The sequence below is a fragment of the Microtus oregoni genome, unplaced genomic scaffold (assembly GCF_018167655.1).
Source record: "Microtus oregoni isolate MIOR12 unplaced genomic scaffold, Mior012 000019F_ref0000042, whole genome shotgun sequence".
In the NCBI taxonomy this organism is placed as follows: Eukaryota; Metazoa; Chordata; class Mammalia; order Rodentia; family Cricetidae; genus Microtus; species Microtus oregoni.
This window is the reverse complement of record NW_024543078.1, coordinates 2,702,701-2,763,648: the sequence shown is the minus strand read 5'-3', so window position 1 is coordinate 2,763,648 and position 60,948 is coordinate 2,702,701. Positions and strand designations below refer to the sequence as shown.

General features: G+C 40.5%; 2 long non-coding RNA genes across 2 annotated transcripts; both read right to left on the bottom strand.

The window, feature by feature from the left end:
• Nucleotides 1-20,961: 20,961 nt before the first annotated feature.
• LOC121459233 lies at nucleotides 20,962-26,820 on the bottom strand. The gene is made up of 2 exons (XR_005975946.1): nucleotides 26,779-26,820; nucleotides 20,962-22,161 (listed from the first exon to the last, which is right to left on the bottom strand). It is a non-coding gene; the product is annotated as an uncharacterized LOC121459233 (long non-coding RNA).
• Nucleotides 26,821-48,445: 21,625 nt separating this feature from the next.
• Nucleotides 48,446-57,976, bottom strand: LOC121459287. The gene is made up of 4 exons (XR_005975951.1): nucleotides 57,933-57,976; nucleotides 56,982-57,048; nucleotides 56,397-56,429; nucleotides 48,446-48,503 (listed from the first exon to the last, which is right to left on the bottom strand). It is a non-coding gene; the product is annotated as an uncharacterized LOC121459287 (long non-coding RNA).
• Nucleotides 57,977-60,948: the final 2,972 nt, after the last annotated feature.

The following is a 60,948-nucleotide window of genomic DNA, read 5'->3' as shown; positions in this document are numbered from 1 at the left end:
AACAGTTTGGGAATGAACTTTCTGTTTCTCTTATGTGGAACGCTTTGAGGAGTATGGTCTTCTTGTAAATTCTGATAGAATTCTGCACTAAAACCATACAGCCCTGGGCTTTTTTTTGGTTGGGAGGTTTTTGATGACAGCTTCTATTTCCTCACAGTTTTTAGGACTATTTAAATTGTTCACCTGGTCTTGATTTAATTTTGGTATTTGGTATCTATCTAAAAAATTGTCAATTTCTTTTACGCTTTCCAATTTTGTGGAGTATAGGGTTTTGTAGTATGACCTAGTGATTCTCTGAATTTACTCAGTGTCTGTGGTTATGTCTCTCTTTTCATTTCTGATTTTGTTAATTTGGGTGTTCTCTCTCTGCCTTCTAATTAGTTTGGATAAGGGTTTGTCAATGGTGTCGATTTTCTCAAAGAACCAGCTCTTTATTTCATTGATTCTTTTTTTCTAGAGCTTTTAGGTGTGCTGTTCAGTCTCTAATGTGAACTTTCTCCATTTTCTTTATGTGGACACTCAGTGCTATGAACTTTCCTCTTAGCACTGCTTTCATAGTGTCCCATAGTTTTAGTTATATTGTGCCATCATTTTCATTGAATTTAAAAAAGATATTAATTTCTTTCTTTATTTCTTCCTTGACTCAAAGGTGGTTCAATAGGTTACTGCTCAGTTTCTATGAGTTTGTAGGCTTTCTGGGGGTGGAATTGTTGTTAAATTCTAGCTTTACAAGCCTGGCGGTGGTGGCACATGCCTTTAATCCCAGCACTCGGGAGGCAGAGGCAGGCGGATTTCTGTGAGTTCGAGGCCAGCCTGGTCTACAAGAGCTAGTTCCAGGACAGGAACAAAAAAGCTACAGAGAAACCCTGTCTCGAAATTTCAAAAAAAAAAAAAGTTCTAGCTTTACTCCATGGTGATCTGATAAGACTCAGGTGGTTACTCCAATTTTTTATTTTTTTTTGTATCTGTGGATGTTTGTTTTGTTTCCAAGTATGTGATCAATTTTCAAGAAGGTTCCATGACATGCTGAGAAGAAGGTGTGTTCTTTCCTGTTTGGGTGAAATGTTCTATAGATGTCTGTTAAGTCCATTTGATTCATTACATCTGTTAGTTCTCTTATTTCTCTGTTAAGTTTCTGTCTGATTGACCTGTCCATTGATGAGAGAGGAGTGTTGAAATCTCCTACTATTAGTGTGTGGGGTTTGATGTATGCTTTGAGTTCTAGTAATGTTTCTTTTACATATGTGTGTTTTTATAATAGGGGCATAGATATTCAGGATTGAGACTTGATCCTGATGAATTGTTCCTGTTATGAGTATAAAGTGTCCTTCTCCATCTCTTCTGACTAATTTTAGTTTGAAATCAATTTTGTTAGATAATTGGATAGCCACCCACTTGTTTCCCTTTGCTTAGAAAACCTTTTCCCAATCCTTTCCTCTGAGGTAGTGTCTGTCTTTGAGGTTGAGGTGTGTTTCTTGTAAACAGCAGAAGGCTGGATCCTGCTTTCATATCCATTCTCTTAATCTGTGTCTTTTTATTGGTGAATTGAGTCCATTGATATTAAGCGATATTAATTATCAGTGGTTGTTAGCTCCAGTTATTTTTTTGGTGGTAGTGTTTGTATGTTTCCCTTCTTTGAGTTGTGTTGGTGGAGGGTTGTCAGATGTCTGTGTTATTGTGGGTGTTCTTGGCTTCTTTGGGTTGAGGTTTTCCTTCTATTACTTTTTGTAAGGCTGAGTATTTTTCAAATCTGTTTTTGTCCTGGAATATCTTGTTTTCTCCATCGATAGTGAATGCAAGCTTTGCTGGGTATAGTATTCTGGGCTTGCATTCATGGTTTCTTAGTTTCTGCAGCACAACTAATAAAGACCTTCTGGCTTTCATGGTTTCCATTGAAAAGTCAGGTGTAATTCTGATAGGTTTACCTTTATATGTTACTTAAACTTTTTCCTTTGCAGCTCTTAATATTCTTTCTTGTTTCTGTATCTTTTTTGCTTTGATTATTACATGTCGAGGAGATTTTTTTTGATCCAGTTTATTTGCTGTTCTGTAAGCTTCTTATACCTTCATAGGGATATCCTTCTTTAGGTTGGGACTGAGCTGCCAAGGTCCAGTTGGAGAGCAGAAGGAGGGATAGTATGAGCAAGGAAGTCAAACCATGAGGGGTTCATCTACTGAGACAGTGTTCCTGAGTAATGGGAGCTCCCCAACTCGAAATGGACTGGGAATGAATGAACATGGGGCCAAAATAGTCCTCCTGAATGTGGTTGACAGTTGGTGCAGACTGAGGGGCCACTGACAGTGGTACTGGGATTTGTCTCTACTGCATGTACTGGCTTTTGGGATCCTATTCTCTTTGGATGTATACCTTGCTCAACCTGGATGTACTGGGGAGGGCCTTGGACTTTCCACAGGGCAGGGTGCCTTGCCCTTTCTTAAGATTGGAGGCGGTGGGGAGGAGATTGTGTGGAGGGTGGGAGGGAAATGGGAGGAGGGAAGGAAGTGGGAATTTGTATTGGTATTTTTTAAGTAATAACATAATAATAATAATAATAATAATAAACTATTAAGTAAAAAAATAAACTGTTAAATGACAATTAATTCTATACCCCGGCAGATGAAAATACTATAAAAGGCAAGAGGTCCCTGCTCCTGTGCTGAGAGGATCCAGACAGGTGAGTGAGTGGCCCCATGGCCTGAAGGACCCCAAGGAACTGAGTACAGGCCCCCTACAACTCCCTAAGCTTTTCTGTAGTAATAAGGGGCGGCAGGGCTGTGTCCCCAGCACCCCGGCTGCCTGCTCGGCTAGCTTATGCCCCGAAATAATTACACGGACACTGTATTCTTTTAATCACTGCTTGGCCCTTTAGCCCTAGCCCTTACTGGCTAATTCTCACATCCCGATCAACCCATCTCTAATAATCTGTGAGAACCGGTCTTACTGGGAAGATTCTAGCCTAGTCCATCCTGGGTCGGAGCTTCATGCCGGGAGCGGGGCATGGCATCTCTCTCAGGCGTCTGCTCCCGAGAGGAGAGCTGTCGAGTCTGACCTCACTTCCTCTTCCTCCCAGCATTTTGTTCTGTTTACTCCACCCACAGGGCCAAGCAGTTTCTTTATTGCTTAACCAATGAAATCAACAGATTGATATATGACACCCCCACATCATTTTCTGGCCATCCATGGGGTGTTTCTTGGCTGCTGGCTCTCTTTAGCACACTCCAGCCTGCCTCCAAGCACCCCTTTTCGTCTGTGAGGTCCTTGGATCCCCTAACTCAGCCTACTCTGGGGCTGAGAGGTTGGGGAGCCAGTGGGAGTATCTTTGCCGCTGGAGCTTCTTTGTACTGTCCCACCCTGTATCCCAAGTCCACCCTTTTGTCTGCGAGGTCCTTGGAGCCAGGCAAGATGTCCCTGCTCCTGTGCTGAGAGGATCCAGACAGAAAGAGATGGGCAGGCACCAACGCAAGAATTCTTCCAACAACCTGAAAAGCAAAATGATAACATTAGAATCCAGCAAACATGCAAAAGGAAGACTTGCACCCTAACCCAGAAGAAGTAGAAGAAATCAACTTTAAAAATAACCTTATGAAAATGATCGAGACCCTTAAACAGGAAGTGAAAAACTCCCTTGAAGAAATGGAAGAGAAGACAAACAAAAAGGTAGAAGAAATTAATAAATCCCTCAAAGATACCCATAAAAATCAAGAAAAAACAATCAAATAGGTAAAGAAAACAGTTCAATACTTAAAAACTGAAATGGAGGTAATGAAGAAAACACAAACCGAGAGATGGTTAAATATGGAAAATCTGGGTAAATGAACAGGAACTACAGAGACAAGAATAACCAACAGAATACAAGAGATAAAAGAAAGAATCTATCTATCATAATTTCACCTGACTTCTCAATGTAAACCATGAAAGCCAGAAGGCCTTGGATAGATGTGCTGGAGACACCAAGAGACCATGGATGCAAGCCCAGAATACTATACCCAGCAAAGCTTGCATTCACTATCGATGGAGAAAACAAGATATTCCAGGACAAAAACAGATTTAAACAATCAGTAGTCACAAACCCAGCCGTACAGGAAGTACTAGGAGGAAAATCTCAACCCAAGGAAGCCAAGAACACCCACAATAACACAGACATCTGACAACCCTCCACCAACACAACTCAAAGAAGGGAAACATACAAGTACAAGAACCAAACAAAAATAACCGGAGTTAGCAACCACTGGTCATTAATATCGCTTAATATCAATGGACTCAATTCACCAATAAAAAGACACAGATTAAGAGAATGGATATGAAAACAGGATCCAGCCTTCTGCTGTTTACAAGAAACACACCTCAACCTCAAAGACAGACACTACCTCAGAGTAAAGGCTTGGGAAAAGGTTTTCCAAGCAAATGGACCTAAGAAGCATGTGGGTGTGGCTATCCTAATATCTAACAAAATTGATTTCAAACTAAAATCAGTTAGAAGAGATGGAGAAGGACACTTTATACTCATAACAGGAACAATTCATCAAGATGAAGTCTCAATCCTGAATATCTATGCCCCTATTATAAAAGCACCCACATATGTAAAAGAAACATTACTAAAACTCATATCACACATCAAACCCTAAACATTAATAGTAGGAGATTTCAACACTCTTCTCTCACCAATGGATAGGTCAACCAGACAGAAACCTAACAGAGAAATAAGATAACAGAAGTCATGAATCAAATGGACTTAACAGACATATATAGAATATTTCACTCAAAACAGGAAAGAATATATCTTCTTCTCAGCATCTCATGGAACCTTCTCAAAAACTGATCACATGGGCTGGGTGGTGGTGGCGCACGCCTGTAATCCCAGCACTCGGGAGGCAGAGGCAGGCGGATCTCTGTGAGTTCGAGACCAGCCTGGTCTACAGAGCTAGTTCCAGGACAGGCTCCAAAACCACAACCAAACACCAAAAAAAAAAAAAAAAAAAAACCCAAAAAAACTGATCACATAACCGGTAACAAAACAAACATCCACAGATACAAAAAAAGTTAGAATAACCACCTGTGTCTTATCAGATCACCATGGAGTAAAGCTAGAATTTAACAACAATTCCACCCCCAGAAAGCTACAAACTCATAGAAACTGAGCAGTAACCTACTGAACCACCTTTGAGTCAAGGAAGAAATAAAGAAAGAAATTAAAGTCTTCCTTGAATTCAATGAAAATGAAGATACAACATACCCAAACCTATGAAAGAAGTGCTAAGAGGAAAGTTCATAGCACTAAGTGCCCACATAAAGAAAATGGAGAAAGTTCACATTAGAGACTTAGCAGCATAGCTGAAAGCTCTAGAAAAAAAGAAGCAGACTCACCCAGAAGGAGTAGTAGACTGGAAATAATCAAACTGAAGGCTGAAATCAACAAAATAGAAACAGACAACAATCCAAAGAACCAATGAAACAAAGAGCTGATTCTTTGAGAAAATCAACAAGATTAACAAACCCCTATCCAAACTAATCAAAAGGTGGAGAGAGAACACTGAAATTAACACGATCAGAAATAAAAAGAGGGACATAACGACAGACACTGAGGAAATTCAGAGAATCATTAGGTCTTACTACAAAGGCCTATATGCCACAAAGTTGGAAAATGTAAAAAAAAAAAAAAGGCTCAAGACCAGATGGTTTTAGTGCAGAATTCTACCAGACCTTCCAAGAAGAGCCAAAATATATATTCCTTAATGTGTTCCACATAATAAAACAGAAGAGTCATTGCCAAATTCTTTTTATGAAGCTACAGTTACTCTGATACACAAAGACTCAACCAAGAAAGAGAATTACAGACCAATCTCACTCATGAACATCGATGCAAAAATTCTCAATAAAATACTGGCAAACAGAATCCAAGAGCACATAAAAAAATCCTCCAGGAGTGGTATTGCTGGGTCCAGGGGTAGGTTGATCCCGAATTTCCTGAGAAACCGAAACACCGATTTCCAAAGTGGTTGCACAAGTTTGCATTCCCACCAGCAATGGATGAGGGTACCCCTTCCTCCACAGCCTCTCCAGCAAAGGCTAACATTGGAGTTTTTTATTTTAGCCATTCTGACAGGTGTAAGATGATATCTCAAAGTTGTTTTGATTTGCATTTCCTTGATCGCTAAGGAGGTTGAGCATGACCTTAAGTGTCTTTTGGTCATTTGAACTTCCTCTGCTGAGAATTCTCTGTTCAGTTCAGTGCCCCATTTTTTAATTGGGTTAAATAGCATTTTAAAGTCTAGTTTCCTGAGTTCTCTATATATTTTGGAGATCAGACCTTTGTCTGTTGCGGGGTTGGTGAAGATCTTCTCCCAGTCAGTAGGTTGCCTTTTTGTCTTGGTGACAGTGTCCTTTGCTTTACAGAAGCTTCTCAGTTTTAGTAGGTCCCATTTATTCAATGTTGCCCTTAAAGTCTGTGCTGCTGGGGTTACACATAGGAAGCGATCTCCTGTGCCCATCTGCTGTAGGGTACTTCCCACTTTCTCTTCTATCAGGTTCAATGTGTTCTGACTGATAGTGAGGTCTTTAATCCATTTGGACTTGAGTTTTGTGCATGGTGATAGACATGGGTCTATTTTCATTCTTCCATACCACTCCTGGGAATATACCCAAGAGATGCCCGAGCATATGACAAGAGCATTTGTTCAACTATGTTCATAGCAGTATTATTTGTAATAGCCAGAACCTGGAAACAACCTAGATGCCCTTCAAAGGAAGAATGGATGAAGAAAGTATGGAATATATACACACTAGAGTACTACGCTGCGGTAAAAAACAATGACTTCTCAAATTTTGCATGCAAACGGATGGAAATAGAAAACACTATCCTGAGTGAGGTAACACAGACCCAAAAAGATGAATATGGGATGTATTCACTCATAATTGGTTTCTAGCCATAAACAAGGGTCACGGAGTCTACAATTGGTGATCCCAAAGAAGCTAAGTAAGAAGGTGAACCAAAGGAAAAACATATAGTTGTCCTCTTGGCTATGGGAAGTAGACAAAATGGCCGGGGAGAAAATTGAGATCTTGGGGGTGGGGTGGGATGGTGGTAAGGGGAGATGGGGAGAGTAAAGGGAGAAGGGGAGAATGGGGGGAACTTGGGGAAAAAGGAGGATTGGGATAAAGGAAGGTTGGATAGGGGAGCACGGAAGCACAATTCTTAGTTAAGGGAGCCACCTTAGAGTTGGCAAGAGACTTGAACCTAGAGTGGCTCCCAGATGCCCAAGCCAAGGTCCCCAGTTAGTTCCTTAGGCAGCTGAGGATAGGGAACCTGAAATGACCCTATCCTATAGCAATACTGACGAATATCTTGCATATCATCATAGAACCTTCATCTGGTGATGGCTGGAGATAGAGACAGAGACCCACACTGGAGCACTGGACTGAGCTCCCAAGGTCCCAATGAGGAGCAGAAGGAGGGAGAACATGAGCAAAGAAGTCGGGACCACGAGGGGTGCACCCACCCACTGAGACAGTGGAGCTGATCTATTGGGAGCTCACCAAGGCCAGCTGGACTGTGACTGAAAAAGCATGGGATAAAACTGGACTCTCTGAGCATGGCGAACAATGAGGGCTGATGAGAAGCCAAGGACAATGGCACGGGGTTTTGAACCTACGTAATGTGCTGGCTTTGTGGGAGCCTAGCCAGTTTGGATGTTCACCTTCCTAGAAATGGATGGAGAGGGGAGGACCTAGGACTTACCACAGGGCAGGGAACCCTGACTGCTCTTTGGACTGGAGAGGGATGGGGAGAGGAGTGGGGGGAGGGGGAGAAGGGTGGGAGGAGGGGGAGAAGGGTGGGAGGAGGGGGAGGGAAATGGGAGGCTGGGAGGAGGTGGAAACTTGTTTTTTTTTCTCCTTTTCTCAATAAAAAAATAAAAAAAAAATCCTCCAATGTAATTAAGTAGGCTTCATTCCAGAGATGCAGGGCCGGTTCAACATACTAAAATCTGTCAATGTAATTCATCATATAAATAAACTGAATGAATAAAACCATATGATCATTTCATTAGACGCTGAAAAAGCATTTAAAAAATTAAGCACCCCTTTATGATAAAGGCCTTAGAGAGATTAGGGATATAAGGATCATATGTAAATCATATGCAATTATAAAGCAATATACAGCAAGCCGACAGCCAACATCAAATTAAATATAGGGAAACTCAAAGCAATTTCACTAAATCAGGAACAAGACAAGGCTGTCCACTCTCTCCATGTCTCTTCAACATAGTGCTTGAAGTTCTAGCAATAGCAATAAGACAACATAAGGAGATCAAGGGGATTCGAATCAGAAAGGAAGAAGTCCAACTTTCATTATTTGCATATGATATGATAGTGTATGTAAGTGACCCCAAAAACTCTATTAAAGAACTTTTATAGCTGATACATACCTTGAGTGATGTGGCAGGATACAGGATCTACTCAAAAAAATCAGTAGTCCTCCTATACTCAAAAGATAAAGAAGTGGAGAGGGAAATCAGAGAAATGTCACCTTTCATGATAGTCACAAATAGCATAAAGTATCTTGGGGTAACACTAACCAAGGAAGGGAAATATTTATTTGACAAGAACTTTAAGTCTTTGAAGACAGAAATTGAAGAGGATATAAGAAAATGAAACGATCTCCCATGCTCTTGAATTGGTAGGATCAACATTCTACCAAAGGCAATCTATAGATTCATTGCAATCCCCATCAATATTCCAACAAAAGAAGAGAACACCAGAAAATGGAAGGATCTCCCATGCTCTTGGATGGGTAGGATAAACATAGTAAAAATGGCAATTCTACCAAAGGCAATTTATGATTCAACGCAATCCGTATCAAAATCCCAACAAAATTCTTCACAGACCTTGAGAGAACAATAATCAACTTTATATGGAAAAACGAAAAACCAAGGATAGCCAAAGCAATCATATACAATAAAGGACTTTCCGGAGGCATTACCATCCCTGACTTTAAACTCTATTACAGAGTTACAGTAATGAAAACAGCTTGAATTGGCATAAAAAGAGAGACATTGACCAGTGGAATCAAGTTGAAGACCTGGATATTAATCCACAAACCTATGAACACCTGATTTTCGACAAAGGAGCTAAAAGTATACAATGGAAGAAAGAAAGCATCTTCAACAAATGGTGCTGACATAACTGGATGTCAACCTGTAGAAGAATGAAAATAGATCCATATCTATCAGCATGCACAAATCTCAAGTCCAAATGGATTAAAGACCTCAATATCAGTCTGACCACACTGAACCTGATGGAAGAGAAAGTGAGAAGTAGTGCAACACATGAGCACAGGAGACCACTTCCTACATATAACCCCAGTAGCACAGACAACAACAGCAACAATGAATAAATTGGACTTCCTAAAACTGAGAAGCTTCTGTAAAGCAAAGGACATTGTCATTAAGACAAAAAGGCAACCTATTGAATGGGAGAAGATCTTCACCAACCCCGCATCAGACAAAGGCCTAATCTCCAAAATACATAAAGAACTCAAGAAACTGGACATTAAAATTCTAATTAACCTAATTAAAAAATGGAGCACTGAAGTGAAAAGAGAATTCTCAACAGACAAAGTTCAAATGGCCAAAAGACACTTCAGGGAAATGCAAATCAGGACAACTTTAAGATACCATCTTACACCTGTCAGAATGGCTAAAATAAGAAACACCAATGATAGCCTTTGCTGGAGAGGTTGTGGAGAAAGGGGTACACTCATCCATTGCTGGTGGGAATGCAAACTTGTTCCCCGTCCCACCCCACCCCCAAGTTCCCAATTTTTTTGCCCGGCAATCTTGTCTACTTCCCATACCCAGGATAACAACTATATGTTTTTCTTTGAGTTCACCTTCTTATTTAGCTTCTTTAGGATCACAGATTATAGACTCAATGACCATTATTTGTGGCTAGAAACAAATTATGAGTGAGTACATCCCATGTTCCTCTTTTTGGGTCTGGGATATCTCACTCAGGATTGTGTTTTCTATTTCCATCCATCTGCATGCAAAATTCGAGAAGTCATTGTTTTTCACCACTGAGTAGTACTCTAGTGTGTATATATTCCACACCTTCTTCATCCATTCTTCTATTGAAGGACATCTAGGTTGTTTCCAGGTTCTGGCTATAACAAATAATGCTGCTATGAACATAGGTGAACAAATGCTTTTGTCATATGATAGGGTATCTCTTGGGTATATTCCCAAGAGTGGTATTGCTGGGTCCAGGGGTAGGTTGATCCCGAATTTCCTGAGAAACCGCCACACTGATTTCCAAAGTGGTTGCACAAGATTGCCTTCCCACCAGCAATGGATGAGGGTACCCTCACAGATGACAACCCTATACGCTGACAGATAATAACCAATCCTATACTCTGACAGTTGACAAACATATACCTTTACAAATGCCAACAATAGACCCTGACAGATGACAACCAACCCTATACCATGACAGATGACAATGCTATACTCTGACAGATGGAAACTTTATTTCATGACAGATGACAACTTTATTCCCTGACAGATGACAACCTTATACCCTTACAGAGAACAATCAACCCTATACCTAACAGATGACAAACAACCCTATAACCTGATAGATGACAACCAACCATATACTCTGAAAGATGACAGTCTTATACCCTGACATTTTACAATCAGCCCTATACCATGACAGATGACAACCAACTTGATACCCTGACAGAAAACAACCATATACTCTGACAAATGACAACTCTATAACCTGACAGATGCCAACCCTTTATCCTGACAGATGACAATCCAATCAACCCTATACACTTACAGATGACAACATTATACCCTGACAGATGACATCCAACCCTATACCCTGACAGTTTACAACTCTAAACCCTCAGAGATAATATCTCTATACTTTGACAAATGACAACCCTATACCCTTACAGATGCCAACTCTATTCCTTGACAGATGACAACTTTATACCCTGACAGATGACAACCCTAAATAGAGACAGATGTCAAGTAACACTATACCATGACAGATGACAACTAATCATATAGCCTGCCAGATGACAACCAAACAACCTATAACCCGACAGATGACAACCAAACTTAGACCTTGACAGAAGACCACTCTATTTCCTGACAGATGACAACCCTATACCCTAAAAAATGACAATCCTATACCCCTCACAAATGACAAACTCTGATAAATGATACCCAGCTCTATACACAGATAAATGACAACCAAACCTATATTCTGACAGATGAAAACCCTATAGCCTGACAGATGACAACAAACCCTATACTCTGAAAGATGACAACCCAATACCCTGTAGAACAAACCAACTCTATACCCTGATAGATGACAACCAACGCTATACCATGAGAGATGATAACCAACCCTTTACCCTGTCAAATGGCAACCCTATATCCTTTGTGACGACAATCCTATACAGATGACATCTCTATACCCTGTCATATGACAACTTTATACTCTGAAAGATGACCACCAACACTGAGAGATGAAAATCCTACCCATCTCTACCCACATATAATCAGCACTGATGGTGACTGTCACTATCCTGACCCATCTCTATCCAAGGACACTATGATCAGCCCTGATGGGAGTTGTCATTGTCCTGACCCATTTCTTCTCACTAGATACCACGATCAGCACTGATGTGGCTCTCACTATCCTGACACATCTCTACACACTTTATACTATGGTCAGCTTTGATGGGAGCTGTCCCTGTCCTGACCATCTCTACCCACATACACTAGGGTCAGCACTGATTGGGACTGTCACTATCCTGACCCAGGAGCAGTTGATGAGAGACAAGAAATTTAGTGTTGTAGAAACCTGAATCCCTGTACTACATCTGTATGAGACACAAAACATTAGACTACGTGAATGCAATGTAAAATTCTTGCTTATTCTTTTGTTAATATGTATATCATCTGTCACTGTGGATGCAAGCCATGTGAGCATAAGGGATGTGGAAAGAAACATGGTACTCCTGTCTCTCAGAACAAATAAAAGATGTGTAATAGTTTCCTCTATGTAAAGACATGGTGACTGTGAAATAAGCTTACAAGTAATTGGTATTCCAACTTCAGTGGGAATATATCAACAAACTCATATTGAAGAAAAACCTTCTGAGTACAAGGAATATGAAAATGTGTCTGTCTATACTGGATCACTTTGCACAGGTCATGTGACTCACATGATAGGAAAATGCTATGAATGCAATCAGTGTGGTAAGACTGTGAGTCCTTCCAGTTCTCTTCAAAGGCATTTAAAAACTCATATGGGAAGAGGAAATAATAAATGTGAGCCATCTCCTAAAGACTTCAGCTGTTACAAATTTCTCCAAACACACAAAACAACCAATACTGAAGAGGATCTCTAAGAATATAAAGCCTTTATATCTGATTTCTCTTTAGATGTACATGAAAAAACTCATTTGGAAAAATCCCTGTGAATATGATAACAGTGATAAAACCTATGAATGTCATAGTCTTCAGCAAGTACATAGAACTCATGTTAGAGAGAAAAGGTGTGGATATCATTGCTGTGGTAGAGACTTTGCATTGCCTCCTTATCTTCAAATACATACAAAAAATCATCCTGGGGAGAAGCCCCATGGATCTAATCAATGTGGTAAATCCTTTGTTCATAAAAGTCATCTTCTCAGTCATGAAAGAACTCATACTGGAGAGAAACCCTATGGATGTAATAAGTGTGGTAAAGCATTTGTACATAAAAGCCATCTTCACAGGCATGAAAGAAGTCATACTGGAGAGAAACCCCATGAATGTAATCAATGTGGCAAAATTTTTGAACAAAAGAATAATCTTTACAATCATGAAAGAAGTCATAGAGGAGAGAAACCCTATGAATGTAACCAATGTGGAAAAGCCTTTGCACAGAAGAACAATCTTCACAGTCATGAAAGAATTCATACTGGAGAGAAACCCTATGAATGTAATCAATGTGGTAAAGCCTTTGCATGTAATAGTGCTCTTTACATGCATAAAAGAAGGCATACTGGTGAGAAACCCTTTGAATGTATTCAATGTGGTAAAGCCTTTGTACAGAAGTACAATCTTTACCGTCATGAAAGAAGTCATAGGGGAGAGAAACCCTATAAATGTAATCAATGTAGTAAAGTGTTTGCAGATAAGTGTAATCTTTATAGGCACGAAAGAAGTCATACTAGATAGACATCCTATGAATGTTGAAGTAACAAAGTTTTTGCATATTGCAGTAGCATTCAAAATTAAAACAAATTCACAGTTGTGAAAATCCCCATGAGGTATAGCCTTGCAGTCCACATACATTTTTCCTATCTATCTCACCAGTGCAAAATGCTATTTTTGCTGTTGTCTTAGTTTGGGCTTTCATTGCTGTGAAGAGACATTATGGGTACACTATTATAAAGAAAACATTCAATTGAGATGACTTTCTTATAGTTTCAGAAGTTCATTATCTTTATGATGGAGAATGGTGGTGTGTAGGCAGATGTGGTACTGGAGTTGAGAGTGTTGCATCTTGCAGGCAACAGGAAGTCAACAGACATTCAGCAGTGTCCTGAGCACAGGAAACCTCAAAGGCTACCCCTACAGTGACACATTCCCTCCAACGAGGCATATCCACCCCAACAAAGCCACACTTCCTAATAATGGCACTCCCTATGAGAGTATGGGGCCAATAATGACACAATGACATTACAATTTGGTTATGCAGTCCAAATAGACTTATAAAGTTGACAAATGCCTTTATCTGCTCAAATATCAAACAAAATATCATCTTTAGTTGACTTGTTTACAACACACATTTCATATGCTTGTCTTAATGCAGATATGTATTTTACTTTAAAAGTTTGTGTGTTTTTTAAAAAAATTGTATGCTTTCAGAAAAAATGGTCAGACACCAATGAATATAAGTAGCCCAGGTGATCCAGCCTCCTAAAATGCCCCTATTACAGATTATTCAAAAATATACATCCAAAATCAAAGCTGTCAACTGAGATGATTCAGTCTCACAGATTACCCAGTCAAGACTTTAGATAAGCCCTGCACTGTTCTATTACACAGAGGCTGGACAATAAATGTTACACTTAGTTTTCCCAGGATTTGAGCATTACTGCAATTTTCTCAGGATTCCCTAAAGATTTGTTGCCCCAGACAATAAAAGTAAGTCAAAGAACACAACACCCACATTTCTAAGAGTTGGGGCAGATGGATCTTTGTCCTTCAATGGATTATGGATGTTTATCATGTTTTGGGGGGTTGGTTGCAAATGTTACTGGTTTTGATAAGGGAGGAAATTAAGCAAGGGAGCTTATATTCAGAGATCTCTTTCTGAAAAGAAACGGATGGTATTTAGAAATGATAGAAAAAGAGGTGTAGATGGATCTACTTTAAGAAGCAACTAATAGGGAGCTGGAGAGATGGCTCAGAGGTTAAGAGCACTGACTACTCTTCCAGAGGTCCTGAGTTCAATTCCCAGCAACCACATGGTGGCTCACAGCCATCCATAATGAGATCTGGTGCCCTCTTCTGGCATGCAAGCATACATGGAAGCAATATTGTATACATAATAAATAAATAAATAAATCTTTTAAAAAAAAGCAACTAATAATTTCAAATATTTTCATTGTTATGGGTATGTTTCTATACTTTTTAAGGTATTGTACCTATGCAGCTTGTTTAAAAATGTAGTGTGAACTTTTAGTCCTTGATATCTATTTAGGTTAATAAAGAAAGACAGTAGTTAGTCATCTATAACAATCAAAGTTTGAGTCAATGTTAGGTATGGTTTCAAAATCAGACAGAAATATTTTAAATGACTTCAAACACTTCAGAGACCTACAGAATATGGAATTGAAAATGTTTTAATAGCAGAAAATATGAGACACATCTGCTACTGGCAGTACCAGTCTACTTCAAGAAAGGATGATGGGGATCAAAGAACCCCCATATGGAGTTTGTTTCCTTTGTGGCAAAGCTACCAGTGGGCAAAGAACTGCCTTTGCTTCAACTGCTGACAGTATGCTGTCCAAACTGAAACAGCAGGACACAAACTCTGCCAAGACAAGGTGGGATAGTCCTTTAAAATATCCCAATTCTTAAAAAGGTTTGTCAGATAGTCTAGGCCTTTAGGCTAAAGATGAATGCCCCAGAACTGCAGAGGAACCTTGGGTGACTGTCCAGGCAGTCAGCTGTTTCTGTCATTTCTATACTTTATGAAGTAGCTGTGTCTGTACTCAGGTAATATATCTTTCTCGTGTCTTTGATAGGGTTGAAAACTGGATTGTTCACAACAAGGATGTCCACTCTCTTCATACCTCTTCAATATAGTGCTTGAAGTTCTAGCAATAGCAATAAGACAACATAAGGAGATCAAGGGGATTCGTATTGGAAAGGAAGAAGTTAAGCTTTCGTTATTTGCAGATGATATGATAGTATATATAAGCGACCCCAAAAATTCTACCAAAGAACTCCTACAGCTGATAAATACCTTTAGTAATGTGGCAGGATACAAGATCAACTCCAAAAAATCAGTTGCCTTCCTATACACTAAGGATAAGGAAGCAGAGAGGGAAATCAGAGAAGCATCACCTTTCACGATAGCCACAAATAGCATAAAATATCTTGGGGTAACTCTGACCAAGGAAGTGAAAGATCTATTTGACAAGAACTTTAAGTCTTTGAAGAAAGAAATTAAAGAAGACACCAGAAAATGGAAGGACTTCCCTTGCTCTTGGATTGGGAGGATCAACATAGTAAAAATGGCAATTCTCCCAAAAGCAATCTATAGATTCAATGCAATCCCCATCAAAATCCCATCAAAATTCTTCACAGATCTGGAGAAGACAATAATCAACTTTATATGGAAAAACAAAAAACCCAGGATAGCTAAAACAGTCTTATACAATAAAGGATTGTCTGGAGGCATTACCATCCCTGACTTCAAACTCTATTACAGAGCTACAGTATTGAAAACAGCTTGGTATTGGCATAAAAACAGAGAAGTCGACCAATGGAATCGAATAGAAGACCCTGACTTTAACCCACAAACCTATGAACACATGATTTTTGATAAAGGAGCTAAAAGTATACAATGGAAAAAAGAGAGCATCTTCAACAAATTGTGCTGGCAAAACTGGATGTCAATCTGTAGAAGAATGAAAATAGATCCATATCTATCACCATGCACAAAACTCAAGTCCCAATGGATTAAAGACCTCAATATCAGTCTGAACACACTGAACCTGATAGAAGAGAAAGTGGGAAGTACTCTACAGCACATGGGCACAGGAGACCACTTCCTACGTATAACCCCAGCAGCATAGACACTAAGGGCATCATTGAATAAATGGGACCTCCTGAGGCTGAGAAGCTTCTGTAAAGCAAAGGACACTGTCACTAAGACAAAAAGGCAACCCACTTACTGGGAGAAGATTTTCACCATACCCGCAACTGACAAAGGTCTGATCTCCAAAATATATAAAGAAATCAAGAAACTAGACCGTAAAAGGCTAATCAACCCAATTATAAAATGGGGCATTGAGCTGAACAGAGAATTCTCAACAGAAGAACTTCAAATGGCCAAAAGACACTTAAGGGCATGCTCAACTTCCTTAGCGATCAGGGAAATGCAAATCAAGACAACTTTAAGATACCATCTTACACCTGTCAGAATGGCTAAAATAAAAAACACCAATGATAGCCTTTGCTGGAGAGGTTGTGGAGAAAGGGGTACACTCACCCATTGCTGGTGGGAATGCAAACTTGTGCAACCACTCTGGAAAGCAGTGTTTCGGTTTCTCAGGAAATTTGGGATCAACCTACCCCTTGATCCAGCAATACCACTCTTGGGAATATACCCAAGAGAGGCCCTATCATACAACAAAAGTATATGCTCAACTATGTTCATGGCAGCATTGTTTGTAATAGCCAGAACCTGGAAACAACCTAGATGCCCTTCAATGGAAGAATGGATGAAGAAAATATGGAATATATACATATTAGAGTATTACTCAGCAGTAAAAAACAAGGACTTCTTGAATTTTGCATACAAATGGATGGAAATAGAAAACACTATCCTGAGTGAGGTAAGCCAGACCCAAAAAGAGGAACATGGGATGTACTCACTCATATTTGGTTTCTAGCCATAAATAAAGGACAGTGAGCTTATAATTCATGTTCCTAGAGAAGCTAAATAAGAAGGTGAATCCAAAAGCAAAACACATAGGCATCCTCATGAATATTAACCTTCATCAGGCGATGAAAGGAGACAGAGACAGAGACCCACATGGGAGCACCGGACAGAAATCTCAAGGTCCAAATCAGGAGCAGAAGGAGACGGAGCCCGAGCAAGGAACTCAGGACCACGAGGGGTGCACCCACACACTGAGACAATGGGGATGTTCTATCGGGAACTCACCAAGGCCAGCTGGCCTAGGTCTGAAAAAGCATGGGATAAATCCGGACTAGCTGAACATAGCGGACAATGAGGAATACTGAGAACTCAAGAACAATCGCAGTGGATTTTTGATCCTACTGCACGTACTGGCTTTGGGGGAGCCTAGGCAGTTTGGATGCTCACCTTAGGAGACCTGGATAGAGGTGGGCGGTCCTTGGGCTTCCCACAGGTCAGGGAACCCTGATTGCTCTTCGAGCAGATGAGGGAGGGGGACTTGATTGGGGGAGGGGGAGGAAAATGGGAAGCGGTTGCGGGGAGGAGGCAGAAATCCTTAATAAATAAATAAATAAAAAAACAAAAAAAAACCCCTCCAAAACTCTTGCTTATACTGTATACAAGAAACACACCTAACTCTCAAAGACAGACATTTCCTCAGAGTAAAGGGTTGGAAAAAAAATTCTAATCAAATGGATCTAAGAAACAAGCTGGTGTAACTATCCTAATATCTAACAAGAGACTTCAAACTAAAATCAATCAAAAGAGACAAAGAAGGACATTTTATATTTGTCACAGGAAAAATCCATCAAGAGGAAATCTCAGTTCTGAATATCTATGCCCCAAATACAAAGGTACCCACATTTGTAAAAGAAACATTACTAAAACTTAAATCACATATTAAGCACCACATACTAATAGTGGGAGACTTCATCATCCCACTTTCACCACTGGACAGGTATGCCAGACAGAAACTTAACAGAGAAATAAAGGAACTAGCAGATGTATGACTCAAATGGACTTAACAGACATATATAGAATATTCCACCCAAACACAAAAGAATATACCTTCTTTTTAGCACCCCATGGATTCTTTTCAAAAATTGACCACATAATTGGTAACAAAGCAAACCTCAACAGATACAAATTGGAATAACCCCATGTATCTTATCAGATCACTATAGCTTAAAGTTAGAATTCACAGCAACACTAACTTCAGAAAGCCCATAAACACATGGAAACTGAACAATACTCAGCTGAATCACCACTGTATCAAGGAATAAAGAAAGAAAGAAATTAAAGTCTTCCTAAAATTCAATGAAAATGACCTCACAACGTACCCAAAACTTAATGGACACAATGAAAAGTTAATAGGAAAGTTCATAGCACTAAATGCCTACATGTAGAAGCTGGGAAAAATCCCACACTAATGAATTAACAGAACACCTGAAAGATCTAGAACAAATTAAGCAAAATCACCCAGAAGGAGTAGACAGCAAAAAATAATCAAATTGAGGGTTGAAATCAATTAAATAGAAACAAAGAAAACCATATAAAGACTCAATGAGACAAAGAGCTGGTTCTTTGTTGTTGTCAATCAACAAGATTGACAAACTTTTATCCAAACTAACCAAAGAGCAGAGAGAGAATATCCAAATTAACAAAATCAGAAATGAAAAAGGGGACATAACAACAGACATGGAGGAAATCCAGAAAATCATCAGGTCATACTTCAAAAACCTGTACTCCACAAATTTGGAAAACTTTTTTTTAAAATGGTCAATTTTCTGGATAAGTACCACATACAAAAATTAAATCAAGACCATAAAAACAAATTAAGTAGATTTATAACCCATAAGGAAACAGAGTCATCAAAAGTCCCCCAACCAAAAAAGCCCAAGGCCAGATGATTTCAGTGCAGAATTCTGCCAGAATTTCAAAGAAGAGCTAATACCAATGCTCCATTGTTCCACACAATAGAAGCAGAAGGAACACTGTCAAACTCTTTTTACGAGGTTAAAGTTACCCTGATACCCAAACCACACAAATAGGCTACTGATAAAGAGAATTAAAGACCAATCTCCCTCATCAACACTGATGCAAAAATACTCAATAAAATAACGGCAAAGTGAATCCAAGAACACATCAGAAACATCATCTACCATGAAGTAGGGCTTCACCCCAGAGATGCAGGGATGGTTCAACATACGAAAATCCATCAATGAACAAACAGAATCAGAGACATTTTAGTTTAAAACCCTTAAATACCCTGGATCTCCAGCAAGCACAAGGCTGCTCACAGGCTCAAAGACATTTCTAGCTTCTAACCAAGAAATTGTTCACATTTCAGGGTCCTTTTACCTTAAAACTACCTGGTCAACCTCCGACTCCAGGACTCAAGACTTGAAGACCACAGCCAATGAACTTGAGCACTCAAAATAAACCTAGTGTGAACTTGAGCACTCAAAATAAACCTAGTGTGACCGGCTCCCCTTAGGCATGAATAATCACCAACTTCTGCTGGAGCAGAAAGCCTCTCCCTGGAGCCCAGCTGACTTCTGCTTGCAGCCCTTCATAGCTCTGCTCCACTCAAGACAATCTGGGCCCAAATGAACAGGCATGTCTTACTACTCTTCTCCCTCTTCTGCCTCGTTGTGGGTGAGTCCCAGACCTGAGGGATGAGCTCCAGGGGCAGGATCAAGGGAGCTGCGGTGAATCTCCATTTGTGCAGCCATGTCCGTACGGGCAGAGCTTTGACCCTATTTAGGAGGAAAGGAAGGGAGATGGCCTTCGGAATGCTCTCTCTGCCTTTTCTTCCATCTTCTTTGTCTTTTCCAGCACTCTGTCATATCTCTCTGGGTGTGTAGGCCTTTATTTTGTTACCCTTTCTGCCACTGCCAAACCCCATAATCCAGATGCCTAGGAAAATGTCCTTAAAGCATCCACTCTACTCTTAAATCTACGTTGCCCAGGGAGCTGGCCATTCAAAAATATTGTGAGTGTCTTAGTCCTAGACATTGGTTTCTGATAGCTATTCCAGGGGCCTAGTTACAAGCCATTTTGAGAAGAAATTCTGTACATCCTGGAATTGAACAGATTTTCCCAAACTAGTCCAGTCGCTGTCCTGAATTTTCTAATTTGATACGTGGAGACAAAACCTTCTTACAAAGACCCATGAGATCAGAGTACAGTGTGTTAGTTAAATCTGATATAATTTGAAACAACATGGTCCTAATAAGATGGTCAATAAAAATTACATTCTTTCTATTTTTAGCACCATGAGGACATTTTTAAACAGTTTTTAGCATGTGTGCATATGTGCACGCATGCATGCGTGTGTATGTATGTTGCACATGCCATAGTATGCTTGTGATCAGAGGACAGCTTCTGGAAGTAATTTCTCTCCTTCTACAGTGTGGGTCCTAAAGTTCAAACGCAGGTCCTTCAGGCTTGCCAGCAAATTACCAGCTAAACCAGCTGACTAGCCTCTACAAATAATTTTTAATTGAACCCATATTTTAATTATTCACTCTTCCAGAACCTCCCGAAGGTATTCCTCACTGACCATTTTTAAGCTAGAGTAATAAAGGGTGTAGAAGTGGAATCTTTACACAAATTAAGTGACCCGTCCTGCAGGCCAGGTTATTCGTGGGCCTCGAGTTCGGGATCACCTGGGTAGGAAGGGAGGGAAAGAGAAAGAGAACCAAGCGCGAGCAAAGAATGACAGAGTCAATCTGAAATGCGTCAAGGTTCCGTTTATTGCAAGCAGTGATTTATTCTTATAGGGCAGTTTTGGCAGGGAGGGGTAAGGTTGGAGGGGAAGGAAAACTATAATGCTCGAGGCCAAAGGGGAAGTAGTAATTTTTCATAAAATACCCTAACCACAAGACGCTTCCAGCTAAATTTGTGCTATCAGTAATGTCTCTGGACCACGGGACGTGTCAAAAGACAACAGCTATATGTGTAATGTCTCATCAAAAGGTCTGTGGTCAATTCTGTCCCAAGACCTATTGCTGATTGTGCAATAGGCTGTTCTGCAGTAATCTATTTTTGCAGAGGGAATGGGGAAGAGTGATCAGTACTTTGGATCAGGGGGCTTCTTGGTCCCCAACATCTCCCCCTCTCTATATAAATAAATGAGCCAACTGGAATTTGGGATCTGGGTGCCACTCTAATAATTGCAAGACCAAAGACTCTGAAGCTGGAGCAGACACAAAATTGATCCGAGCCTAAGCTGGTGCAATGGGAGCTAGCCCTCAGCGTGCAAGGCCTCGGCAGTGGGTGTTCTGTAACTCTATGGCTGTTGTCAAGGTCAGAGCCATGGGAGAGACAGCCTGGTAGAAGACTGATGCTAGACCTTTACCCGTCCTGGGGACATCCTCCCCATTAAAATGCCCTGTCTGAGGTGGGCCTAGGCTTAAACAATTCTTCCGTCACTGACTTTCCAGTCTTCTTCCTCATGGGACATTTAGAGTCAAAGCACCATGGGGACAGATCTAATAAGGCCAAAATTTTGAAACTTAATTTAAAATCTTTTTCCAGAATTTCCACCCTGGGCCTGGGCTTGGGGTAAATCTAAGTGGGGAGTGGGAAAAGGGTTGAGGGGGAGAAGGAGAAGTCTCCGGCAGCCGATCAGCAACTGCAGCCTGCTGATCAACCATCAAAGATCTCTTCTGTTCTCCAAGCTCGATCATTGCATCTTCTTTACTGGCAATTTCTCTATTGGCCGCTTCTTCATCAACAGCTAAGCGATAATAATGAACTTCAGCAGGTTTCAGTGCAGAATCTATTTGAGACACGTACATTCCTGGCCTGGCTTGTAACAGCGAAGGCAAAAACAGCAGAAAGGACAATTAAAATCATCAAGGTTACTGCGAGGGCTCCATAAAGCGGTTCAATATTTTTGGCAAAGATATCTTGCATTCTAAAGCGTTGCGTTTCTGTAATATAAACAGAAAAATGTTTCCTCAGGGGGTACATCCCTGGGCCTGCTTGGTATCAGAGAAAGGTTTAATCAGCCTAACTGGGAGCCATCTTGCTCCCTTTTCCTTTGTATCATATATGGCAGCGGAACCTTTACCCCAAATTAGCACTGGATCAGGTCCATTCCATATTCCAGTTATAGGGTCTTTCCATAAAACTTTAGCATATCCTTGATGGGTTTTGGGATGCCAGTGTCTGTCTGCTGCCGATTTCCCTTGCTCATCGAGCGTCAGGAAATTTAGAACAAAGAGAGCTTGTGCCAGCACCAATTTTTGATTGCCTTTGTGGGGGAACAACATCTCTTGTGTCTTTAATTTATTAATGGTGTTCTTTAAAGTTTGGTGGGTTCGTTCGACAATACCTTGCCCTTGAGGATTATAAGGGATTCCGGTAACATGTTCGATTCCCAATGCTGTGCAGAACTGTTTAAATTTTGAACTGGTATATCCAGGGCCATTGTCCGTTTTAACAGACATTGGTTGACCTAAGGTAGCCAGAGCTTGCATCATGTGGCCAATTACATCCTTAGTGGCCTCTCCGGTATGTGCAGAAGCAACAATGAACCCGCTGAAGGTATCCACGGTAACATGGATATATCTAAGCTTTCCAAAGGTAGGGAGATGTGTTACATCCATTTGCCAGAGTTGTCCGGGCATAAGGCCTCGTGGATTTACCCCAAAGTGTGGTTCTGGCAAGTAGGGCAAACAATTTTTACAAGATTTGACAATTTCCCGGGCTTGTTCCCTAGTAATAAGGAATTTATGATGCAATGTCTGAGCATTGAGATGATGGAGTCGATGGGCCTTTTGTGCAGCCGCTATTCCTTTTATTTCTGAAAAAAATGTTTGGGGCATTCTGGTGCCTAAATCGGCCAATTCATTTCCTAAGGCCAAGGGGCCTGGAAGACCTGTATGCGCTCGGATGTGTCCAATGTAAAAGGGGTGGTCTCTCTGTCTAATGAGGTTTTGTATTTTATAAAACATATCAAAAGTGGGTGTCTGTGGTTGAATAGTGGGAACCATTTCTAATTTTTTTAACGCTCCAACCACATAATGGCTAACAGAATAAATATTAACAGGACGATGTTCAAATTTCTGCAGTACGGTTAGTGCGGCATATAATTCCACCAATTGTGCAGAGAAAAAGGGGGTGTCGATGGCTGTTGTTACGCCATCAAGAACATATGCAGCTCGGCCATTTTTTGATCCATCAATGAAAACTGTCAATGCATTTGGAATAGGCTCTAATTTTGTGTTTTGAAGAAAAATGAAGGGAGTGTAAGAGAAGAATTGAATCAATTTATCACTAGGCAACTGCGTATCAAAATTTCCTTTATATGAACAAACAAGAACAGCCCATTCGGGATGGTGAAGGGCTAGCCATTCTAGATTAATTTTATCATAAGGTTGTGTAACTTTATCAGGTTCCTTGCCAAAATATTTGGTCGCAGCCCTTAACCCCAACATAATCAATTGACAAACCAAGAGAGGATAAATAGGAAGCACTTTTCGTTTGGCAATGGGAAGATGGACCCAGAGGAGTGGAACGGAGCTTTGCCAGAGTAAGCCAGTCGGGGAAAATTCTGTAGGGAAGATAATTAACTGTAGGGGTTGTTCAGGGCAAAAATATCCTATATGTTGTTTTATAATGGCATCCTCCACCCTTTTAAGGGCTAAGAGTGCTTCTGGGGTAAGTGTCCGCGGGGACAAGGGATCTGTATCACCAGTAAGTATATCTTCAAGGGGACGAATATCACCTTTTGTGAGTTGTAAATAGGGCCGTAACCATTGAATATCGCCCAATAACTTTTGAAAATCATGTAATGTTTTTAAGGAATCTTTTCTAATTTGAAATTTTTGGGTATATAAAAGGTCAGGATAAAGTTCAAAACCCAAAAACAAAAATGGAAACTGCGTTTGAATTTTTTCTGGAGCGATGCAAAATCCTCGCTCTTGCAATGCCTGGACTATCATTAATGCTAATGTATGAGATTCTTTAGAGGTCTTGGTGGCTATTAAAATATCATCCATGTAATGTACAATATATGTTTCAGGAAATTTCAATCGAAAAGGATCTATGGTTTGGGCGACATATTTCTGGCAAAGGGTAGGTGAATTTGCCATCCCCTGGGGTAGGACTCTCCATTGATATCTAGGATTTGGTCCTACTTGATTAGTAGGAATGGAGAAGGCAAATCTCTTGCAATCATCATAATGGAGCGGGATAGAAAAAAAGCAATCTTTAATATCAATAATAACTTTGTTATATCCCCGAGGAATGGCCACAGGTGTAGGCATTCCAGGCTGCATTGCTCCCATAGGGACCATGGTTTTGTTAACCTCTCGGAGATCTTGAAGGAGTCTCCATTTTCCTGATTTCTTTTTAATCACAAATATCGGCGTATTCCAAGGGGAGGTGGATGGTTCGAGATGTCCTTGATCTAACTGTTCCTGCACCAACAGTAAGGCTGCCTGAACTTTCTCTCGAGATAAGGGCCATTGATCTATCCATACTGGGTCGTCAGATTTCCAAGTTATCTTTTCAGCATGAAGTGCAGGAGGAGCAATGGCCCTCAAGAAAAAGAATAAGCAGGGGTAATGTTTTTTGAATCCTTTCCAAGTCCTTGCCTATTCATCTTTTGTATAGGGGTGATGGGTTGTAACATTCCCTGTTCCCCTTTCCCCAGTCCCCTTCCCGGTAGAAATCCTGTTTTTAGCATCATCTTAGTAACAGTCTCATTGGGGCTCATCATAATAACCCCCATCTGGGTAAGTATGTCCCTTCCCCAAAGATTAACGGGTAGGCCTTTCACAACAAAAGGAGTAACTGTGCCTGTATTGCCTTCCTTGTATTTCCATTGTAGAACTTTAGAACTTTGGAGAGTGTTTTGGCTTTGTCCAATGCCCTGAAGGTGTGTGGCTGTAGCCCGTAAGGGCCAATTCTGTGGCCAATGGGTCTTAGACAGGACAGTAGCGTCTGCTCCCGTATCCAGCAGACCAAGGAAGAGTTTTCCATCGAGCCATAATTGCAAAGTGGGTCTAGTTTCTGTTAATTTTTGAACCCGGTATATATTTGAGGATCCTGGTTGAGACTGACCTCGAGTTGGTGCAACTGAAGGATAATCTCCGCAAAGGGGAAGGGGAGGTGCCTGGGCTATACGCTGTCCCTGTGATATCATAAGGGGTCCTCTAGGGGCTGAGACTAAAACTTTTATTTCGCCCTGATAATCATTATCAACCAGGGTAGGTGTTATTGAGAGTCCTTGTAAGGAACTTGATGCTCGCCCTATGATTAGAAAAAACATGCCTGGGGGCGGAGGACCACAAAGCCCAGTATCCAGAATAACAGTTCCTTCCTCCGGAGTTATAATTCGGGTGGTGGAGGAACAGAGGTCCAATCCTGCGCTTCCTGCTGTGGCCCTACAAAGGCTTGGATCGGATGGTGGCTGGTGAACGGGTTGTGGGAACTTGTCTGTCTCTGAGGAATTTGTTGAGAGAAAGGGTTGGGGCCCCTCAGTGGGGCCCCTTGCCCGTTTCCCTGAACCGCAGGGAGGAGCTGTCCATTAACATCATACTTGGAGCGGCATTCCTTGACCCAATGATTTCCTTTCTTACAGCGTGGGCAGAGTCCAGGCAAGGGAGATCTAAACGCGGTTTGTGTTTGTGAGGGGTCTGGGTTATTAGCTCCCTCAGTACAATATTTTGCAAAATGTCCAGGCTTTCCGCATCTATAACAGGATTTTGAAGTAACCTGCCTGGCATTCATGGGATGGAGCGCTGCGCCCATAGCTAGGCTGATGGATTTAGAAAGCTTATGTTCAAAGGAATCAACCTCATTGCAAAGCCTAATCATACCATGAAGGTCTAAGGTTTTCATTTTGCCCCTTAAAGCAGCCTTACAGGCCGAGTTGGCATTCTCAAAAGCAAGCTGCTTTATAATCGGGTCATCAGTGCTATTTTCTCCCAGGATTCTTTCTGCAGCTTCTAAGAGCCTGGCCACAAATTGAGCATAAGGTTCGCTGGTGCCTTGGATAATTTTAGAAAGGGAAGTACCCACTGAAGTGGGGGAAGGAATGGCCCGCCAGGTGGTCAATGCAGCCTGGGTTAGTTGATTGAGCAACCCCACGGGCAGCGCTTGTTGTTTCTTTTCAACCGCATATTTCCCTCGACCTATCAATTTATCTAGAGTCCAAGAGGACGTTGCTGTGTTTTGTTTGTTAACATTAGCTTGAGTTTCAAGTTTTTCTAACAATTCTGCCTTCCAGGTTAAATACTGGCCACGAGATAGCACTGATTGGGCAACTTTGGTCCATTCTATGGGTGTAAGGTTTCCCCCTTGCCCTAAGCCTTCAAGAATAGACAGGGTAAATGGGGCTGCTTGTTGTGTTACGAGCAGCAGGGCTGCGTCCCTGGCACGCGGCCGCCCGCATGGCTAGCTTTACCTGAAATAATTACACGGAAACTGTATTCTTTTAAACACTGCCTGACCCATTAGTTTCAGTTTCATATTGGCTAGCTTTTACATATTGATCTAACCCATTTCTATTAATCTGTGTAGCCCACGAGCTGGCTTACCAGGAATGATCTTAACCTGCGTCTGTCTGGAGTGGGAGAATCATGGCGACTTCCTGAATCAGCTTCTTTCTCCCAGCATTCCCGTTCTGTTTACTCCGCCTACCTAAGGGCTGGCCTATCAAATGGGTCTAGGCAGTTTCTTTATTAATAAGAAATCACTCCCACATCATTTCCCCTTTTTCTGTTTAAACAAAAAAGAAAGGCTTTAACTTTAACATAGTAAAATTACATATAGCAAAACAGTTATCAAACAAGAATTACAGTTACAATATTTATATCTATTTTATCTTTTATCATAACTAAGGAAAACTATAACTATCTATTCATTCTTCAACTCCATCAAAGACTCCAGAAGGATATAATACTACCTAAGTAAACAAGAAATAAGAAAACTCTAGAAATGACAGAGACATCTCGCTGCCTGGACAGTCACCCAAAGTTCTTTTGTACGGTTGGGGCATCCATCTTCAGCCTTCAGGCCCATAGTATCCAGCAGACATTTCCATGAAGCAGGAAATTTCAAAGACAGTCCAGTCACTATCTGCTGTGTCCTGTAGAATGTCTCGCAGACTCTTTCATGAGTCATGAACCCCAAAAGACCGTCTCACCTTTAGGCAAGTTTAGTAGTCCTCTCTCTGTGGGTTCTCTTTGTCCAGTTTATGCAACAGTCCAGTCAAGAACAGTTTCTTGCCCAAATGGCTATCAAACTCCATAAGGATCCTCTTCGATGCCTATCTTCTTCTTGAAGTAGATTGGTGCTGCCAGGAGCAGAGTGTCTCATTGTCATGAAAAGTCCTATATCAGCTGCTGGGCCATAGTTCTTAACAGCGGAATGCAGCTCCTTTAAATGTTTGATTTTGAGAGTCTTAATGATGCGGGAGCTACCTGTCGGGGTATCCCCCTGTGTCTCTTCCTGAATCTCGTTCTCCTCCTGTGCCTCTTCTATTTCCTCTTCCTCAGACTGGGATCCTTCCTTGTCCTCAGCATGTTCAACATTTAAACCAGATGCTACTCCCTTAGATCTAGTCATGACCAGGAAGGCAAGGTGCTGCTTGGCAGAGGTGGAACGAGCTTTGGATGGACGGGTCCCAGCAGCCCCAACCGCCTGCGGGTTGTCTTTTCCCAGACGGTTAAGACTACGGTAACTTGTCCGCCCATTTTCAGTTGGAGGTTCTAGCAACCCAGGAGGTGAGGAAGGTGTCAGGAGATCAATTTGTAGAGTGTGGACCTGGGTGTTCAGATCCTTAAGTTCCTTTTGCAAGGAAATAACACCTCTCAATTGGGAAATCTGACTGACAAGGGACCGTTTAGTGGCCAGCAGGCCATCCAGGCCGGGAGTCTCCATGGTGTAGGGAGGCAAAGTCATAGGGAAGGAAGGGGCTGATGGCTGAGTCTGATAATCTTGAGGGGGCGCATAAGGGGGTGGCTGAGACCATACAAGTCTCCGAGGGCTGTTCTTTCTTTCCTGGGCTGTTATGGGAGCTACAAAAGGCGGATTATACTTTTCCCTTTCATAGGCAGCAGCCTCTTCCTCTAAATCCGTTTCCTCAGCTGTATCTAACCCGTCTTCGCTATCAACATCATGAATCACAGGGTAGAGAGAAGGCGAGGATGCAGCCTCTGCAGGTGATTTCTCAGTAAAGGGCAAATGGAGATTTGTAAGATTCTTAGGAATCTTTTCATCTAAGAGGGAGGGGGCTGGAGAGGAGGACTTATCTATAAACACAATCTGTTTGAGGTCTGGTTTTTGAAGTGCGGTTTTGGAGGAAGTCATCAAAGCTGACTGAGTAGTTTCATTTGATTTCTGGTCCTCATTAAGAAAATCCTCAAACAGCGCCAGGAGATGTGAAACTTTCCCTTCCTTTTCTGAATCTTTAAGAATGTCTCTAATTATGCCATAGAAACTAAAAAATGCTTCAGGGACCTCCTCACCCTTTCTTAAAAGTTCATTAATACTCTTTCCTACCTCATTCCATGTTAGGGGGTGAATGTCCGGGCCATTTAAGACTAGCCAAGGACATTTCTCCTCGGTATAACAGAAAAATTGTAGGAGGTCCTTTTTCTTAACTCTTATTCCTCTTTCCCGTAATGTACTCTTTATCTCCCTTATAAAGAGGGCCTCCTTAGAAGCCGACTTACCCATCCTAATAAGACAGCCGAACTTACCTCAAGACGCTGCATGAGTGATGCAGGACGTCTCTACCAGAGCACGTTCTGGAACACTTTTTCCTTCAATTGGGGGCTGTCCAGCGACCACCGACCCTCGAGCTGCCCCACGTTGGGCGCCACTTGACCCGTCCTACAGGCCAGGTTATTCGTGGGCCTCGAGTTCGGGATCACCTGGGTAGGAAGGGAGGGAAAGAGAAAGAGAACCAAGTGCGAGCAAAGAATGACAGAGTCAATCTGAAATGCGTCAAGGTTCCGTTTATTGCAAGCAGTGATTTATTCTTTTTTTTTAAATATTTATTTATTTATTTATTTTATTATGTATACAATATTCTTTCTGCGTGTATGCCTGAAGACCAGAAGAAGGCCCCAGACCTCATTTCAGATGGTTGTGAGCCACCATGTGGTTGCTGGGAATTGAACTCAGGACCTTTGGAAGAGCAGGCAGTGCTCTTAACCACTGAGCCATCTCTCCAGCCCCCCAGTGATTTATTCTTATAGAGCAGTTTTGGCAGGGAGGAGTAAGGTTGGAGGGGAAGGAAAACTAGGATGCTCAAGGCCAAAGGGGAAGTAGTAATTTTTCATAAAATACCCTAACCACAAGACGCTTCCAGCTAAATTTGTGCTATCGGTAATGTCTCTGGACCACGGGACGTGTCAAAAGACAACAGCTATATGTGTAATGTCTCATCAAAAGGTCTGTGGTCAATTCTGTCCCAAGACCTATTGCTGATTGTGCAATAGGCTGTTCTGCAGTAATCTATTTTTGCAGAGGGAATGGGGAAGAGTGATCAGCACTTTGGATCAGGGGGCTTCTTGGTCCCCAACAATGTGGGAGTGTCATATATCAATCTGTTGATTTCATTGGTTAAGCAATAAAGAAACTGCTTGGCTGGCCCTCATAGGTTAAAACATAGGTGGGAGGAGTAAACAGAACAGAATGCTGGGAGGAAGAGGAAGTGAGCTCAGACTGACAGCTCTGCTCTCTGGAGCAGAGACGCCATGACCCTCTCCCGGGCAGACACACGCGATGAAGCTCCGACCCAGGATGGATGTAGGCTAGAATCTTCCCGGTAAGACCGGTGCTCACAGATTATTAGAGATGGGTTGATCGGGATATCAGAATTAGCCAGTAAGGGCTAGAGCTAAAGGACCAAGCAGTGTTTAAATGAAACAATTTGTGTGCTGTTATTTTGGGGCATAAGCTAGCAGGTGGCCGGGGTGCTGGGGACGCAGCCCCGCCTCCGCTCTTACTACTACATGGGTATAAAGCACCAATGCAAATATGAATTGAAACTGATGCATATAGCCCCAAAATGCCTGTAGAAAAGTGAACTTTTTAACATTCCTGTCTGGAGAGAAGAAAGCATTATAAGGACTCAGACTTCCGTGAGAGGCAAGTGGCCTAAAATGGTTGCTTGAGGAGGAGGAGTCATTTTCTTCAGTAAAGTGGTCAAGGGTAAACTTTCCATTCTCCAGTACTTACTATCCTAACCATCTTAATTTAAAAAAAACAACAACATTATGACATCATTGGAAGTTGACTGTCACTGGAAAAGGGAGGGACTCCTTTGGTGAAAACATGGTCAATAGTGTCTTACCATTGTCACAGTGGATGGAACCATAAAATTTTACCCATTAACAGCTCTTTTTAGACTCATTGACCTATTACTAACCACAACAACAAAAACAACAACAACAATAATAATACTAATAAAATAGCACATTAAGTAGGGATTAAAATGAATAAAATAATCATTGTGTTAATTCAAGAGAAAAATAACAGTATATATGAGATTGATACACATTGAATAAAACTATTATATTTTCAGAGAATGAATTCAATAAATATTTTTCAAACAATCTGATTTGCTGATTCTACATCAAGCCTATCTACCCAGACAAATCTCCCATATTATTTTCTAGTGTGTGTCCCACTGAGTATGCATGATCCTCCATACCACACATCCTCTCCAACTCTTCAGATCAACCTGGCCAAGTCTAAACACCAATACCCGCAACAAAATCTAACTCCAGATTTCCTCCAGGACATTCCCCACCTACGTCATTAACCTATAGACCCCTCCCACTATAATTCAACCAGAACACCTTCCACACTAAGGGTGGATGATCCACATTCACCACACCAGCTCAGGCAGCTCACTCGACTTGCCTTCCTCCTAATAAGCCAAACCAAATCTCTAGACCCCCCACATGCTACCACATCCTTTCTTCAGCACCAAACTGCACTATCCATATCAGAAACAGAGATAACGAAAGGCCACATGACTAGATCTCATTGAAAAAATATGAACACTGTAAATGATCAATTACGTATCTCCTCTCCAAAATGTGCTAGTTCTAACAAAATATTCGCCAATGAGAATTACTTTGATAAAGCACAGAAGAAGGAATTTAAAAGAATAATAATAATCTTCATAAAAGATTTTAGGGGAAAATGGCAAAAAAAAGAAAAGGAAAGAAACAGTTCAATGAAACTTAAGAGAACAAGAAAAGAAACAAGTTCATAAATTAATTTGATTTCATGATGCCAAAAAAAAATACAAAGTAGCCTTTGTCTCCATAGCCTGCCTGCAGCAAGCAAGGTAGGCCCTTTGTTTACGAGCTACCCAAGCAGCATGGAGATCCAGATCTGTTCTGGGCACTGGGAGAGCCATCATTGGGGTGAGTGAGTGCGGCAGAAGCCCGGAACAGGGAACTTAGACGTTCCTCATCCCTCCTACACTTCCTGGTCATCCTGCAGGGGCTATACTGCCCGATACCTCCTCTTTCTTCCTATCCCACCCAGCTTGCATCCAGAACCTCTCCCCTCCCTCCCCCTCCCCCCCGTCTGCCTCCCTCCCCTCTTTGGCCACATAACATATCCCAGCTCAGCCTGTTCGGGTGCTGGGACCGGACCGAATCCAAATCGGGAGGGCAACCAGGAGGGCGGTACTTCCTTTGTCTCAATAGCCTGCCTGCAGCAAGCAAGGTAGGCCCTTTGTTTACGAGCTACCCAAGCAGCATGGAGATCCAATTGGGCACCAGGAGAGCCATCACTGGGGAGTGACATCACTGGGAAGGTACATCAGTGGGCAAGGAGACCTGATCCTGTAAAAGAAGATCCATAGGGGAGCATTCGGAGGAAGAGATTGGCACACGCCAATGCAAGAATTCACCCAACAATCTGAAAAACAACATGAAACCACAAGAACCCAGCGACCTCACAACAGGAGGACATGAACACCTTAATCAAGAAGAAGTAGAAAAAATTGACTTTATGAAAGTGATAGAGGCCCTTAAACAGCATGTAAAAAACGCCCTTATAGAAATGGATGAGAAGTATAACAGAAAGTTTGAAGAATTGAATAAATCAGCGAATGATACCCTAGGAAACCAAGGAAAAACAATCAAGCAGATAATGGAAACAGTTCAAGACTTGAAAACTGAAATGGAGGCAAAGAAGAAAACACAAACAGAGGGCCGGCTGGACATGGAAAATCTAGGTAAACGAATAGAGACTACAGAAACAAGCATAACCAACAGAATACAAGAGTTAGAAGAAAGAATCTCAGATTCTGAAGATAACATAGAGAAAATAAACGCACTGATCAAAGAAAACAGCAAGTCCAACAAACTCTCATCACAAAACATTCAGGAAATATGGGACACAATAAAAAGACCAAACCTAAGAATAATTGAAGTAGAAGAAGGAGAAGAAGTGCAGCTCAACGGTCCAGAAAATATATTTAATAAAATTATAGAAGAAAACTTTCCCAACCTAAAGAAAGATATACCTATGAAGGTTCAAGAAGCATACAGAACACCGAATAGGCTGGATCAAAAAAAAAATCCCCTCGCCATATAATAATCAAAACACAAAGCATACAGAATAAAGAAAGACTATTAAGAGCTGCAAAGGAAAAAGGCCAAGTTACTTATGAAGGTAAACCTATCAGACTAACACCTGACTTCTCTATGGAAACCGTGAAAGCCAGAAGGTCCTGGATAGATGTACTGCAAAAACTAAGAGACCGTGGATGCAAGCCCAGACTGCAGAAGTTTATCTATTTAAGATTTTTCTCTTTCACTTCTTTGAGCTATTACTTTGTGTTTTTATTTTCTGTCTTGAATTATTTCATGAACTTCATGGTTGTTCGTTAAATTCTGTTTCCCGTGTCTCATCAAAGTAATTGTCACTGGCAAACTTTTATGAGGTTAGTCAGTTTTGGAGAGAGATATAGTCTTGATTTTTGACCATGTTTGAATTTTTCAAAGGGTTCTGAGGTTGTGGGGAAAGTTAAGCAGAATCAATTAGCTAGACTCTTGACAAAGATGTGGGAGATTTTGAATGTGGTATCAAGGAGGCAAATCTTTTAAAAAGTAATATGATGTGGGATTCCCCTCTGAATGTGTGAATACCATTGGTTAATAAAGAAGCTTGTTTGGGCCTAATACAGTGCAGAATAGGGTAAGGAAGGAATGCCAAGAAATTAAGGGAAGAGAAAGTAGGCAGAGTTAAAGAGAAGCTGTGTAGCCACCACAGGAGACAGATACCAGATGCTGGTTGGAACCTTACCAGTCGGCCACAGCCACATGGTGATATACAGATTAATAGAAATGGGTTAATTTAATATACAAGAGCTAGGTAGCAATACGCTAGAATTATTAGTCAAGCAGTGTTTTAATTAATAGTTTCTCTGTGGTTATTTTAGGTCTGGGTGGCCGGGAATGAATGAGCAGCCTCCATCTACAACAATCCTTCTGTTTAGTCTTTGAAAATTTTATATATTTATAAAATATATTTCCATCTTATCTATAGCACTTCCTCTCATGAACTGACCCTATGATCACCCAATTAATTTGCCTTCCTTCTTAAAGTCTAATTTTCTTGATTTTATTGTTATTATAACCAATGGACTAGTGAATCTAGGCAGTATAGTTCATGGGCAAATTTGCATAGGGGTATTCTCTGTAACATTGGTGAGTCGGTGTTGGATACATTTCCCCCAAAAGTGTCTTTCATTCTCCTAGTGGATAATCAACATTCAGTAGCTCCTTACCCTAGAGAGGAACTCCAAGGGTATCCTCCTCACCCACATGGGAATCTGATATTGGCCATATCTTATATAGTCTTGTATAGGCGGCCACCACTGCAGCTAAGTAATGTGTGCATCACTTGTACTATGTCCAGGAGACAGAATTTCACAGTTATCTTTGTAACAGTGTTTTGTTTAAGTTTTCATTTACTTAGATTTTAAATACATAATTTATGTTTTTGATAATTTCAGACATGTACACAATTTTTTGTGAGCGTATTAGCCTCCATATCCTTCTTATTTTCTTTCAAATCCAGTTGATTCTCTTTTACCCAAGTAGTACCTCCAAAATGTTCATGTCTTTTTTGTGTTACCCACTGAAATTTATAAGGGTCACTGAATGAACATGGTTAAGGTATTATTTACTGTAGCCTCTCCAATTTACTAGTAACTACTACATTAAAGAAAAACGACTTCTCAAAGAAATGTGAGGACCTCTAATCCCCTCTTCTCTCCAGAAGGGGGCACTTGAAGAACTTCATTTTCTACAGGTATTTTCAGGCTACACATATTTGTTTTAAGTTCATGTTTGTATTGACTGTCTTATATACAGAGCATGGAATTTACAATTAGCTCTCCCAATCCTCTGACTCTTACAAACTTTCTGATACCTCTCTTGCAAGGTTCTATGCATATTGGAGGTGATTAAGATGTCACTTAGGACTGAGCTTTCCAAAACCACTTCCTCTGCCACCTGTTTTTTTTAACATACTGTATGTGTACATTATAAAGTTATAGAAAACCATAAACACTGAATAGATTCTTTAAAAATGTCAAATTTGTTTTTGAATTTTGAATTGATGAAGTAACAGGGAGAGTAGTGTATACCATAAAAGTGATTTATGATATCAGAATGGAAGGTCATTTGTTTGATGTCAGAAATCAGTATTAAGACAACTAATGATAAGTCAAGGACAAAAATGTAGATAGGAGTAACCTGTAGCAATATGATTAGGATGTACAGTGTTTGACTTTACCAAAGCTGCGGGCAGCTACAGCTGAAACGAGAGAGCAGAGGATGGGAAAGGGGCAGAAGAGATAATACTGAAATGAGGGGAAAGTTCAGGCTTTAAAGAGTAAGACTAGACGACGCAGTGCATTGCAAAACACAGAAAAGCCATGAAACCTACATATACAATATAACAGCATAAAAAGTAAAAGAAAATAATTGTATGTGTGTATGTTAGAGAATATGTTAGAGAATTATACTGAGGCACAGAGAATATGGAAAGTACAATAAATAAAGTATTATACTGTTAATCAGGGCATACTATTTGTGGGCTGTTTTTACTTCCTTCTTCCCTTGTGATGATTCACTTAGAAAAGTGTCCTGAAGATTGAGTTGTAGTCTGTAGCTTCAGATTAAATCTAGAAAGCCAGACTTGTAGGAATGTAGTCTGCAGGAAAGTTTAATATTTCTTTTGTTGTTGTTGATTTCTTGGTATAACTGTGCTGAGTAAAGTAGTGGAGATCGGTTCTCATACTCTGTTTTCTTAAAGCAGTGATGGAACCCTGACTCTTCAGGGATGTCAACTTCAGAATTATGTGGTATGCATCATCTACTCAATCTACTGCCTGCAGGTGTGCCTTATCTGTTAGCCCAAGTGTACCCAGCACTGAATCAGGCCTTAGAAGCCAGTCTGTTTCCTGCTCACTGCACCTGTGGTGCCATTGTAAGGGCATAGGAGTCAGTCCTCTCCTTGTCTTCTCCTCTGCTATCAATAGAGCCATGTGCAGAAAGAATCTCTGCTTCTTTCTTGTGTATGGCAGTCGTGGCTCTTGCTCTGTATCCTGATCTGGGCAATGTATTCAACTGTGGTTGCATGAACACATGTCACATCTCTGCAGCCAACTGTTCCACAAGCAACAGTTTGTGGAGAGGAATGGAGAACCTTGATTCACACCGAGTTTGCCTAGAACAACTTATGAAGATAATTTGCCTTTCATTCACACACCCCATTACAACCAGTAAAGCTACCACCTATGCTGGTCTCACAACACTTGACCTATCATATTCCAGGATAAACTATTGTTAGAATAGACTGTAATTTATACTATCACTTTTAAAATAATGCTTACTTAAGAACATTTCATTTTCTGTACTTATTCTTGTTTCCTTAGGTGAAGTAAAGAACTTTGCACTGGGTACCTGATAAAACAGTTCTCTTTCGTGACAGATCATACTGACATTTGAGGATGTGGCCATACACTTCTCTTGGGAGGAATGGGAATGCCTGAACTCTGTACAGAGGGCTTTGTACAGGGATGTCATTTTAGAGAACTAAGCAACCTGGTATCTGTGGGTGAGAGTATTTTTCTTTTATGATTTCATATTTATTATAGTTATTCTATTCAATTATGTTTTATAGCTGCATCTGAATTATTTTCTTGACATCTACATGAAAATTTAATAAAATGTAGATTTCATCATGTAGACCATAACACTTTAAGGAACATTATCTTGATATTATATTTACCTTTCCTGGTGCTAACAATGACCCTCAAATCTTTTTAATATGTTTTATTTTTCAGATTATTATACTTTGTAGGTTATATTTTGATCTTCATCTTAATGATTCACAACATACTTGAATTTAGATTCAGTAGTAATTTTAAAAGGAACTCAAGGTATATAATAGTAACAGAGGTATTTTTGAATATTTTAAAATAACAGATGACACTTTGGAAATTTGAAAACTTAAATTCCTTATTATTTAATCGTACAGTGGTGTATTAGAAACCAATATACTTCCATTATTATTCCCAGAAAGGTCATGTGTCTCTTCTAATACACAGGCCTTGCAGTGTCAAAACCAGAACTAATCAATTCTCTTCAACAGAACAAAGAGCCCTGGAATGTGAACAAAGGAGTGACAGAAGACGAAGAGAAAGATGAGTTAGAAAAAAGCACTGGCATACGAAGGAGATGGAAGGCAAGTTGGAATTCAGACCTGCAGTGGGGTTTGTGAAAGTCTTCTTCACTTGAAATGATCTAAAATAAACTATTGATTTTCATAATGTCTTCAAATATGCCATTGATGTGGGAATCCCCTCTGTATTTTGTGAATACCATTGGTAAATAAAGAAACTGGCTTGGCCTGTTGATAGGGCAGAGTAGAGCTAGGCATAGAAAACTAAACTGAATGCTGGGAGAAAGGAGGCGGAGTTAGTGAGAAGCCATGTAGCCCTGTTGGAGGCAGATGCCAGAACTTTACCCGGTAAGCCACAGTCTTGTGTCAATACATAGATTAATGGAGATGGGTTAATTTAAGATATGAGTCAGCCAGAAATATGCTTAAATTATTGGCCAAACCGTATTGCAAATAATACAGTTACTGTGTGATTATTTCGGGGCTGAGCAGCCGGGAACAAACAAATGGCCTCTTACAACATGCCATAAAGAGGATAGCAGATGATCCATTGTCATATCTTTGAATGTTGTTTGTTCCTTAATTTTATTATCTTGAAATGAAAATTCACATTCAAGTAATATTTTGACTGTATGTGACAGACAAGTTCTCTTTATCATTTCATTTAGGCAGAGGCTGCTCATTCATTTCCCCAGTGGCCCAGATCCAAAGTAGTCACACAGAAACTATATTAATCACATTACTGTTGGGCTAATAGCTTACATGTATTTCTAGCTAGCTTTTACATATTAAATTAACCACTTTCTATTATTTTATATTTTACCATGAGGTTCGTGGTTTACCAGCAAGTTTCCAGCATATCTGTCTCGTGCAGCAGCTACATGGCTTCTCTCTGACTCTGCCTATTCTCTCCTCCTCTACTTGCTTGGAATTCCTGCCTTGCCCTATTTTGCGCTGCAATAGGCCCAAGGCAGCTTCTTTATTAACCAGTGGTGTTCACAGCATACAGAGGGGAATCCCACATCAATTTTGTGTCTTTTTGATGCTTCCATATCTATATTACATGGGTTTTATTGTTGTGTAATACTGAATGAAAGCAGGAAAGGGAAAATTTATAGGTCTACTCATTTTTGAAGAAATCTTACCACTTTCTTTGCCTTTAGATTTCATAGCAATTTAAATGTAATTTATTTATTTATACAAAAATTCATTAGATTTTTTTTGTGCTGAAAACGCTGTTTTCTTGTCATTATTTATCAACTCTGGCCCTTACCATATTTCTTCATATTTCTTTTGTTGATTTTATGTAAGGTCACCGTGAACATCCTCCCAAAATTACTTCACCCAACTGCTGACTGAGATGAACCTTTCACACAGGATACACCATGAAAGACCTGATTAACAACACCCCCAAACAGGAGAAAGCAGTGACCTTTCAGGGGAATGTGGTCTATCAAACCTAACCACTCTGGAAGAAATCCACAGGTTCTCACCCTCTGTGGAAACAAGAGAAGAACCTCTTCCAAAACAACATATCCTTAGACCCAAATTTGGAAGTCATGATACCTTTATAATATATATGCTGGTTTAGCTTAGCAGCCCATAAAATGAAATGTCTCTTTGTACTTAGCTCCTTCACAGTAAAAAAAAATTCAAAGAAGACACAGTAATCACAATAATATACATAATCCAGACTCTGTGTGTATAGTCCAACTTTACGTGGCTTATTACTCCTTTTAATCTATGACTGTCTGTACTCTGTCTCTTTAAAGACTTTTTTAAATGATTTATTTCTTTTCCAACTCTCTATACTCTTTTTCTTCTCTCTCCAAAGCCCACATACATTTATCCAACACTGTGACCCATTCAGTGTTATGTTCATGTGCTACTTACATGAATATTTTCTCTTTATGTGCTCAGAAATCAGTAACCCTCACTTGCATCAGGCTAAACTTATAACTCATCTCAAAAAGTAAAATTTGTTTCTTCTCTTTAAGGTCTAGTTTACATTAATATAAGTCCCATAATTTTATGGGATTTAGGATTGGGAATCTGATCTAATGTGAATCAGATTGGGGCACAGATGACTTCAGACAAACTGTCCTATTTGGAAAATCTTATAAGAAATGGCTCTTTACCATTCAAGCCTATGAAGAGAAGAAAAGCCAAACGCATAGGCATAAGCAGACGAATAAAAAGTAAAAGTGTGGGAGTGCAAGCTGGTGCAGCCCCTTTGGATGTCAGTGTGGCAATTTTCAGAAAATTAGGAAACAACCTACCTCTACATCTAGCAGTATCACTTTTGGGTATATACCCAAAGATGCTCAATCATACCACAAGGACATGTGCTCAACTATGTTCATAGCAGCATTGTTTGTCATACCCAGAACCTGGAAACAACCTAAATGCCCTTTGACCAAAGAATGTATAAGGAAAATGTGGTACATTTACACAATGGAGTACTACACAGCAGAAAAAAATAATGACATCTTGAAATTTGCCAGCAAATGAATGGATCTAGAAAACATCATAGAGTGAGGTAATCAAGACCCAGAAAGACAAACATCATATGTACTCACTCATAAGAGGCTTTTAGACATAAAGCAAAGAAAAACCAGCCTACAATTTACAGTCACAGAGAACCTAGACAACAAAGAGGACCCTAAGAGAGACATACATGAATATAATCCACATGAGAAGTAGAAAGAGACAAGATCTCCTGAGTAAATTAGAAGTATGGGGATCATGGGAGAGGGTAGAAGAGGAGGAGAAAGAAAGGGAGGGGAGCAGAGAAAAATATATAGCTCAATAAAGTCAATTAAAAAAGGAAAGGAAGAAAAGAAAGGACAACCCTACCTCTAAACTTTATGGTTCTCCTAGTGTTATTTGTTAGAGCAAGAACTTTTTGCTCTCTCCAAATTACAACATTTCTACCTTCACTTTCCTCCCTCCAAACTCTATATACCTTCAAACCCTGTTCTTCAAAGGTATAGTCTATGGTCACATTTCTTTTCTGCTAATTATTGTCTCATGGATATATGCACATATGTATACATAAATATTCCTAAAGAAACCTGGCTAAATCCATGCAATGTTTCTTGCATAGTTGTTTTAAGGCCATCCACTTGATATTGAACAAAAAACTGCTGTGCTCTTTTCTGGGGAAGACTTCCTTTCCCAATCATTGCTTACAGTTCTTTGAATAAGGTTGTGGCCTTGTAGGCTTTTATTTGTCTATTATGGCATGCACATTGGTTTTATAATCTACCTCATACTGATTTAAATCAAGATGAATAAAACTTGTGTGCAATTTAGTTCTCCTGGCATTATTGTTAATCAAACAACTGATATTAATAATGCTCTCCCAGTAAAGAATAGACACTCACCACAAAATAAAAGATGTAAAAATTGACTATAAATTAATAATTTTATTGTTTAGAAACAGAAGGAATATACTTGAAGTTAAAAACAAACTGCAATATATGTGTAATCTCAAATACTATCAGGGTGTTAGTGTTTATATTGAACATTGTATAAACATCATATGACACAAAAAACAGCATCACACTACACTAAAATATACACTAGAATCTTGAATATTTTGAGTTTGAATGGTTCTTTAAAACAGTATCCTGACATAAGGTCGGAAAATATTATTGCTTAAATTATTTCAGGAGGAAAACTTTCCTTATTAGTAATACTTAGAGTATGAAAGAATATCTCTGCATCTGTTTCATAAATAGCTCACTTTCCAACAAATATTTTATGATTATAAAGTTCCTATCTGTATAGAATAATTCTAAATATATACCAACTGCAGAGATTCTTTTTTGTTTCTTTTTTGGTTTTTCTTTTTTTTTCTAATTATTCTTTTATTTTTTTATTTTTTTTAAAAATTTCCGCCTCCTCCCAGCCTCCCACTTCTCCACCCTCCCCCCACTCCTCTCCCTGTTCCCCCACTCCTCTCCTCCTCCCTCTCAAGTCTGAAGAGCAGTCAGGGTTCCCTGCCCTGTGAAAAGTCCAAAGTCCTCCCCCCTCCATCCTGGTCTAGGAAGGTGAGCATCCAAACTGACTAGGCTCCCACAAAGCCAGAACATGAAGTAGGATCAAAACCCGGTGCCATTGTCCTTGGCTTCTCAGCAGCCCTCATTGTCCGCCATATTCAGAGAGTCCGGTTTTATCCCCTGCTTTTTCAGTCACAGTCCAGCTGGCCTTGGTGAGCTCCCAATAGATCAGCCCCACTGTCTCCGTGGGTGGGTGCACCCCTCTTGGATCCGACTTCCTTGCTCATCTTCTCCCTCCTTCTGTTCCTCATTGGGACCTTGGGAGCTCAGTCTGGTGCTCCAGTGTGGGTCTCTATTTCCATCCATCGCCAGATGAAGGTTCTATGGTGATATGCAAGATATTCGTCAGTATTGCTATAGGATAGGGTCATTTCAGGTTCCCTATCCCCAGCTGCCCAAGGAACTAACTGGAGACATCGCCTTGAGCACCTGGAAGCCCCTCTAGGTCCAAGTCTCTTCCCAACCCTAAGATGGCTCCCTTAATTAAGATATGTGCTTCCCTGCTCCCCTATCCAACCTTCCTTTATCCCAATCATCCCGTTGCCCCAAGTTCTCCCCATCCTACCCTTCTCACTTTTCTCTCCCCATCTACCCTTACCCCCCTCCCACCCCACCCTTAAGATCCCGATTTTTTGCCTGGCAATCTTGTCTACTTCCCCTACCCAGGAGGATAGCTATATGTTTTTCTTTGGGTTCACCTTCTTATTTAGCTTCTTTAGGATATCAAATTGTAGACTAACTGACCTTTATTTATGGCTAGAAACCAATTATGAGTGAGTACATCCCATGTTCATCTTTTTGGGTCTGGGTTACCTCACTCAGGATAGTATTTTCTATTTCCATCCATTTGCATGCAAAATTAGAGAAGTCATTGTTTTTTACCGCTGAGTAGTACACTAATGTGTATATATTCCACACTTTCTTCATCCATTCTTCCATTGAAGGACATCTAGGTTGTTTCCAGGTTCTGGCTATTACAAATAATGCTGCTATGAACATAGTTGAACAAATGCTCTTGTCATATGATCGGGCATCTCTTGGGTATATTCCCAAGAGTGGTATTGCTGGGTCCAGGGGTAGGTTGATCCTGAATTTCCTGAGAAACCGAAACACTGCTTTCCAAAGTGGTTGCACAAGTTTGCATTTCCACCAGCAATGGATGAGGGAACCCCTTCCTCCACAACCTCTCCAGCAGAGACTATCATTGGTGTTTTTGATTTTAGTCAATCTGACAGGTGTAAGATGATATCTCAAAGTTGTTTTGATTTGCATTTCCCTGATCGTTAAGGAGGTTGAGCATGACCTTAGGTGTCTTTTGGCCATTTGAACTTCTTCTGTTGAGAATTCTCTGTTCAGTTCAGTGCCCCATTTTTTAATTGGGTTAATTAGCATTTTAAAGTCTAGTTTCTTGAGTTCTTTATATATTTTGGAGATCAGACCTTTGTCTGTTGCGGGGTTGGTGAAGATCTTCTCCCAGTCAGTGGGTTGCCTTTTTGTCTTAGTGACAGTGTCCTTTGCTTTACAGATGCTTCTCAGTTTCAGGAGGTCCCATTTATTCAGTGTTGTCCTTAATGTCTGTGCTGCTGGGGTTATACCTAGGAAGCGATCGCCTGTGCCCATCTGTTGTAGGGTACCTCCCAATTTCTCTTCTATCAGGTTCAGTGTGCTCGGACTGATATTGAGGTCTTTGATCCATTTGGACCTGAGTTTTGTGCATGGTGATAGATATGGGTCAATTTTCATTCTTCTATGGGTTGACATCCAGTTGTGCCAGCACAATTTGTTGAAGATGCTCTTTTTTCCATTGTATACTTTTAGCTCCTTTATCGAAAATGAGGTGTTCATAGGTTTGTGGGTTAAAATCTGGGTCTTCTATACGATTCCATTGGTCGACTTCTCTGTTTTTATACCAATACCAAGCTGTTTTCAATACTGTGGCTCTGTAGTAGAGTTTGAAGTCAGGGATGGTAATACCTCCAGAAGTTCCTTTATTATATAAGACTGTTTTGGCAATCCTGGGTTTTTTGTTTTTCCATATAAAGTTGATTATTGTCCTCTCAAGATCTTTGAAGAATTTTGATGGGAGTTTGATGGGGATTGCATTGAATGTATAAATTGCCTTTGGTAGAATTGCCATTTTTACTATGTTGATCCTCCCAATCCAAGAGCAAGGGAGATCTTTCCACTTTCTGGTATCCTCTTCAATTTCTTTCTTCAATTCCTTAAAGTTCTTGTCAAATAGATCTTTCACTTCCTTGGTTAGAGTTACCCCAAGATATTTTATGCTATTTGTGGCTATCGTGAAAGGTGAAGCTTCTCTGATTTCCCTCTCTGCTTCCATATCCTTTGTGTATAGGAGGGTGACTGATTTTTTTGGAGTTGATCTTGTATCCTGCCACATTACTAAAGGTGTTTATCAGCTGTAAAAGTTCTTTGATGGAGTTTTGGGGGTCGCTTATGTACACTATCATATCATCTGCAAATAATGAAAGTTTAACCTCTTCCTTCCCAATTCGAATCCCCTTGATCCCCTTATGTTGTCTTATTGCTATTGCTAAAACTTCAAGCACTATATTGAAGAGGTATGGAGAGAGTGGACAGCCTTGCCGTGTTCCTGATTTTAGTGGGATGACTTTGAGTTTCTCTCCGTTTAGTTTGATGTTAGCTGTCGGCTTGCTGTAAATAGCTTTTATTATATTTAGGTATGACCCTTGTATCCCTAATCTCTCCAAGACTTTTATCATAAAGGGATGTTGAATTTTGTCAAAAGCTTTTTCAGCATCTAATGAAATGATCATATGATTTTTTTCTTTCAGTTTATTTATATGATGGATTACATTGCTAGATTTTCGTATGTTGAACCAGCCCTGCATCCCTGGGATGAAGCCTACTTGATCATAATGGATAATTTTTCTAATGTGTTCTTGGATACGGTTTGCCAGTATTTTGTTGAGTATTTTTGTGTCGATGTTCATGAGTGAGATTGGCCTGTAATTCTCTTTCTTGGTTGAGTCTTTGTGTGGTTTTGGTATCAGAGTGACTGTAGCTTCATAAAAGTAATTTGGCAATGACTCTTATGTTTCTATATTGTGAAATACATTAAGGAGTATAGGTATAAGCTCTTCTTGGAAGTTCTGGTAGAATTCCGCATTGAAACCATCTGGTCCTGGGCTTTTTTTGGTAGGGAGGTTTTTGATGACAGCTTCTAATTCTTCGTGACTAACAGGTCTATTTAGATTGTTCACCTGGTCCTGGTTTAACTTTGGTATATGGTATTTATCTAAAAACGTGTCCCTTTCTTTTACATTTTCCAGTTTTGTGGCATACAGGCTTTTGTAGTAAGATCTAATGATTCTTTGAATTTCCGCTGTGTCTGTGGTTATGTCCCCCTTTTCATTTCTGATCTTATTAATTTGCATATTCTCTCTCTGCCGTTTGATTAGTTTGGATAGGGGTTTATCAATTTTGTTGATCTTCTCTAGGAACCAGCTTTTTGTTTCATTGATTCTTTGGATTGTTTTCTGTGTTTCTATTTTGTTGGTTTCAGCCCTCAGTTTGATTATTTCCAGTCTTCTACTCCTCCTAGGTGAGTCTGCTTCTTTTTTTTCTAGAGCTTTCAGGTGAGCTGTTAAGTCTCCAATGTGTGCTTTCTCTGTTTTCTTTAAGTGGGCACTTAGTGCTATGAACTTTCCTCTCAGGACTGCCTTCATAGTGTCCCATAAGTTTGAATAGGTTGTTTCTTTATTTCCATTGAATTCAAGGAAGACTTTGATTTCTTTATTTCTTCCTTGATCCAGGTGTGGTTCAGAAGTTGACTGTTCAGTTTCCATGAGTTTGTAGGCTTTCTGGGAGTAGCATTGTTGTTGAATTCTAACTTTAATCCATGGTGGTCTGATAAGATGCAGGAGGTTACGAATATTTTTTTATAACTGTGGAAGTTTGCTTTGTTACCGAGTATGTGGTCAATTTTCGAGAAGGTTCCATGAGCTGCAGAGAAGAAGGTATATTCTTTCCTATTTGGGTGTAATGTTCTATAGATGTCTGTTAAGTCCATTTGATTCATTACCTCCATTAATTCTCTTATTTCTCTGTTAGGTTTCTGTCTGATTGACCTGTCCATTGGTGAGAGAGGAGTGTTGAAGTCTCCTACTATTAGTGTGTGCCGTTTGATGGCAGCCTTGAGTTTTAGTAATGTTTCTTTTACGTACGTGGGTGCTTTTATATTAGGGGCTATCTGCCACAGGAGTCTTACCTGCTGTCTGGATTCCACAGCCATGGCCTCGGTTGCCGCAGCACAGGGACTGTCCGGGGCGTCGGCTGCCACCCTGCCCTTCCACCTTCAACAACACATTCTGGCCTCCCAGGGCTTGGCTATGTCGCCTTTGGGGAGCCTGTTCCCTTACCCCTACACATACATGGCTGTTGCAGCTGTGGCTTCCTCAGCAGCCGCCTCCAGCTCCGTGCACCGCCACCCGTTCCTCAACTTGAACTGCATGCGCCCCAGGCTACGTTACAGTCCGTATTCCATCCCGGTTCCAGTGCCTGATAGCAGCAGCTTGTTGGCCACTGCGTTGCCATCCATGGCTTCAGCCGCGGGGCCCCTAGACGGCAAGGCAGCCGCCCTGGCGGCCAGCCCGGCCTCGATGGCCGTGGATTCGGGTTCGGAACTGAACAGCCGCTCGTCCACGCTGTCCTCCAGCTCAGTGTCCTTGTCACCCAAACTCTGCTCAGAGAAAGAGGCGGCTACCAGTGAACTGCAGAGCATCCAGCGGCTGGTCAGTGGCTTGGAAGCCAAGCCGGACAGGTCCTGCAGTGGGTCCCCTTAAAAACAAAAAAACAAAACAAAAAACAAAAACCGCTCCCCCAAAGGTCTCTCCATTCCAGTTCGGTCAAATCTGCCAGTGCACTTTGTTGGATGTAAAATAAACCACAGACCTTCCACTGGGGTGATTCCCCATCCTTCAGTTTTGTCTGGGAAGGAGCACCAGGCTCCCTCCAGAGAATGCGCTAGAGACCACAGGCCTTGTCTTGCGCTGTGGAAGCTGGCTGCTGTTGCTTTGAGACGCAGGGGTGGGGGTGGGGGGAAACTGGCTTTTGTGTCTAGAGCGACTTCAGTGGAGGCTGGTGTGAAAGTTGGGGCTGAAATAAACAAGGGTCACGGAGTCTACAATTGGTGATCCCAAAGAAGCTAAGTAAGAAGAACCTTCATCTGGTGATGGATGGAGATAGAGACAGAGACCCATACTGGAGCACTGGACTGAGCTCCCAAGGTCCCAATGAGGAGCAGAAGGAGGGGGAACATGAGCAAAGAAGTCGGGACCACGAGGCGTGCATCCACCCACTGAGACAGTGGAGCTGATCTATTGGGAGCTCACCAAGGCCAGCTGGACTGTGACTGAAAAAGCATGGGATAAAACTGGACTCTCTGAGCATGGCGAACAATGAGGGCTGATGAGAAGCCAAGGACAATGGCACGGGGTTTTGAACCTACGTAATGTGCTGGCTTTGTGGGAGCCTAGCCAGTTTGGATGTTCACCTTCCTAGAAATGGATGGAGAGGGGAGGACCTAGGACTTACCACAGGGCAGGGAACCCTGACTGCTCTTTGGACTGGAGAGGGATGGGGAGAGGAGTGGGAGGAGGGGGAGAAGGGTGGGAGGAGGGGGAGGGAAATGGGAGGCTGGGAGGAGGTGGAAACTTGTTTTTTTTTTCTCCTTTTCTCAATAAAAAAATGGAAAAAAAAGAAAAAAAATATTGTTTGACTTTGACTTTATCATGAAATATCATTTATCTCCATCTATAATGATTAAAAGTTTTGCATATATAGTAAAAAAAAAAAAAGAAAGAAAGTTGGGGCTGAAGAACGAGGTAGCCAAGGCCGGCCTGCCCTGTTTGAGAGACTACACCCAAATCTCTTTCCCCTTCGTGTGTCAAGCGGAAACAAAAATAATTTTTTTCCTAAACAAACTAACAAACAAACCCAAACCAGGGACAGATCAAGTCCCGTGGAACTGTCTATGAAGACTTAAATTGCTGAGTACCTTTACTGGGGAAGGGAAAGGCCCTTGCCTGGTCTATGTTAAAGGAATCCTGTGTCTTTTTAATATCCTGAGGTTTTAAAGGAGGGATACCCGTCCTTTTTTGTTTGTTTTTGCATGTTAAGAGTTTTCTGGGTTTTATTTGTTGATTTTTTTTTGGCTTTTACAGAAAAACAACAAAACCCTGCCATCCTCAACCTTGCTCAGACTGGCAGCCCCAAGGAAGTAGGGGTGGAGTGGGGTAAAGGGAAGCAATGGGGTTGGAATCCACTGAGTTTATTTTATCTGTTTTATCTAAGCGCTGTAGAGGGCTTCGTGTGCCCGTCCGACCATTAGTTCTCTCAACTGTATATGCAATAACACAAGGTTTTAAAAGAAATAATAAAGAGGAAACACGACTATTGGACAAAGTATTTATGTAATTATTTGATATCTCTTGTAAATAGGTGGAATTATGACCGCTCAGAAAGTTAAACTTTAATTTATTGACTTGTACATAGCTGGATGTAAATAGAAGTGTGTCTGTCAGGTTTTATTCTTGTTTTGCCTTTTGCTTTTTATTTCCAGGTCAGGAGATGGCTAATTCACACTAATGAGCATAGGCTTCTGGACCTCCATCTAATGCTTTCAAATAGAGCTGGCTGCAATTTTAATTGTTCGAGAGCTGGTGGCGGGGGTGGGGTGGGGAGGTTGGGAATACTATTTCCTATTTTCACCAAAATTGGGGAGGTATTGGCCCTTTCCCTAAGCTCTGACACCCTGGGAGGGAATGAGATTGTCATGGGAGCAGAGGCTGCCATAACCTTCCTAATTCTTCATCCTCATTTGTCTCTGGTATCTTCTAACCTAAGTGAGGTTTTCTTTCATTTGTTCATCTAGGTGGTGTACAGAGAGGGACTCATTCAAACAACCATGAAAGGCAAAACAAAATAACAAAAATCTTTTTTTAAAAAAAAATCCATGAAGGCATATTTTGTGTTTAGTACTTGATGAGTTTTCTGTAATTCTCCTCCTTAAAAACATCAGTGAAATTTCAATAAATTTTTATTAAAATGAAAAAAAAAAGATGCTTGTTTTAAGACTTAACAATGGGAACCCCTTGTGAGCATACTTAGTATCATTGTGGAGAACTGAGAGGGCCCCTTCTTGTAACAAAGTTCATGGTTGTGATTGTTTTCAAATACATTCCAAATTTTTTTTAACTGTCAAATAAATAATGTTGCAGAGGGTCCATGTTGTCTCCAGTGTGGCTACCAAGGGGAAGCTCAGAGTCAGCATGTGGCCTCCCCTTAATGCCCAGTGTAAGTCCTAAAGAACGTGTGTGATCCATTGTGGTGTCGTGAAGTGTAATTTTCTCCGAATCCTGAAGAGTGTCACCTCTGTGACTTGTACCTGGAGATGAAGGTAATTCAGTGTTGGCGGTAGGCAGGGGCACAATGCCATCCTCATCCTTTGCAGGACGAAATTCTTCTTTCTTGGTTTCTTCAACCTTTAAGGAAAGTTTGAGATGTAAGTTTTCATTAAAATGTCACTAATTTTTATTCACTTCAGAAGAACTTTTCTGTTAATGCTAGGGTCTTGATTTATAGTCCCCAAATATTTGTTTGCTCAGCGAAATTTTATCACTGTGACTACTGTTATTGTGTAACCTTTGCTTCCTTTCTGTTTAATTCAAAGCCCAGAGTTTAAGAATCTTAAAAGGGTCGTGCTCTGGGTCATGTGTATGTGTGTTGTGTCTCTGTATGTGTGTGTGTATGTGTATTTGTGTTTCTGTTTGTGAGGTGCAAAGAAGACCTTCAGGAATGGCTCTCTCCTTTTCCCTGTTATGAGATGATCTTTCAGTGATTCAGCTGCTCTTCATTGTTCAATCTGGCTGGTTTGTAGGTTTCCGGCTGTTCTACTCTCCGCTTCTAATCGAGATATCAGCGTATTGGGATTATGTATGTCAGACACTTGCTGTTTATTGTATTCTCTGAGATGGAACTCAGTTCATTAGAGTTACCATTTAGTGGTCTGACCTGTTCTCATGTGTGTATGTGTTTCTGTGTTTGTGTGTGTGTTTTACCTTTTTTGAAAATTGACTGTGTTTGAGAGGGGAGAGAGTTGAAGATAGAGACAGAGATTGGTTTTTAACAGTTCAGAATGAATATGGAGTAAACTCATTGAGATGTGTGGGTTTTTTTCCCTAGACATAGCATCATCTTTGTGCCTTTGGGGCCTGTGTCCTTTCTCAGCATGTCTGGCTGACCTCTTCATGAAGTCTCCTACTTAATATTCTGTTAGCATGGGGAGCCAATATTATCTCGCTGAGTTTGGTGATTTTATACTCATTATGCTGCAATTACCAGATAACGGATTCTGGAGAACTCATGTATTAATATCGTTTTATGCAATTCTAACCCCAGAAAAGTGATGCCTGCTTTTATTTCAGTCGCATTTTTGAAGGATAGAAACCACTGATGTTTTGCTTTAGTTGCCTCAAGAATATGCTAATGTCTTAATCTGTTAGTGATATTGTGGTTTGTAGTCTAATCCTTTGCTTATCCAAGATGTTGTTCCCTTCATGCTGAGGGCAACACTCCATGGTTGCCACATTCATCACATTACCATTGACTTTCTGTATCAGCCAAAAACCTCTGCATTAGTCTAATAATTCCATTTGTATTAATCATGTTACTTTGTATGCTAATGAATTTTCACTGAAATCTTGGAAGATGTCTGGCATGTGAATGTCTGCTCATTAAAATCTCTTGAGATCTATCTCCCTGCTAAGACCTCCCTTGACCAATTACTCATTTGATCATACATCATAGCTAATAATCATTTAGAAGCCAAATTGGATTAGGCCTAAAAGACAGAACACTTGAGTTTAGTTTTAAAAATATTAAAATTACAGTTACCAATGGTTTCATTGGGTGTAATAATTATGTCGAATCTGCCCCTGTCTCTCCTAATGTTGAACTGAAATGCTTCAAGGTAATGAGCTAGCTCTTAACCATTTGTATTAGAGATTGGTAAGTGGTGTAAGTAAGGTCTACAAACAGAACTAGCTCTTTTACTTGCTTTATACCTTATCTTGAATTTTGCATGAATATTGATGGAGCTAGAAAACATTATTTTGAGTGAGGTAACCTAGACACAGAAAGACAATTATCGCATGTATTCACTCATAGGTGGTTTTTAAACATAAAGCAAAGAAAGCCAGCCTACAAACCACGATCCCAGAGAACTTAGACAACAATGAGGATACTAAGATAGATTTACATAGATTTAATCTTCATGGGAAGTAGAAAAAGACAAGCTCTCCTGAGTAAATTGGGAGTATGGGGACCTTGGGGGAGAGTTGAAGGGGGAGAAGCAGGGAGGGGAGCAGAGAAAAATGTAGAGCTCAATAAAAATCAATAAAAAACACAAAAGAAATTTGTCCATTTCCTTTACATTTTCCAATTTTGTGGAGTACACGTTTCAAGTATGATCTGATGATTCTCTGGATTTCCTCAGTGTCTGATGTTATGTCCCCCTTCTCATTTCTGATTTTGTTAATTTGGATATTCTCTATTTTTCTTTTGGGTTCTTTAGATAAGCGTTTGTCTGTATTGTTGATATTCCACAAAAAAAGCAGCTCTTTGTCCCACTGACTCTTTGTATTGTTTTCTTTGTTTCTGTTTTATTGATTTCAGTCCTCAATTTGATTATTCCCTGCCATCTCCTCCTGGGTGAGTTTGCTGTTTTTATTTATTCTACAGCTTTCTAGTGTGCCGTTAAGACTGTAGTGTGAGATTTTTTCAGGTTCTTTATGTAGGCACTTCTTGCTAAGAATTTTCCTGTTAGTACTGCTTTCAAAGTATCTCAAAGAATTGGGTATGTTGTACATTCATGTTCACTAAATTCTAGGAAGTCTTCCTTTATTTTTATTGAGAATTGTTCAGTTTCCATGAGTTTGTGGGATTTTTGCAATTAGTGTTGTTGAATTCTGACTTTAAACCAAAGGTGATCCGATAAGACGTGGTTATTTCAATTTTTTTTTAATCTGTTGAGATTTGCTTTGTTACCGGGTATGTGGTTGAATTTAGAGAAACCCACAGAAAAAGCTGACCCAAGAAAGTGGGAGCTCACTGGCTCTTGACTGACAACTGGGGAACCTGCATAGGACCGCTGAATATGGGTGACAGTTATATGGCTTGGACAGCTTTGTTGGGCCACAAAAAATGGGACCAGGTTTTATTTATCCCTAGTGTGTAAACTGGCTGTTTTGGTGCCCATTCCCTATGGAGGGATGATGGAGGAAGGTCATTGGCTAATAAAGGCACTGCCCTGGCCCATTTTATTGGTTAGAGGATAGGTGGGAGGAGAAAAACAGGACAGAACGCTGGGAGGAAGAGGAAGTGAGGTCAGAGAAAGTGAGGTCAGAGGAAGTGAGGTCAGAAAGCTCTCCTCTCAGCAGCAGACGCCTGAGAGAGACGCCATGCCCCGCTCCCGGGATGAAGCTCGACCCAGGATGGACTAGGCTAGAATCTTCCCGGTAAGACCGGTGCTCACCGATTATTAGAGATGGGTTGATCGGGATATCAGAATTAGCCAGTAAGGGCTAGGGCAGAAGGGCCAAGCAGTGCTTAAAAGAATACAGTGTCTGTGTAATTATTTTGGGCATAAGCTAGCCGGGCAGGCGGCCAGGGGTGCTGAGAACGCAGCCCTGCCGCCCTTATTACTTCATATGGCGCCCACGTGGACAACTGCTTCCACATAAAGCCTGAGACAGCTTGGGAAATAATTCTAGAACAAAATGAAAGCATTGTGCCTGGTTTTTTGGTAGCAGCAATTTCTCGGTTCTACTCTGCCTGCTAGAGGCAAGAAAGCACCTCATCTAAGAGAGGCTTCCTGACTCAGCTTCAGCTGCAAAGTCCTGCAGCTCATTAAGAGGTCCTGCCACGAAACACTTAAATGGTGTTGACGAAAAGCTGAATGCATGCTTTTCGGTTTTCAGCTGTAGCAGGAAAAAAGCTGCGCCATTTAAAAATGCCGGCTTTCTGGGCTGTCCTGCCAGGACAAACTCTGACTCTTTTACGCAGGCGGTTTGTGCGGTTTGTTAGCACAGGCTGCTGAAGCTCGCTTGCTGGCTACAGCCAGTACCTCAGCCATGAGGCTGGAAAGCTAAGGAATGGACTGGATCTAGCTGGCAAAGCCACGCCTTTAATCCTACTGACATTGCTTGGTAAATTAAAGACTCATGTGGTCAGAAAAAGAGAGATATACAGTAAAGAGAGATTCAAAGACAAAGAAAATTTTTAAATGGTTTACAGTGTGTTAAAAATATATAAAGACTAAAAGTTGAAGTTCTTAAAGTAAAAAAACAAAAAAAAAAAGGAAGAGAGTTGTTGTGTGTGGTAGCACACGCCTTTAATCCCAGTGCCTAGAAGGCAGAGACAAACAGATCTCTGTGAGTTCAAGGTGTAGTAGCATACACCTTTAATCCCGAATGCCTGGGAGGCAGAGACAGGCGGATCTCTGAGAGTTCAAAGACAGCCTGGTCTACAGAGTTACTTCAGGTCAAAGATACAGAGAACCTGTCTCAAAAAGCAAAGAGTTGAAAGTAAGAATAAACAAAATAGAGGTTAAAACAAAGCTTACAAAGATGGAAAATACACAGAGACTTTTGATACTGTATGCTATTATGCTCTCTTTGAATTGTTTAAATGCTGAGGAAGGAGAAACAGATGCTAAAAGATATTTATTTATAAATACTGCTGAACTAATCCAACATAGATATTATGAATTTGGATCTAAGGATATGATACTTTGGAAAGGAGTTTCTTATTTTGTTTTCACAGAGGATGAGACGCTGTTCATTTCTTCTATTCCGATTTGGTATGATGGACCACGCCCTCCTGAAGGGTTGGTGTGAACGCCTTCAAAAAATTGCTTCGCTCAACTGCCAACTGAGATGAAACTAGCACACAGGTTGTACCATGAAAGACCTAATTAACGACGCCCCCATTCAGCAGGAAGCAGTTTGGAGAGAAAAAACTGTGCCCATGTTCCCAAATATGGTTTATAAACGTCCTTTTACATTTAAAGGGGGATATGATATAGATATGAATAATTTGCATTAGTATAGATTTTGCTTTATTGATAGAGATTTAAGGTCAATTTTGTTATATGTATAAGTGTTTCTGATTTTGATTAAGGTATTGTGATTGTGTAGTTCATTTAAATATGTACTGTATAATTAAGAAATATAGGTTGTTAATGGATAATCATCAATAATAGTAAAGCTTGTAGTCATGTTAGTTAGATTTTCTAGATATATAGAGATATATTTTAGATAGACATTCTTCATGTCTTTCAAAGATTACAGAATAGGACATTTAATGTTTTAATAACTGAGGACTTTTCATGACAATGAGACACTCTGCTCCTGGCAGCACCAATGTACTTCAAGAGGAAGATGGGCATCGAAGAGGCACCTTATGGAGTTTGATAGCCATTTGGGCAAGAAACTGCTCTTGCCTGGACTATTGCATAAACTGGACACAGAGAACCCGCAGAGAGAGGACTACTGAACTTGCCTAAGGTGAGATGATCTTTCGGGGTTCCTGATTCATGAAAGAGTCTGCGAGGCATTCTGCAGGACACAACAGATAGTGACTGAACTGACTTTGAATTTTCCTGCTTTATGGAAATGTCTGCTGGATAGCATGGGCCTGAAGGCTGAAGATGGATGCCCCAACGGTACAGAGGAACTTTGGGTGACTGTCCAGGCAGCAAGATGTCTCTGTCATTTCTAGAGTTTTGAAGGTTGCTTTTTTCTTGTTTGCTTAGGTAGTATTGTATCTTTCTGGAGTCTTTGATGGAGTTAAGAATAGTTAGTTATAGTTATAGTTTTCCTTAGTTATGATAAAGATTATTGTAACTTTTACTTGATAACTGTTTTGTTATATGTAATTTTGCTATGTTAAAGTTAAAGCCTTTTTTTTTTGTTTAAACCGAAAAAGGGGAAATGATGGAGGAAGGTCATTGGCTAATAAAGGCACTGCCCTGGCCCATTTTATTGGTTAGAGGATAGGTGGGAGGAGAAAAACAGGACAGAACGCTGGGAGGAAGAGGAAGTGAGGTCAGAGAAAGTGAGGTCAGAGGAAGTGAGGTCAGAAAGCTCTCCTCTCAGCAGCAGACGCCTGAGAGAGACGCCATGCCCCGCTCCCGGGATGAAGCTCGACCCAGGATGGACTAGGCTAGAATCTTCCCGGTAAGACCGGTGCTCACCGATTATTAGAGATGGGTTGATCGGGATATCAGAATTAGCCAGTAAGGGCTAGGGCAGAAGGGCCAAGCAGTGCTTAAAAGAATACAGTGTCTGTGTAATTATTTTGGGCATAAGCTAGCCGGGCAGGCGGCCAGGGGTGCTGAGAACGCAGCCCTGCCGCCCTTATTACTTCAGAGGGATACTTTGCTCAGTCTAGATACAGGGAAGATGGCCTTGGTCCTGCCTCAAGGGATATGACAGACTTTGTTGACTCCACATGGGAGACCTCATCCTCTCTGCAAAATGGATGGGGAGAGGGTGGGGGATGGTAGGGGAAGAAAGAGGGAGAGCGATCTGGGATTGGTATGTAAAATAAAAAAGATTGTCTTAAAATAATAAAAGAAAAAATGAATAAAATAAATAAAAACACCAATGAAGGTTATTTCTTTTATACCTGCTGTGACAAAATGCTGACAGATTATTGAAGGAAGGAAGGAAGGAAGGAAGGAAGGAAGGAAGGAAGGAAGACTCATGGCTACAGGAAACTCCTGCTTGCCTTCCCTGCTATAACTGAATGACTTTCCCTCCAGCAGTTGAAGTAGGGAAAGCAAACAGGGAGGCTTTGCCTGTGGCAGTGGTCTATTGCTTCTCACAGGCTGGTAGACAGGGAAGCATACAACCCAGAACTGGTTCCAAATATAGGGATGACCTTTAAGACCCACCACAGACAACATTCTGCTAGCTAGACCATATCCCCAAAGGTTAACCAGTCTCCTAAATGGTAACAAAAGTATTTAAACATTGAAACATGTGCTATCCCTTCTTTCTCTGTCTCGCTATTTCTCTTGCTTAGTGGTGGTGGTGGTGGTGTGTGTGTACGTGCCTGTGTGCATGCATGTGAGAGTGTGTGCATGTGTATACATGCCTGCATGTAAAATTACAGTTATGAAGTTATGAATTAGCAGCAAAAATCATTTTACGGTTATGGTCACCACAACATGAGGAACTGTATTAAATGGTCACAGCATTAGAGAGATTGAGATCTACTGCCTAAGAAGGTCACTAGCTAGCATAGGTATTCCCAGGAGTGAGGGTATGAAGGAGGTGAAGGATATATTTGGGGCTGGGTTCCTCTTTTCTGACACTATTTGCAACTCTGCAGACATAGATACACAAAGGCATCACTCCCCTCATAAGCAATTATGTTACTTTTCAATACAATCAAGCATTTTTTTCTAGAGTATTCAGGCATTGCCTCTCCCAGAGAACTTAGGTTCATCACTGATTTTCTCAGAACTGCTTGTTCCCTCTTCTTTATTGTGGCCATCTTGTTAGAATATAGAAATTGTTTCTGTATGTTCTGCAATGAAAAGACAGAGGATCGACTTTCCTGGTTTGATTAGGAAATGAACTCTTTTGATTTGGGGTGCACAATTTCAAAACTACTTTATCCCTTACCAGGACAGGGTATTGAAACATGGAAAGTAGAAACTATTACTTAAAAGTAAAATATCTGCTAATATGCTTATCTATTTACAAATTACTGTGATATCATCAAGAAGTAAAAAATATTTCTGCTAACTAGATTGAGAAAATCATGAACTGAGAAACTGGGTTTTTCCCTGTGACTGAGACTGAACTGAACTCACTATATTTTAAAATTTCTGAATCTCATGTGAGATGATTATTAATTTTAATAGGCCCCTTTCATCAGAGTTTCTCTTCTGTGTTTGGGATGCAAAATGCATGTCATTTTCTATTTGTAAATAAACTCTCGCTTACTAGTGTCCTCCATATCATAGTATCTGTGAAACTGCTTTAGAGAAACCCATTGGTCCACTGAGTCACATTCAAAAGTCATTAATATTCAACTTCTGATTCACACAAACCCTTACTTTAGGGCTCCAGGTTACAAACAGGTTTCCGAACCTCCAGCAGTGCATGGTGATGAGGTCACTTTACTATGAATAGATAAATGTCTAATTACAACCCTACAATATTGTAAATGTGTGAACATGATACAAAGAATCAGAGTGTATATTAGTGTCAAATACAGAGCAAATATCCAGAAATCAAAGTGTTACTATATGGTAATTGAATCTTAACATCCACAACTGCTGGCTAATTGGGGAAAATACTTACTGTGTGACTGGAGGAAGAGATTTCATTATCCTCCTAGTGGAATCAAATAGAAAATACGCTGTAATCTCTTCATAATGAAACCTTGGTTGAACACATTACAAATAGCTGAATTTCCACAATTTCTTGCTAGTGTAAACACAGAAACAAAGAGATAAACAGAGGAGATGCTCTTATCTGTGATCCTGAAATAGGAATATCAAAGGGAAGAGAAAACCTACCTGCAATTATGCTGAAGGAAAAGGCACCTGGGTGATGCCTGGACCACTGCAATAACTGGACCCGTTAAAATGTATTCAGGTGCATTACCTCGGTCGTTTTTAAAATCAGTCTAATGTGTATTTATTTCTGCAAACCATCCTTGGTCAAACATCAGGCACCTTCCTGTGTTTCCAGCTCATTCTCCTATTGGGCCACTGCTACCTGCAAGGACTTACTGCTCACTGGAATTTATAGACAGGATGGTTCACAAATACCAAACGCTTTTCTCTGACCAAATCTCCATATATATAAAACTGTGATAGGTGGACTGCTGCAGCATTTTAACAAAATTCATAAGACAACAAATTTCACAAAGGAGAATTTTACCTTAATAGCAGAGGTACTGCCCTTGTCCTCTGTTCTAGATTCAGGCACATCAGGATTTTCAGAGGTCCTTTAGAATACAAACATGTAGTGTTGGGTGGGTTTGGTCCTTAGAGAAACTCTGTTGAAAGATTTCTTACCTGCATACTAAGTAACATTTTTGCATTTATGTAATTCAACATTGATCCCTGTCTTAAAGTTTTTTGTTGCTTTTGTAGTTTCAACTTATTGCAATCTATGCAACATTCAGTGAAGACTCAGTCGTAGTTCTATTTAAAAATAAAAATTTAAAAAGCCAGTGGTTTTGGAGATGGCTCAGTCAATAAGATGTTTGCTGCCCATACACAACAACCTGAGTTTAAATCCTCAGCATCCACATAAAAACTGGGCACAGACACAAAGAATGCACATGTCACCCCAGTCCTGTGGGTGGAAGAGACAGGCTAGCATTTGGGCTTATTGGCTGCCAGACCAGCTTTAGGGTCAATCAGAGATCTTATGTCAAGTGGATAAGTTAGAGAATGATACAAGACACCAATATCCTCCTCTTTCCTTCATGTCTGCACAGAGAAATATGCAAAGCACAGAAAAATATGTAAAGTACAAACACACACAAAATGAAAAACACTAAAAATTTCAGTGTTGAAAATAAAGTTGACACTTTTCAATGTAAACAACATTAATGTGAAGTTTCCTTAACTAGTAGAAAATTGCCAATCAAATCAGATTAGAAATGACAAACTTGTTTCTAACTGGGAAGTTGCGCCCTCATACACACTGTTTCTTTGTTTATGTTGGAAGAGTCTCTTTCCAGTTCACATTCTCTATGAGCTAGGCTTTCTCAATATGTGCTTCTGAGTTGAAGCCATATTCCCTCTACTACTTTAGTGTTCATTACTTAAGCAATATCACCCTCAAGAACAGCACTAAGATTGTAAAAAGAAGAAACTGTACCTATTTGGCTTCATCCCCGAATGTGCTTCCGCCCCGTTCTTTATTAAAAACTCGGCCATTTGGTGTTGCCTTCCATATAGCGTGAGTTTATATGGGGTCATCCCATACTGTAAAGAAAAAATTCATTTTAGAAATTACATGCTTCTCAACTGAAAAAGTATCACAGATTTTGTAAACAAAAAGTCACAAAAGGATAGATTTTCCTTCAGCCCTTTCTGCAGATTCATACACACAGGGGCTCCTTTCCCTTTGACACACCTTCCCCTGTCCAACACTGCCCGTGAACACCACTCAACTCCAGAACTTCCCACAAATGCTCGCTGGTTCCAAGCTTCTTAGCTCCATGGAGATGTGCCTCCATTTCCCAACCCTAAAACATTGAGTTAGATTTGGTGTGCCTCTGTTGAATGAGTGGACTCAAGTGGCATCTCTGGAGCAGTTTCTCAATCTGTTTTTCAAAACTATATTTTCCCTAAACTAAAAATTATCTCACAAACCAAACATCATTCCCTATTGTAGTGGTCCAAAAAAATGCTGGAGGAAGACCCCAGACTCAAATGGTATGCAAACCCAAAGAGTGCTTATTCTTCAGAAATTGCCAGCATGCAGTCTATCACCCATATAAAATGTTAATGAGGACCAAGGACAAAGACATGCATGCCCTTTTAAAAGGGATATGGGGAATTCTAAGTATCTTTTTTATAATTGGGCAGTCAGGGAGTAGTTACATGAGGTGCACGTTGATTTTACAGGACTAGTAACAGTTTCATCCGTTGTTGGATTTTTCTGTCACATATGGTCAGTAGCAACCAGATCCTGCAACTCTGGGTCTCCCAGCCTTATAAGGCCAGGTTTGAAACTGTTTAGCTGATTGGCTAAACTTGACTGGGGAACTTCCTGGATTCAGGCTTAGGTCATTAATCAAAATGGAGTCACTACTTGTCTAAGATGGAGTCACATTTTGGCCCCTTCATTATGAACATAGAAAATTTGAAAAAGTTAAATAAAGATGTCTACTCAGTATGTTTTCTTCAATGATCCAATTTCCACATTTGTCTGTGTGCATGTGACCTTTTCACTCTATCCTCATCTCTGGGAGACAAACCACATCAGTAGCTTCTTAACTTTAACAGATTTCTGGTGTTTTCTACAGACATTTACCTTAACATTATTTTTTATTGTTTGTGTGTATGTGAAGTACATGTGGGCTCGAGTACTTTACTTGTTCAATTTTAAAGTAAAGCCCAAGTCTGAAACAAAATGTGCTATGCTGAGTTCCTTTAAGTTACCTGCAAAACTGTAAAAAAAACAGATTGGGAAAAATGTTTGACTCTGAACAGATTCAGTGAGTCTGCTTGAGCTTCAGAATATGGAAAGTGATCTGAGTGTCATTGCTGGAAGTACATTGCAAATGAAGTTGAATGATTTTTACCTCTGTTTTGGAGTCAATATTTGCCTTATATTTAAGCAGTTTTCAAGCAATTGTTATATTTCCTCGGACAACTGCATGGTGTAGAGCTGCATCCCCACCGAAATCTACGATGTGGGGATCAGCACCCTGCTTGAGTAGTATGGAGACACACTCCACGTTGTCCCTCTGGGTCGCCTGTGGGTATTGTAGAAAGAAAGAGATACTGAATTCAAGAAAGTCAGGATAAGCATTCCAACAATTGCATTGAATAGTTACTCTTGGATCAGACCAATTGTTTAGGTTATGCATATTATCTCTTTTTTGAGACTGGGGCCTCTCAAGTACCCCAGGCTTGCCTAAATTTATGACCTCCCCACCAAAGTTTTCCACTACACCTAGATATTAAAGCATTTCACCAGCACTGTTTGGCCATTGTTGCAGTGGGGGAGGTTGCTTGTTCATTTGCTTGTTTTGATAATTTGACACAGGCTGAAGACACTGGGAAAGAAGGAACCCCATTTGAAGGATCGCCTCTACCAGCCTGGACTCGGGGAAGTCTGTAGAGCATTTTCTTGATTGAGGTTGATATGGGAGGGCACAGCTTCCTAGGGGAGGTGGCATGAATAGGGAGGTGGTCCTGGGTAGTATAAGAAATCTAAGCAAGCCTTGGAAAAAGCCATGGGGGCGCAGCATCCCCCCATGACCTCTGCTTCATTTCCTGCCTCTAGTCCTGATTGAGCTTCTGCCCTGGTTTCCCTTCATGACTGACTGTGATGTGGAATTGTAGGCCGAACAAATATTTCTTTTCTCAAGCTGGTTTTGGCCAGTGTTTCATCACAGTAACAAAAACCAAACAAGGATAATATCTAATCAATTTTATACCAAAACTCTTGCCCGATAGCTACCTTAATTAAGGGCGTGCAGCCTTCGTCGTCCTGAATATTGATGTCCGTACAGTCGTTGGATACTATCCATGCTATCACGTTGGGATGGATATGGGCACATGCGTAGTGTAGTGATGTCCTACAAATTGAGAGGACATTTTAGGAAATTAAAGATTACTATGTAAAGGTACATTCAAGTGTAAATACTATATGGCAAAGTGCAGTTCCTTCTGATGTAAAAGAAGAAACTAAAATTTTCTTATTTACTTATTTCTCTACTTAGGTGTTCATTTGCTGTGCTAGACATATAGTCCCAGTCAAGGAAAGTGCTCTATCACAAGCTTCATCCTTCCTCAGAGCAGCCTCTCTGGATTACAGGAGAACACCTCTTAGAATGAACTCAGCTTGGATTTGAATCCTACCCTAATCACTGTTGGTTGTTAGTTACCACTTAGACTTCCTATGAGCTCCATGACTCAATCTCTCCATCTGTAGAATGGGGATTCAACACTGTAGCTGTCTTACACAGTGCTGCTGTGATTTTAAAACTCACATCTTCAAGAGCACATACAAATGCTTCCAGCACCTGACACCTCAGTGTTTGCTGGATATAATTATGATTGGTCTTCCTAATGGTAACAAACACAGTATTTCAATGAAGAGAAATAACAGAATTATACCGATAGTGGTGCGGGAGAATTGTCTGTATTCTGTCAATCAT